At 44.4% G+C, this 70,666-nt stretch overlaps 2 protein-coding genes across 7 annotated transcripts; one reads left to right on the forward strand and one right to left on the reverse strand.

Moving 5' to 3' along the window:
• The first annotated feature begins 2,712 nt into the window (after positions 1–2,712).
• Positions 2,713–34,013, forward strand: DHX8 (DEAH-box helicase 8). Of its 2 annotated transcripts, none has more exons than XM_020972628.2 (23): positions 2,713–2,903; positions 4,622–4,707; positions 5,449–5,521; positions 6,885–6,970; positions 8,818–8,927; positions 9,573–9,896; positions 10,335–10,479; positions 10,612–10,815; positions 11,386–11,473; positions 11,895–11,992; positions 15,485–15,632; positions 17,651–17,832; positions 18,467–18,661; positions 18,869–19,054; positions 19,209–19,419; positions 19,602–19,783; positions 24,950–25,090; positions 26,177–26,332; positions 27,781–27,918; positions 28,333–28,461; positions 28,639–28,835; positions 29,487–29,666; positions 30,302–34,013. In XM_020972628.2, exons 1-23 carry the CDS (start codon positions 2,792–2,794, stop codon positions 30,519–30,521), a joined length of 3,591 nt encoding a protein of 1,196 aa, XP_020828287.1. In that variant the 5' UTR covers positions 2,713–2,791; the 3' UTR covers positions 30,522–34,013. The 2 variants fall into 2 exon arrangements, with proteins under 2 accessions (XP_020828287.1, XP_078012187.1); XM_078156061.1 differs by lacking the exon at positions 2,713–2,903 and adding an exon at positions 3,016–3,237.
• Positions 34,014–35,110: 1,097 nt separating this feature from the next.
• Positions 35,111–52,210, reverse strand: ETV4 (ETS variant transcription factor 4). Of its 5 annotated transcripts, none has more exons than XM_020972633.2 (13): positions 51,989–52,210; positions 51,278–51,389; positions 50,855–50,948; positions 50,495–50,542; positions 43,342–43,395; positions 42,085–42,208; positions 41,309–41,467; positions 40,649–40,914; positions 38,905–38,979; positions 37,671–37,739; positions 37,304–37,476; positions 36,984–37,085; positions 35,111–35,948 (listed from the first exon to the last, which is right to left on the reverse strand). In XM_020972633.2, exons 2-13 carry the CDS (start codon positions 51,335–51,337, stop codon positions 35,724–35,726), a joined length of 1,449 nt encoding a protein of 482 aa, XP_020828292.1. In that variant the 5' UTR covers positions 51,338–51,389; positions 51,989–52,210; the 3' UTR covers positions 35,111–35,723. The 5 variants fall into 5 exon arrangements, with proteins under 5 accessions (XP_020828292.1, XP_020828290.1, XP_020828291.1 ...); XM_020972631.2 differs by having other exon boundaries at positions 42,085–42,211; XM_020972632.2 differs by lacking the exon at positions 51,989–52,210 and adding an exon at positions 51,591–51,666 and having other exon boundaries at positions 42,085–42,211.
• Positions 52,211–70,666: the final 18,456 nt, after the last annotated feature.

A 70,666-nucleotide genomic window follows, 5' to 3' on the forward strand; every position in this document is an offset into this window, starting at 1 on the left:
CTCAGACACTTACTAGCTGTGTGACCCTGGGCAAGTCACTTAACCTCTGTTGGCCTTAATCCGCTGGAGAAGGAAAAGGCAAACCACTCCAGTATCTTTGCCAAGAAAACCCCATGGACTACTGTCCATGGGGTCATGAAGAATTGGAAGGGACTGAACAGCATAAAATACACATAATGTAAATTTGCTAGTGGGGGGCATTAGCAAATGGGGGGTGGGGAAACAAAAGATTCTAAAGAGCAGAGGTGAGGAGGAAGTACAATCCAGGCACAGAGGACAGTAGGTACGTAAAGATAGGGAGATGGAGGTACTGTGCGGGAACAGAAAGAAGGCTGGTTTGCCTATACCATGAAATTTGTGAAAGAGAGTAATGTATAATGAGGCTAGAAAGTCATGTTGCGGTCATGTTGTTAAAGCTTTAGCTGCCAAACAGGTCTTTGCATTTAATCCTAAGGGTAATAGGGATCCATTGCAGCTTCTTGAACAGGGGAGTGACATATCAGACCTGTGATTTAGGAAGATCACTTTGGTAACTAGATGGAGGATGAACTGGAGAGGGGAGAGGCTGAAGGTAAGGAGCCCAATTAGGAGGGATATATTGGGTCTGGACCTGTGATTTCATAAATATAGGGAACTCCCAGATGAGGAAACATCTATTGCCAATCTATGCTTCAACCCTCCTCTGCAATTTAGAGGATTAAAAAGTTGCCCAAGGAGCGGCAGCTAGGTGGCCTAGTGGATAGAGTACCAGCCCTGAAGTCAGGAGAACCTGAGTTCAAATCTGGCCTCAGACCAAAAACTTGACACTTACTAGCTGTGTGACCCTAGATAAGTCACTTTAACCCCAATTGCCTAAAAAAAAAAAAGTTGCCCAAGGTGGTGAGAGGACTTGCCCAGGACCACATAGCCTGCATGTGTCAGAAGAAGGACTCAGGTCTCAGTTAGCTCCAGGGTCAGCTCTTTATCATTACACATACAATTTCACAACAATTAGGAAGCTTTTTATAATACTCCATGTAAGAGGACCTGAACCAGGGTGGTGGTGGCTGCCATGAGTAGAGAGAAGGAGTTGGATGTGAGAGATGCCAAGGTGATAGAATAAACAAGACTGGGTAATTGATTTTACATGTGGGGTGAAGGAGACTAAGCAAACAAGATGACTCTGTGGTTATGGACCTGGATGGTTGGAATGAATGAGGAATTTATTAATGTTTACCATGTGCAAAGCACTGTGACGAGCACTGTATGTAGAAATAGAAAAGACAGTCCCTGATCTTCAGAAGGTCACATTTTAATGGGGAAAGCAATTCATAAAATTGTAAGTAGGATATAAAGAACCAGTAGTCTTTGGGTTCCGGTGCAAAACAAATGATAGTACGTCTCCTGGAAGAATGGTGGTACCTTCAAAAGAAATATGGAAGTTTGAAGAGGGATGGGTTTTGTGGGGGAAAGACAATGAATACTGTTTCTGACATGTTGAGCTTGAGATGCCTACAGGACATTCAGTTTGAATCGTCCACTAATAACAATAGCTAGCACTTATGTAACCGCACTTATGTAACACTTTTAAGTGTTTGCAAAGTGCATTGCCTATGTTATTTCATTTGAACCTTTCGACAACCCTGAAAGGTAGGTGTTATTATCACTCCCATTTTATAGATGAAGAAACTGAGGATGAGAGAGGCTGTGACTTGCCCATGGTTATAAGATCACAGATTTAGAACTGGAAGAAACCTTGGAGGCCACGGAGTTCAACTTTCTCATTATGCAGATAAGACAATGGAGGCGCAGAGAGGTCAAGTGACTTGCTCCGGATCATAAATTTAGTGTTGCAAAGGACCTTTTAGTCCATCAATACCTTCTCTCCTAACGCCCATTTAAAAGATAAGGAAACTGACACACAGAGAAATTAAATGACTTGCTCAGGAGCACAGATTTAGCTCTGGAATGGGCTTTGGAGTCTGTAGAGCCAGCCCCGCTCTCTCACTGTACAGGGAGCCGAGGCACAGAGAGGTTAGGTGACTCGCCCAAGGTCATACAGTAAATATCCAAGGCAGGGTTTGAATCCAGGCCTTCCTGAGTCCCGGTCCAGCGCTGAGTCCATTACGTCAGCCTCTTAGTGATGCAGAATTGAAGCTTGGGCTGGATTGATGCACCCGGGAATCATCTGTTTTGACATGGTTGCTGAACCCACGGAAGTTGATGAGGTCACAGAGAGAGGGAATGCGGTGAGAAGAGAGAGATGCTCAGGACATAGCCTGGGGGACCCCCAGAGTTGAGCGGGGCCGCTTCGAAGTTTCCCGGCCCCCAACTCGGGAACTCCTCTCTCCTCCTGGTCCTTCCCTACCCAGGGCCTCTTCCCTACCCGCCCCCCCCCCCCCCGGCCTCGCTCTGCCTGCGCCTGCGCAGCAGCTTGGGGTCCACCAGCGGAGGAGGACGGGGTGGGCGGGGGAAGGTGTGAGACGCGGCACGCGCTGCGATCTTCTGGCGTCCTCTGCAGCCCAGCTGTGGGAACTGCGCCTGTGGCGAACGTTTCCTAAGCTTGCCGGCTCGCGTCTGTTTCACCGCCGACCACTCGGGGAGCTGTAACCCATGCCCGCGCTGACGGCCTTTCCACGCACTTCCTGTAGATTCTCTATGGTTCTTCCGGTGTGCGCTCATTGGACACCGCCTCGGGGAAAGGTAAACAAAGAGGCGGGGGCAGCTGCCGACCCGGAAGTAGAAGTAGCGAACCGGCGGAGTCTTGGGCCGAAGAAGTCGGGGTTAGGTTAAGGGCAGGCCGTGGTGCGCGATGGCCGAGCCAGGACCCGCCGAAGAGCTCGCCAAGCTCGAGTACCTGTCCCTTGTGTCCAAAGTGTGCACCGAGCTGGACAATCACCTGGGGATCAACGACAAGGACCTGGGTAAGAAGCCCGAGAGGGAGACGGGAGGAGGCGGCGGGACTGGGGGTGGCAGGCCAGGCCCCGCTTCCTGGCCTTGCCGCTGACCACCCCCTTGGGCAAGGCTCTTTCACAAGGAGCCGAGTGCTGCGGGGAAAGAGCGTTGGAGTCAGAGACCCCAGGTTCAGATCCTGGCTCTGACAGGTGTGATGATGGACAAATCACCTGATTTCTCTGGGTCACAGTTTCCTCCTCTGGAACATGGAGGTTGGGCAAGATGATCAGTGAAGCCACTTGCAGCTCTAAATCTATGAGTTTATGAGATTCATAAATCCGTGAGCTCCAATGTGTATCATACGTGAGTATCTATCATAAACTCATGAGCGTCATTAGTATCACAGATATAGAGTCGGGACGGGACTCAGAGTCAGGAAAATCTGACTTGGTATGTCCCACTTCCATTACTTACTGACTGTGTGACTATGGACAAGTAATTTCTCCTCCCAGCGTCTTATTTCTGCATCTGTAAAATGAGGGGGTTAGAGGCAGCTAGGTGGTGCAATGGATAGACTGCTAGGCTTTTGTTTATCTAAAATTCATAGACTTCCGGAGCTGGAAAAGACCATGAAAATTATCTCCTCTAAATCCATATCCACATTGCTTTTCCCTCTTTCCCTAACTACCTAGTGTACCTATGCTGCTTTCTAAACTGCTTGGGCCCCTTGCTGGGTATGACCTTTTCCTTCTCTCTTTCTTCATATTCCTCTCCACTAAATTTCATTTGTCCCACTTCCTAATCCCTTAGTACCGTTTCCTCCTCTCTCTTAAATAGTAAAAGTGGTTATCGTTTACCTGGGAGATGTTAGGATTTTTTGTTGTTGTTAATCAGGTACACAGAATCTACTAATACCTTAACTAGATGATATGTCAGACTGACATTTGTTAGCCTAGTCAAAATTCTTGGATATTCTGAAGGCCATTAATGAACAGCTCAAAATATATACATTTCTGCTACATTGGTAGTTAAATGGTAGTGATTTAGGGTCTCATAGGCCTTTTATCGACCTTCAGATTAGGCCATGTAGTTTGAAAGGAACTTAGATTTACATTGCACTTTAAAGGTTTGCAAAGTGTTTTCTTCACCACAGCCCTATGAAGTAAGTAATGCAAGTATTATTTCCATTTTAAAGATGAGAAAACTGAGGCATAAGGTTAAATGACTTGTCTAGGATTACACATCTAGTGAGTGATGGAAACTAGTAGTTAAACTGAGGTCTCTCCTGACTGCTGGTCTAACACTCTCCATTGTTTCATATTGCTTTGTCCTCCTTTGAGTATAGTCAGTATTGCTGGAAACCATGAGGAATAGACAATATATTATGTGTTCTTTTTCTGACACTAGCATATTCTGTTTCAGAATATTTGTTTATCAATCTGGTTGCTTTGTGGGAGTGAGGATCTCAGGTTTGGGCAGGGGGCAAATCAAGAGTTATTCCCCAGTTGTAGTGCACTTGAAGACCTGGAAAACAATTTTGTAAAAGCAGCTTCTAGCATGGACAGATTTATAGGAATATAATGTACACAACCTGGGCAGGGTAAATCATTTTTTTGTTTTTATCACTGGATCTTTGGCATTTAGGACTATTAAGGGTAATCTAGTGTTTTTCATGATACTGGGAAATGATTCCCTGTCTCAGTCCTTCTGTTTTATTCTTATTTTAATATCACTTTTATTTTCACAGCTGAATTTGTGATCAATCTTGCTGAGAAAAATACAACCTTTGACACTTTTAAAGCTTCCCTAACCAAAAATGGTGCTGAATTCACAGTATGTATGGTCTTGAGATTTTTCCCATTCTGTTAAAGTTACTCTCGAATTAAAAATGGGGCTTTTGTTGGGAAGGGTCAGAGATTTATGTTTACCAATCACACAGATTGAATGAGTAATGTTTTCAAGCCACCAAGCAGTCATTTATTCAGTTTAATTTGGCTTCCTGGAGCAGCTTTCCAGTTAGATAGAACAGGGTTTCCATCATTAAGTCTTTGTGGCAGTTTCTTGCATCCTTATTGTGTGAATGCAGTAATCCAGTTCTTCTGAACAGAAACAGAATGCTAGACTGTATGGAGGTGGCTGTAAACTATGAAAAATGGTTTTAGGAGATCTAAAAACATAAAACTTTGGGTACCTTGTCTAAAGAATTCTATAACTACTCTTTAATTTGATTATTTTGAGCATACAATAACATTTGAGGGTGCAATGTTCTCTGCTAGTATCCAGCTATCTGGCAGGTTGGCATATTATCTAGTGCTGCATTTACCTCAGTGTGTTAAACTGAGGAATATAGCCTCCTCACAACTATACTCAACCCATTTAACAGACATTTATTAAGCATCTGCTATGAGTAGTGCACTGTATAAATATGGCATAGGCCTTGCTTTCAAGAAGCTTCCAATTTAGTGGAGAAGATAGATGTATATTTCCTTTAGCATATATGTTCATTCTGTTGACATTCTTTAAGTGTATTTGAACAGAAACACAGAGACTCTTATTCTATGCTTGCTTTCAAAGGACTCTCTTATAAGCAATTTATTACGTCTCATACAGACCATGCGGCCCCCAGCAAAACCTTCTGCTAACAAAGGTAAGCCCTGCTTTGAACTGACTGTGGCTCTCACAGTGTCTTTTAGAGCCAAGAATCCTGAAACATATTTTGGTGGTATCTTGTTGGCAGATTTTGAACTTGGGCTCCTGCTATTTAAATTTTCCATGTTGCCTGAGACAAAATTAAAGTGATAGCAGCCATCAATAAATAAGCAGTACATAATGAAGTTGTACAAACTTAATTTTTCTCCCTCCCCTAATCTACTTAGTATTTTGTAAGTCAATGACTTTGTGATATATTTGTATATATAGGGGTGTGTGTATATATAGATATCGATATACACATACACATACATATATAGGTATATGTATATATAAATAGACTTTACTTATGGGTGAGATAACAAGAATTTGAAACATTTAGAGGTTAAAAAATTTTTTTTAGGGTTTTTCCCCCCATTTAAAATGATGCTGGTTTACAAATATCTCTCAGTCTGAGAGGAGCTGGGATTTGGGGAAAGAAAAGTTGGATATATGGGGAGGACATTTTGAAGACACATATTGGTTGCAGTGTGACATGTTAGGAAACTTTAAAGTGGGGATATCTTTAATCTTTTTCTTGCTTGATGGGGTAGTTCTTAATTTTTTTTTGTCATAGGCCCCATGGCAGTCTGGTTAAACATATGAACCCCTTCTCAGAATGATATGCTTAAAACTATAAAATAAAACAAATAGGATTACAAAAGAAACCAATTACACTGAAATATGTATTGTGGGTTTTTTTTTAAGTTCATGGACCCCAGGTTAAGTAAGAACTCCTGTGCTAGAGCCAAAAAGGAATTCATCTTTCCTTGTCCCCCCCTAACTCCCAGTCCTGTTGAGGGATCAGGCACATGGGGAGATGGACGTAGTGTTTGGGAGTAGTGGTAGGGATAGATTTTCTTTGTCAGTCCTTGTGTCAGATCAGGACAAGGGTGGGCAGGCATGTGGGAGAAGGGTGTGTGTGGGGGTGTGTGTGGGTGTGTGTGTGTGGGTGTGTGTGTGTGTGTGTGTGTGTGTGTGTGTGTGTGTGTGTGTGTGTGTGTAGCAGTGCTGTAGGGGAGGTCTGAGACTAGGTCTTTCACAATTTGAAGTGACCAGGGCTGCTGGAATGATGAAGTGGGATCATTTGCTCTTTCACTTCCTCAGGGCAGGAGAAGAGGGTGTCCCCTTTTCTACCTTTTTTGGGGGGAAGAAAGCTATTTGTTAGAAACCCTTTCTGGTTAGGGAAATTTGGTTGGATTTGGTGTTGAAAATGTTGATGTGTATTTCATGTTTAGTGTTATGCAGGTTTCTTTTAATCACTGAAAAGATTAAATCTACTTTACTGTGTGTTTTCCTCCCTTTCTATTTTATGAAACAAGATCCAGTTGTTAAACCAAAGACAGAAAAGGAGAAGCTTAAGGACCTGTTCCCAGCACTTTGCCGACCAGACAATCCTGCAATCCGGGTACTGACGCCCTCTGAGGCCCAGCTTTTGGGACCATATGAGTTTTTAGCAATTTTTATGCAAATGTTTCCACTTGCTCTTATTGCTTTCATTCTTAGAAAATATTAATAAAAACATTAAAGGACCTAAGAAAACTTGATGAGGGTTAATTAAATTAGGGACCATGAGAAGCAATTAGAGATATGGAAAAGTTATGAGAACTAATATTTAACAGCATATATGAAGTTTGGTTACATTGTCTAGTGTATATTTAATTTTTCTAGTATTCTGATTTGTCAGCTGCAGTAAGAGAACGTGTTTTGGAGACCTTTGGGATATTTAACATAGCCCTAAAAGTAACCAGTGGTCTGGTATGCATGATATTTTAGAAGTAAAGCATGTTCTTTTCACTTCGATAATTGTGTGTTTCTCAGGTCCCACGTTGGTAAAATTTTTGCCATTAATTGAAAACCATAGAACTGGGGTAGGTGTTAAGTTCTATACATCTATACAGAGATGTATAGAGCATGAGAACATAAGAAAAGCTTTCTAAGAACTTTTATGTCTATTAATCATCTAGAATAATATCATCTTAGAGTCAAAAGTTGTCTAATTTCACCTCCCCCCAATTCCATAATCTCTCTGACATCCTGTTTTAGTTTTTCCCGGCTAGTACATAATGTCAGTGATGGGGAGCTTGTTTCTTCATAGTGCAGCCCATCCCATTTAATAATTGTAACTCATTTCTCATCCACATGACAGCTTTTCAGATACTTGAAAAGAGTCATTGTATCCTCTCTGAAGTCTTTTCTTCTCTTGGATACCTCAAAATTTCTTCAACCATTCTACCCATGATGTAGTTTCCATCTCCCTCATTATACTGATTGTCCTTTGTCAAGTGTGCTCCCTTGGCCTTGGATTCCTAAAAATGGTCAGTGTACAGCAGAACTGTGAAGTCTCCTTTACTTCTGGATGCTCCGTTTTTGTCCTTTCTCATTATTTTATGTTGGAAATTCTTCCTGGCTCCTTTTCACTTTGGTTTTATAGTCTATAACCCAAGGCAGATGGGTATACTGCAAAGAATGGTGAGCTGGGAGTCATAAGAACAACATTCTAGGTACAGCCTTGGTGACTTTGGGCAGGTTGCTGAACTTCTCAGATCCTCAGGTTTCTCTGTAAGATGAGGATAATACTAAAAAAAAGAAAAAGATGAGGATAATACCATCGTTTCCAACTTCATAGGGTTGTTGGGAGGATCACGTAAAATAACTGTGCTTTTGAATCAGTTAAACATTTTAATATAAATGTTTGTTGCTACTATTTCAATATGTCAAGATCTGTGATTTCATCAGTGTGAACACTCCTTTCATACAGGCAGATCCTAATCAATCCGTGTCTTTTTTTTTAAAGTTGTTTTGACAAGGCAGTTGGGGTTAAGTGATTTGCCCAGGGTAGTGTCAAGTGTCTGGTCTGGGACCAGATTTGAACTCAGGTCCTCCTAACTCCAGGGCTGGTGCTCTATCCATTGCGAGACCTAACTGCCCCCCATCCATCTCTTAATAGGTGGTTTCATGAGTTTCTGTGGCCAAACAAAAAAACTTAAACCTGATGGCCAACTTCTGGTGATGAGTCTCTCTGAGCTTAGCCAATAAGGCTCGTCCTTGGATAATAGGTGCACAGTGCATTTCAGGGCATGCTTAAAAGTAGGGCCTATCAGAGCTTGTGTTTCTCTCTGATATAATCTCTGAAATCAAAGTCATCTCTATGCTACCATCAGGGAAACTTGGAGCAGGACTGTAATGGAAATCTTTATTCTTGTTGGCTGTATTTTCTGACTGCTGTTTTTTCTTACCCTGTTGTTCCTGTAGACCATGCTTGATGAAGATGATATGAAAGTAGCTGTGGATGTCCTGAAAGAGTTAGAAGCTCTGATGCCTAGTGCTGCCGCGCATGAGAAGCAGAGAGGCTCTGAACACCGGTATATCTTTTGGGTTTTCTTTTAGGATAGTAGTTCTACTTGGCAGGCCAGTCCAAATACATTTCTAAGCAAGTTCTCAGGATCTGTAGTGGCCCTTCACTGCACTCTTTTGGCCACTTTTACCACCCACTGCTGCTTCTTGCTGACAGATATTGGTAAGCAAATGCTAGGAAGTTAAGGAAATAGAAACAACTCCAAACAAAAGGTCTTGAAATGAGAAGCAAAGCAAAATTTTTGTATGTTAGTTTTCTGATTTGTTTTGGGTGCTGGACGTGTACCAGTATTTATGGATTTCGCAGCTAGCATCATATAGGTTCGTGTCATATATAAATATGCCCTACGTAAGTATGGTTATCATAACTACCTCATTTTGCAATATTATTATTTTATATGGAGGCATATAGAATATTCGTAAGTTATATAGAGGTTTCACAACTATAAAGTTGTGAGATCCCTCTGTACTGCTATTTGGCCAATTATCCATTTATAACATTGCTCCTGTTATAAACTACCTGTTTACCTCCTGTTGTCAACTAACTATCCCCTCTAACTTTATTTCCTTTAATGTTCTGTCTTGTGGAACCTGTTAACAGTATTAGGTGGGATGTGTCTGAATTATCTAAAATCTTTTTTTTTTTCTGATAGTGATAGGGCTAAAAAGAAGAAACGGAGTCGGAGTCGAAGCCGAGACAGAGAACACAAACGGAGGCACCGGTCCCGATCAAGGTCACGTTCTAGAACTCGAGATAGGAATAAAGGGAAATCTAGATACCGATCTAGGAGCAGAAGTCAAAGTCCTGTCAAAGACCGTAAGGACCGTGATAAGTATGGGGAGAAGAATAATGACAGATGGCGAGACAAACATGTGGACCGCCCTCCTCCTGAAGAGCCTTCTATTGGGGACATTTACAATGGCAAAGTTACCAGTATCATGCAGTTTGGGTGTTTTGTACAGCTGGAGGGACTAAGGTAACATCTAAGGCCTTTTATGTCTCTTCCAGTAGTAGGCAGAATATCTTCTATAGTCATTTGGGCTTTTTACATAAAAAAAATAAGTATTAGGTAGTTTGATTGAGGATTCTTTAGTCCAATCAATCTTCTTTAATCTATTCAAAGACTGTTTGGAAGCTGGCATATCCTGCCAGATCTTACCCTTTCTTCTCCTTCAGACAAGACTGGCCCTTTCCTTACTGAGACACAGGTGGAGATGGAGCTCATTTCTTTTTTAAGATGCTTCCCAGGGAAGGAGATTTGATGGCTTTCTTCAGTGTACTTGACTTCCATTGTTGTTAGGAAGTTTTATTTCACCTCAGTCCCTTCCACTAGAATTTAAGCTTTTTCCTTTAGTTTTGCCTTAATGACAATTAAAACCACTAGGAATTATGTATCTTCCTTTTGACTGCACAGGAAACGGTGGGAAGGTTTAGTTCACATCTCTGAGCTTCGTCGGGAAGGTCGTGTAGCCAATGTCGCTGATGTTGTGAGCAAAGGCCAGAGGGTTAAAGTGAAAGTCCTGTCATTCACTGGGACCAAAACCAGCCTGAGCATGAAGGTAAGGCAGGAAAGGTAGTTAGCGTAATAGAGGGTGTCTTTTGCAAGGGAGGTGGCATTGGGCTCTTTCATACCCAATGCCCTTGAAAACGTGAGGGTGGAATGTGAGCCCAGAGGTTTTTGTTTGCCTTAGGATGTAGATCAGGATACTGGAGAAGATCTGAACCCAAACCGACGGAGGAACCTTGTTGGGGAGACCAATGAGGAGACCTCTATGAGGAACCCTGATAGACCTACTCACCTCTCCCTCGTCAGTGCCCCAGAAGTAGAAGATGACACTCTTGAAAGGAAACGCCTGACTCGAATCTCAGATCCTGAGAAATGGGAGATCAAACAGGTGGGAGCTCTTGTGTTTCCTCTGCTTGTTTTTAATTATTAACTGTTAGAGCCAGCAGTTTGTCTTGTAAATGGGAGTAGTAGGTTCCAGAAAAGATGAAGGTGGGGGACAAGGAAGGTCTGACAGCAACTGTGCAGAATCAGAAATAATGATCTCTCACATTTGTTTAGCATTTTGCAGTTTATAAGAGACTTTACTATATGCTCTCATTTGCTCCTCAGTAGATTATGAAGCTCTCTTTTAGATATGAGATTACGTAGATAGTAATTGGCAAAGTCAGACCGAGAACAAAAGATTTCTTTCTGTTTTGCTATTTGGCCCAACTCTGCCTGGGTAGATGATTTCACTGAGGCCAGTGTTTTGTATATTTTTGCCAGTACCCCCCAAATTACCTTTACTTCAGATTTAAAAAGGCTTTGTTTAAAAAAAAAAGACCTAAAAGAACAAGGGCTCTGACTTCTTGAGGTGAAGGAGAAATGACCTCAGGTCTTCGTTAGAAAGCTGTGTATTCACCTTTACTTAGTTTCTATACCAGCAAACTACAAATGATGTTGTTTGCCTTCTGTATAGATGATTGCAGCCAATGTACTTTCCAAAGAAGAGTTTCCAGACTTTGATGAAGAGACAGGAATCCTTCCTAAAGTAGATGATGAAGAAGGTAACAAACTAGTTGGGTTTGGTTAGACTAGAAAAAATCGAGAAAGTATTTTCAAATTGAGGTGTATAGGACTAGCCAATTTGTAGCTTGGTTTATATTAGAAAAAGATATTTTGAAAGTGCTAAATAAATACTCTCAGAAAAGCATTTTCAACATGCTTGATTTCATGTAAAAGTTCCAAAAAGCAATTAGATTGAGATGTATGCCAACCCTCTGAAGAGCAAGGGAAGGGGGAAAGAAAGAAATTGTTTTTATTCCTTTAGGTACCAATTAGTTGAAAGTCTGCTTTCTTTTGAACCTGATTACTGTTTAGGCCTTTGGCTTGGTGATGGTGGTTTCTTTTTATAAGTGTTTCCTAGGTTTTGGTGAAAAGAATCTGGGTTTCTTCTTTTGTTCAATCTTCTTTTTGTGGGAATTTTAGATGAAGACTTGGAGATTGAACTGGTTGAGGAAGAACCTCCATTCCTGAGAGGGCACACCAAACAAAGCATGGACATGAGCCCCATTAAAATTGTCAAGGTGAGAAATGTTGGACTTAACCTGGAAACCTCAAAGGGACTTCATTCTTTTAGGACAAAAGAATACAGTCTCCTTCTCCCCCCAATTTATTATTTATTTTTAGCATTCATTTCTTTTTAAATTTTGAGTTCCAAATTCTTTCCTTCTCTTTCACCCCTTTTCCATCCACCATGAAGGCAAAAAAAAAAGGTATTAGTTATACATATGAAATTATGCAAAGCCTATTTCCATGTTAGCCATATTGCAAAAGAAAAAGAAAATAAAGCAATAAAATTATACTTTAGTTTGTGCTCAGAGTTCATCATTTCTCTCTCTGGAGATGGATAGCATTTTTTTGTCATTCATAGCATTTTTCGTTTGCACTTAACTTGAATCATTGTATTGATCAGAATAGCCACATCCTTCACAGTTGATCATTGTTATAACATTGGTATTACTGTGCACAATGATCTCCTGGTTCCTTTCATTTTACTTTGCGTCAGTTCATATAGGTCTTGCCATGTCCTTTCTGAAACCACACCCCTCATCATTTCTTATAACACAGTGGTGCTTCATTACAATCATATGCCCCAACTTGTTCAGCCATTCCCCAACTGATAAGTATCCCCTCAATTTCAAGTTCTTTGTCACCACAAAAAGAGCTGTTATAAATATTTTTGTATAAATAGATCCTTTTCCTTTGATCTCTTTGGGGTACAGATCTAGTAGTGGTATTGCTGGATTGAAGGATATACAGTTTTATAGCCGTTTGGGCATAGTTCCAGAATGGTTAAACTAGTTCACGACTCCACCAACAGTTCATTAGTAAACTTGTTTACCCTCATCCCTTCCAGCATTTGTCATTTCTGATGGGTGAGAGGTATTACCTCTGAGTTGTTTTAATTTGCATTTCTTTAATCAACAATGAAAGCATTTTTTCATATCTTTCTGAAAACTGTTCATATCCTTTGACTGTTTATCAGTTGGGAATGGCTCTTATTTTTATGAATTTGACTCAGTTTCTTATATGTTTGGGAAATGGGATCTTTATCAGAAAATTCGCTATAAAATTTTTTAATATTCATTGTCTGTGGTATCTTTTAGTAAAATATAGTTTCCCTAATTATTTCTTGGTTTTTGTTTTTTCTGAGATTGTGATTGCTACCCCTGCCTTTTTTATTTCTGCTGAAGTATAATAGATTTTACTCCAACTCTTTATTTCAACTCTATGTGTTTCTGTTTCAAGTGTATCTCTTGTAAACAACATATTGTTGAATTCTGGTTTCTAATCTATTTTGTTTTCTGTTATCTGCTTCTGTTTTATGGATAAAAGTTCTTCCTCGTGCACCTCTTTTATATGAGAAGAATTTCCCTATCCCACCTCTTCCTTCCTCCTCCCATTGCATCCTTCTTTTTTACCTTTTTTTTTTTGAGATCATCCCAACATAATCAATTCACTCTCATGCCTTCTGTCTATGTAGACTCTTTCTACCTACTCTAACAGTGATAAAGTTCTTAGAATGTATCGTCTTCCCATATAGGAATATAAACTTTATTGAATCTCTTGTGATTACTCTTTCATGTTTACCTTGAGTCCTGTGTTTGAATGTCAGATTTTCTGTTCAGCTCTGGTCTTTTTTTAATTAGGAATGCCTGGAAGCCTTCTATTTTATTAAATGTCCATTTTTTTTCTCCTGAAGGATTATACTCAGTTTTGCTGACTAGGTGATTCTTGGTTGTAATCCTGGCTTCTTTGACATCTGGAATATCATATTCCAAGCCCTGTGCTCCTTTAACATTGAAGCTGCTAAATCTTGTATGATCTTGCTGTGGCTCCGTGGTATTTGAATTGTTTCTTTCTGGATGCTTGCAGTATTTTCTCCTTGACCTGGAAACTCTGAAATTCGGCTATAATATTCCTGGGAGTTTTCATTTTGGGATTTCTCTGAGGAAGAGATTGGTAGATTCTTTCAATTTCTGTTTTACTCTCTGGATCTAAGATACCTGGTGCAGATTTCCTTTATAATTTCTTGAAAAATAATGTCAAAGCTCTTTTTTTCACCATGGTTTTCAGGTCGTATAATAATTCTTAAATCATCTCTCCTTGATCCATTTTCTAGGTCAGTTGTTTTTCTGATGAAATAGTTCACATTTTCTTCTATTTTGTCATTCTTTTGACTTTGTTTTATTCTTTCTTGATGTCTTATAGAGTCATTAGCTTCCACTTGCCCAATTCTAGTTTTTTATTTTCTTCAGTGAGCTTTTGTACCTCTTTTTACATTTGGCCTATTCTGCTTTTTAAGGAGTTCTTTTCTTCAGTGAGTTTTTGTGCCTCTTTTACCATTTGGCCAATTCTGTTTTTTAAGGTGTTATTTTCATCAGTGTTTTTTTGTGCCTCTTTTACCAAGATGTTAATTCTCTTTTCATAATTTTCTTGCATCACTCATTTCTTTTCCCCATTTTTCCTCTACTTCTTGAAGTCTTCTAGGAGTTTTTGGGCTTGGGTCCAATTATCATTTTCCCTGAGGCTTTGCTTATAGCTGTTTTCACGTTGTTATCTTCTGAGTTCATGTCTTGGTCTTCCCTGGCACTATTGTTGCTTTTTATGGTCAAATTCTTTTTTGTTGTTGTTTGCTCATTTTCCAGTTTATTTCTTGACTTTGAACTTTATGTTAAATTTGCACTTTCCTCTCCTGGGGGTGAGGAGGCACTGTGCCAAGCGTTAGGCTTTTTTTATTATACTACTTTCAGAGCCAGTTCTGGGGGTCTGCAAGTTTTTAGTGCTTCCAAGGTGCTGTGATCTGAGGAGAGGTGTGGTTACTGCTCTTGTGGTCTGCATGCTGGTCTTTGCCCAGGAAAGGTCCTTTCTCCCCTGATGGAGTAAGTTCTAGCCTAGAACTGCATATGGGCAATAGAGTTATCAATCAGTGCCAGCTACAATCAGTTACCAATCAGTGCCAGCTGAAATCTCTTTTCTCACCATCCCCACTCCCCACCCTCTTACTGCCTCTGTGCTGAGAGCTCCCGAAGATGCTGCTACTGCTGTTTCCACTGTCAGAATATAGTCTTAAAGCTGGTTATTTTATCTGTGTAAGCCATCATTCTTGGAGCTGATGCTGCAGCCAGACATTTCCCAAGAGTCAAGGTCCAATGAATTCTGAAGGTGCCAATCTTTAGCACATTTTATCATTCACATGTTGTTTGTCTTATTGTCACTGCTGTCACACCTCATTCTCTGGCATCTTGAAAAATAGAATAATTATCTTAAAACTTCAGAACATTTTTAAAGGGTTCATTTTGCTACTAAAAGGTAGGCCACATTTCAGTTCATCAAAGCTTTTCTTAGGGTCTGCTGGGTACAGGATAGGTGCTGGGGAAGATACAGTTTAGCTATGATTCCATCCCTGCTCCTGGGGAACTTAAAGTCTAGTAGGGGGAGTTGAAGGCTATACTGCTTGGGTGGGGTAGGACCTCAAACAAGAATTCTCATGGTTTTTTCTCCCATTCTCCTAGAATCCTGATGGCTCCCTGTCCCAAGCAGCAATGATGCAGAGTGCTTTGGCCAAAGAAAGGAGAGAGCTCAAACAGGCCCAGCGGGAAGCAGAGATGGACTCCATCCCTATGGGACTCAATAAACACTGGGTGGATCCTCTGCCTGATGGTATGACCCTGGGGGAGGAGTGCTATTGGGGGTTCTCTTGTTGAGGCTCCCTAGGTTAGAAGAAAGCCATGAATGGCCCAGGTTGGAAATTAATGCCATTATTTTTTTTTGATGGGTCTTAATTTCATTGTTGAATTCATTCAAAATATGATCATCTTTGTAAATGATTAAAACTGAAGCTAAGCCTTTGTTGATAGGGGTGGTGTTCTGGAAGAGGTTTATTTGTTTGGGAAAATGGCCCATAGTCAAGGTACCTACTTTTATTTTTGTTGTTGGAATCGAACATTTTCTTTTGATGTTTTTTTATACCACTATCATTTCCTGAATGCTATAAAAAATTGTGAAACAGCATTTGATTCAGTAGAGTAGAACACCTCCTTAAGGACTTTGTTCCAGAAAGGTGCCTCCTTTTCCATATTCAAAATCATTCCAAATTCCTTGCATGACATAATAAAAATCAGCAGGTGGAGCATGAGGGTGTGAATCCTCACCAGAGGTGTTTGCCGCTGTGTGAGAGGAGATCAGTGCAGAGTCCAGGGTGAGGAGGGATGCCTCCCGGTTAATGAGGTGTCCTCAGGAGGCTTGTCTTTGTGTTCAGCATTGTGCCCATTGCTTCCAGTCCTGAAGCATTGAGGAGAGAACTCTCACCTCAAAAGAGTTTTAGCCTTATTCTCTACATTGGAAAGAACAAGTGGATGAAGAATGTCTCTTGCCTGATCTTGTTCTTTAAAGGTTATCCATCTAAGTGTGCATGTGTGCATGCACATACACACATACATACACACGCATCTGGGCTAGGAGGGAGGCCTGGATTGGCTTCAGGAAATTGCATAGGTCTTTAATGATCTCAGACTTCTCCTGGAAACAGGCCATCTTTTTATTACTGATATTTTACCAATGTAGTAGGACTACAAGACAGGAAATTCATCAGGTTCTAGAGAGTTGAAAATGATTATCACACAGAGTATAATGGAGACAGGTACATGGTGTGTGTGAGTGGGCTTCAGCATATAACCTTAGTGAAGGAGGAAGAACAGGAGTAAAAGATGTTATCAGTGAAATGTATGATAGGGAAATATAGGCTGGTCATGTGGCAGGCATGAAGAATGACAGGTGGGTTGTGTGAGCATGCCATTGGTATCTTCCTGATGTCAGGAGAAAATAAAACAGGCTTCCAGTGTGTTGGGTAAACTCTCTGTGGTGCATTTATGGGAGATCTTGAACAAGAGTTATACAGGATGAGCAAGTATGAATAGGTTGTGATATGCATCTTTGGGCAGCTAAGTGGTACAGTGGATAAAGTGCGAGGCCTGGAGTCAGGAAGACTCATCTTTGTGAGTTCAAATCTGGCCTCACACACTTACTAGCTGGGTGACCTTGGGTAAGTCACTTAGCCCTGTTTGCCTCAGTTTCCTCATCTGTCAAATGAGCTGGAGAAGGAAATGACAAACCACTCCAGTATCTTTGCCAAGAAAACCCTAGATGGGGTCGTGAACAGACAGACACAATTGAAAAGCGACTGAATAACAAAAATGCATCATTGGAGAGAATGTGCACATTGAAGAGATCACAGATATATGTGTACATTTGAAAGACACTTAACAATAACTGATCCCCCATCGACCTTTTTGTAACAACATAAAAACAGTTAGCAAAACAAATTGACATAGCAGAAGTGATAGGCAGCGTCTGTAGCAAATCCAAACCCACTATTTTTCTGCCTAGAGTAGGAAAAAGGGTGTTTGAGCATTCGGCCATTTTGTGTGTAAAACAGTCTGTTGCCTGTTAGTGTCGTTGCCATTTATATTATCATAGTCATCGTCAGCTTTGTTTTCCTGGTTCTAGAAGGCCAGGCTTTAAGAAATCTAAGCTAATAATTAGATTTGCAGAGGTTTTGGTTAGACTGAGGCGGCAGCATGTGTTGTGCTCACCTGTCATGTTAATCTGGTACCCTGGGTTGCAGGCAGTATTGAGAAGTCTGTTTGGTGACATGTTCAGTGGTTTGTTTTTCTCTCTAGTGGATGGGAGGCAAATTGCTGCCAACATGCGGGGCATTGGAATGATGCCCAATGATATCCCCGAATGGAAGAAGCACGCTTTTGGGGGCAACAAAGCATCTTATGGTAAAAAGACCCAGCTCTCAATCATCGAGCAAAGGGAAAGTCTCCCTATCTTCAAACTTAAAGAACAGCTTGTTCAGGTGAGAAGTTATTTTATGGCCAAGTGGAGAAGGAGCTCACCTAAAGAGGACAAGAGGGCATTTGAGGGCAGGGTTCTCTGGAAGAGACCATGTGGGAATCTAAAGATGATTTTGAAAACATGGGGGAGACATGCTTAAAGGAATATGATTTGTTTGAAAACATTTCTTTAAAATCTGTGTCTCATTACAAGACCTGTTCTTTATTAAAAGTGAAAACATTTGAACCTGGGAACTAGAACAGAGTTCTCATTTGTCAGGACATTGTGCTAAGTGGACCATAGTACTGGACCATATGAAATTATTTTATTTTATTTTGTTTTGTTTTTATTTTTTTTATTATTTTTTAGGCAACTGGGGTTAAGTGACTTGCCCAGGGTCACACAGCTAGTAGGTGTCAAGTGTTTGGTCTGAGGCCGGATTTGAACTCAGGTCGTCCTGAGTTCAGGACCGGTGCTCTGTCCGCTGCGCCACCTGGCTGCCCCTGGACCATATGAAATTAGCACTGGAACATAACCTAGAATGATAAAACAGCCACTGAGTCAGTCAGGGCAAACAAAGCATTTGTGTTTCTCTCAGATAGGGGTGTTTGTTAAAATTCATTAACAATTTCTTACCTGTTTCTGATGCTTCTTAGGCTGTTCATGACAATCAGATTCTGATTGTTATTGGAGAGACAGGTTCTGGGAAGACAACACAAATCACGCAGTACCTTGCTGAGGCAGGTTACACATCCAGGGGGAAAATTGGATGTACACAACCTCGAAGGGTCGCAGCGATGTCAGTGGCCAAAAGAGTGTCTGAGGAGTTTGGTTGTTGCTTGGGACAAGAGGTAAGAGGCCAAAGAAAGCTGCTACTGAAGGGCCTGGTGAAAAGCTGGGAGATCTGGATTTTACTGTATTCCCCTACTATCAAATAAAGTAATGAATCTGGCTATGCAGGACAACCAGCTGATCTGGATATTCTGTTTTAGCCAGCTTGAAGATTGCAAGGAGAAGGAAATTTGGGTTTAAGTAGGTTTCATTTCTTGCCTATTCAGGTGGGTTACACTATTCGTTTTGAAGATTGCACCAGTCCAGAAACAGTCATCAAGTACATGACAGATGGGATGTTGCTCAGGGAGTGTTTGATTGACCCAGACCTTACTCAGTATGCAATCATCATGTTGGATGAAGCTCACGAGAGAACAATTCACACAGATGTGCTCTTTGGATTGTTGAAAAAGGTACCTACACAACTCCTGGTGGTGCCATCTTCCAGCAGATGGGAGCAGCTTGGGGGCAAGTTGGGGAGAGATAATCGGTCCCACTGTAGGTTGTGAAAACCATCCTCTTTTGGTTGTGTGTATTAATATGACCAGAGTCTCTTTTTTTTAATAGACGGTGCAGAAACGGCAAGACATGAAGCTGATTGTTACCTCTGCCACATTAGATGCTGTGAAATTTTCCCAGTATTTCTACGAAGCTCCCATTTTCACCATTCCAGGCCGAACATATCCAGTGGAAATTCTCTACACTAAAGAACCTGAAACAGATTACTTGGATGCCAGCTTGATTACAGTCATGCAGATCCATTTAACTGAACCACCAGGTGAGAGGATGGGACTGTTTTACTCCTAGACTAATATGCCTGGCGATGGATGTGTCTCTTCCCCAGCACTTTAACTCTGATCTCTTGAAGGGCAATGCTTTCATGAAAAATGTAATTTCCAGCTGCTGCTTGACTTGCTTTTGTTCCTTTCCTGCCTAAATACCACTACTCATTCTATACAGGTGACATCCTGGTGTTTCTGACTGGTCAGGAAGAGATTGATACTGCCTGTGAGATTTTGTATGAACGCATGAAATCTCTGGGTCCTGATGTACCTGAATTAATCATCCTCCCTGTGTATTCTGCTTTACCGAGTGAGATGCAGACCCGGATCTTTGACCCGGCTCCTCCGGGTAGCAGGAAGGTAATACCCAATTGATTCACATTGCTTATGTCTCTGATGATTTTTGAGTAATTATGTTGAGAGTTGCTTAAAGTTTATGTAAGCTTTGTTTGTTAATTTCCTGCTCTCTTGGTCTACTTTGTACTGTCTGACTGCTCCTTAATCTTTGCTAGGTCTTCACTCACTATGGTTATTCCCCAAGGCTGTGTCCTGGGCCCCTTTTTCTTTCTGCTCTATTATGTCACTTGATCTCATCAATTCCCATGGGTTCAGTCATCATAGATCTATGCAGATAATTCTTAGATCTTTCATAGCAATAGTCTCTCTTGACCTACAGGCCCACATCACAAGCTGCCTGCTAGACATTTTGAACCAGATGTCCTATAGCATGACCAAAGTAGAACTCGCTATCTTTCCCCCCAAAACCTACCTTCTTCCAAAACCTTCCTATGACTTTTGAGGGCACTGTCATCCTCCTAGTCACCCTACTTTACAGCAATATGGTGTCATACTTGACTCCTCACTCTCACTCACCCCATATATCCAATCAGCTTCCAAATCTTAACGTTTCTACTTGCACAGCGTTTCTCATAAACATCCCTTCTCTCCACTTACACAGCTACCACCAGATTCAGGACTTCATCGCCTCTTACCTGGCCTATTGCAATAGCCTTTTTTAAAAGTAAATTTTTATTGTTATATTTTGTCTTTCCCACTATCTGGTTATTATATGCAACGTCCCATACCTTTGGTCCTCCACTGATGTCTTCTCATAGCTCTTCTTTGGGGCCAAGCTTAGTGGTTACAATTTTGTAGCATTCAGTTTCCATTATTGTTGTAGTCATTTTGTGTATTGTTTTCTTGGTCCTGCTTACTTCACTTGATATCAGTTCATATAGGTCTTTTTGTGCTTTTCTGTATCCTTCATGTTCATCATTTCTTACAACGTAGTAATAATCCATTACATTCATATATTATTTGTTTAGCCATTCCCAAATCACTAGGCACCTACTGTTTCCTATTCTTTTGCAATAGTCTTTTTTTGAAAACTCTCCTCCATAATGGAAAACAAAAGAAAAACAAAACGCTTGTTAAAAACATGTATTGTTGGGGCAGCTAGGTGGCACAGTGGATAGAGCTCCAGCCCTGGAGTCAGGAGGACCTGAGTTCAAATATGACCTCAGACACATAATAATTCCTAGCTGTGTGATTCTGGGCAAGTCACTTAACCCCAGTTGCCTCACTAAAAAAGCAAAAAAACCACAACGTGTATTGTCAAGCAAAACAAATATCCATATTAGACATGCCCTAAATAAATATGTGTGTACATGTATTTACATGTGTTTGTATATGTGTGTGTAGAGAGAGAGAGGTGTACTCTGAGTGCAGAAGGAGGTGTGTGTATGTATGTGTGTATCAAAAGGTTGGTAGCATATGTCATCTTCTACAATCTTGGCTGGTCATTAGACTGATCAGAGTTTCTTAGTCTTTCATTGTGTTAATTTCTGCCCTGGTTCTGTTCACTTCATTCTTACAAACAAATCTTCCCAGGTGTCTCTGAACCCATCAGCCATTCCCCAGTTGGTGGATACCACCCCTGCCCTCCCCCCTCCAGTATTCTCATTCTTTATCTTCTCAAAAGTGGTATAGATATTTTCGTATATTCTAAGTTAGAGGTTTTCTTGCTTAGGACTAATCTCTCCTTTAATCTACCCTTCCTCTAATTTCCCCTTCTTCCTTTACCCTTTTCCTTCTCCCTTCTATTTTCCTATTTCCCTGTTGAGTGAAATGTTATTTCTGTGCCCAACTCTGTATAAATGTGTGTTTGTGTGAGTATGTATTCTTCCCCTTTTAAGCAGTTCAGATGAGAGTGATGTTCAAATTTCAGCTGTTCCCTCCTCTTCCTTCTTGTTGTATAGACTTCTATTTGTCAGTCTCAGTTTTGAGATAATTTTTCATTACCTTCCTTGCCCTTCCCCCCTACTGTAATCTTCTTCCCCTCTCTTTCTGTTCTTCTTTCAAGTTCCTCAGGTTCATCAACTGGCCTTCTGTCTCTTTAGACTCCCTCTCTGATCCCTGATAATAATAGGGAGTTTTCATTTGGGGGTCATCTTTGAGGAGGTAACTGATGAATCCTTTCTATTTCCACTTTGCCTTGTGGTTCTAAGAGATCTGGACCATTTTCTTTTAAGATTTTTGGAAATAGGATGTCCAGGTCCTTTTTTTGGTCATGGTATTCAGGTAGTCTAATGATTCTTAGATTTTTTTCTTGGACTGTTTTTCAGGCCAGTTGTTTTTGCCTTGGGATGCTTTTCCTTTTCCCCCTATATTTTCAGTCTTTGGACTTATTTTTAATATTTCTTGTTGATAAATGGAGTAATTTGCTTCTCTTTGGTATATTCTAATAATTTTCAGGGAGTGTGTTGCTTGAGCGAAGTTTGGTACCTCTTGTGAAAAGTTGTTAATTCCCTTTCCAATTCTTTTTTTCAGTGTTCCTATTTCTTTTCCAGTTTCCTACTCTAGCGCTGTCATTTCATTTATAAACTGTTTCTTCATCTTTCTAGGAATTTTCTTTGAGACTTTGCTTTTGGAGTCATTCTCTTCTGGATTTTTATCTTGAGCTTCCTTGTCACTAGCTTTTTGTCGTGGGATTATTTTTGTTTTTGCTCATTCTTTCAGCCTGTTTCCTGACTTGAGACTTGATGTCAGGGCCAGGCTCTACACACTTTTGGAGGGCAGATATGGGCTGGTGCTGTTGGTTGCTTTCTTGGACTCTTGAGTATTGCATTGTTGCAGGATCTCAGGGACAGCTAAGGATGGGGAAAGCTCCCAGAGTGATCTGATCCATGGCAAGGTCTGACTGCCGTCCTCCTGGTCTGAGCTCTGTAAGCTCCTGACCTGATTTTAGATCTGGGGAACAGTGGACTGCTGCTGGGCTCAATCCCTGTCGGCCATCTGGGAAGCTCTGCCAGTTAAGAATGACATTTCTGTAGGCTTCCCTTTGGTCTGTGATTATTGCCCTGCTTATTCCTCTGTAGGCTTCAGGCTGGGTTCTAAGCTGGAACTGAGATCCTGTTCTGTTCCTGGGGGGTCCAACGCACACTGTGCTGCCTGCTTCTCTCTTAGTACACTGCCCAAGGCCTGGTTCTGATCCTTTGCCACCCCTCAGCACAGGTCCCCTCCTCTCTCCACCCAGAATCTCTGACTGGTGCCAGAGCTGCTAGTTGGCAGCTGTCCTTGTGCTCTGCACAAGGTCCCTTGGCCCAGGATGAGTCTGGCATCTCCTTTTGCCCTGGTGCTCAGCTTCTCCTCATGTAGAGTTCCCTTGAGTGGCCTGCTTCTGGGAAGACCCTGCCACAGGCCCCTGTTTCTCTCTTGATAGCAGGATTCAGTGTGGTGCATTTTGTAAATGTGAATGGAGGAGTTGAGAGGGTGTGTGTGTGTGTGTGTGTGTGTGTGTGTGTGTGTGTGTGTGTGTGTGTGTGTGTGTGTGTGTGTGTGTGTGTGTGTGTGTGTGTGTGTGTGTGTGTGTGTGTGTGTGTTGGCAGGGAGATGCTTGCTGTATGCCTGGTATTCCACCATCTTGATTCCCTGCCCTATGTATAGCCTTCTAATTGATCTTTTAGCTTCAGGTCTCAGTGCTTGTCAGAGCTGACACTAGGTAGTTGCTTACTAAGTGTTTATTGACTTCATTTGACTCTCTCTACTCCAGTCCGTTCTCTATAGAGCTGTCAGTGATTTTCCTAAAGCATGACCACTTTCCCCCTTGCCCAGTGAACTCCTGTGGCTCCCTGTTACCTTCAGGTTCAAAACGAAGTCTTTGATTTGGCATTTAAAGCTTTTCACCGTCTGGCCCCTTCCCTTACCTCTGCCCCCTAGAATACCTGGCTTCCTTTAAGACTTGGCACAGATCCCACTAGGTCCAGGAGGACTTCCTGGTCCCCTTAGTTGCTAGTGCCTCCCCTGTCAGCTTACCTAGCATCTCTCCTCTGCGTATATCTTACTGTTGTTCAGTCATTTTTCAGTCATATCTGACTCTTCATGACCCTGTTTGGGGTTTTCTTGGCAAAGATACTGGAGTTGTTCGCCATTTCCTTTTCCAGCTCATTTTACAGATGAGGAAACTGAGGCAAACAGGGTTAAGTGACTTGCCCTGGGACACCCAGCTAGTAAGTGTCTGAGACCAGATTTGAACTCACAAAGATGAGTCTTCCTGACTTCAGGCCTGGTGTTCTATTCATTGTGTCTTGTATGTGCTGATTTATTTGCATGTTGTCTCTGCCATTAGAATGTGCCCTCCTGGAGGGCTTGGACAATGTTTTTGCCTTCCTTTGTTTCCCCAGGGCCTAGCACAGTTTGTGACCCATAGTAAGCCCTTAAAAAGTGTTTGTTGATTGGTTGATGGCAGCTATCTTTTCTAAGCATTAAGTTTCTGTGGCTAAGCTATAGGTAGGCAGTCTTTTGGAGCCAGTGTGATGCTGGCATGCTGTAAGCTCTGCTACAGCCTCCTCTCAGTGACTTTTCCCAAGGCATCATCTTTTATTAGCTAGGCTTCTGGGTAGAAAAATTGTGGCAGTGCCAAGGCGAGACTAATAACCTTTTAGATCATGTAAATTGCTGATGAAATTTCTCAACCTCCTTTTATGGTTGGAAAATTTTCTCCCATGTTCCACATATGTGAAAAGCCCATTTTGTAGTTTAGATGTCCCTGAGGGCAAGAGAAAAATTTCCTTTTGCATTGGCTAATGCGATACCAGAAAATCTTTGCTTTCCCAAGGCGCTAGAAAATTAAAATTTTAGTAATTGGCATTGGGTCTTGACAGTGAGCTAGATAGCAGTTTTATCCAAGTAGAATGGTCTTTGATCAGCTTTAGTTTTTCCTTTTTTCCTCCCCCTCCTTGTCCTTTCTTCCTCCAGCTCAGGGATGATTTTTCCTCCTCACAGAATTTGTGAGCCGGAAAGACCCTTCTCCTCCCTTCCCCCTGCCATCAGGCAAGGATCCTCGATCCTTCCCAGATAGAATTGTCTTCTCTGTTTGTCGTCTGAGCCTGCAGAGGGGAGGTATACATATTTCCTTGGTGATGTGTCCCAGTGTCTCACACCCTTTGATTGTAAAGTTTTGTGCATCTGCATTGCTCTTTGAGCAGACAAACAGCTGCCACAGCTAGTTGTGTGTCTCACCTGCAGGTTGTAATTGCTACCAACATTGCTGAGACATCTCTGACTATTGACGGAATCTACTATGTGGTGGACCCTGGGTTTGTGAAGCAGAAAGTGTACAACTCCAAGACTGGGATCGACCAGCTGGTGGTGACTCCCATCTCTCAGGTACACAGACTCGGCCCCCATAGGAGTGGAAGTTGGCTCTCAGATGGGACTTGCCAGCAAATTTTCTAAAACATTTGGTTGGATTTTTCTTAAAAGTTTTGCATGTTCTGCTTTTGGATTTTACAGTGTTTTTAAGGATAAGTTTTCTAAGTGATGATATTGTGCCTTACTTTTAAGCTGGATAACAGGAGTGTTTGGGGGTGTGCTTGTGAGTTTTAAATCTATACAGTAGTATTTTTCAGTTTCTCAAATTGTAGATTCTTTTCAAAACTCCTGATTTGTACTCTACCATGCTCCAGCCTAGCCTACCTAGGTGGAAGAGAATATTAAAAAAATACATAGATACAGATGACCAAGACACTAATAATTTATGGCAGATTTGTTTTCCAATAATTATAACATCATACTAATCAAATTATAATAGCAAAGGACAATAGTAAATCAATAGTAGAGAAACAGATTGATAAATTGTCTGTTGCCATAACCATTTTTTGTTTCAGTGAGAGACTTGGAGCCTCTGTAGACTATTAAGGTTGCCTGGAGTAGTTTAGAGAATTGCCCTGGTCCAGTCAGCTGGGTGTCACTTTAAGGTGCTGCTGGTTATGGTGTTTTTCTGGATTGTATGGGCTGGGTGTAAGCTGAAAGCACTTAGGTGTCCTGGTCAGTCTTCCCTCTAGTCCCACAGATTGCCTTTTGGTTATAGCTGCAGCAGAAGTTTGCACAGCCTGGCACTTTCTGTACTTGTGCCGCTTGGACTTAGTGGCTGCTCTGTCAGAGCAGCTCTCCTGCTCTTGGTGTCTTTACCAGGCTGCTGTGGCTGCTGGGCCCACAACCATGCTGCAGGTATTCACACCCTCTTTGGTAGTTGCTTTATTTTGGATCATTCTTCAGCAGTTGTTTGGATAGCCTGCTATGAACAGGATTAGAGTTAGGACATGAGTGGTCTTAGAAATGATCTGAATGGTAGTGGAATAAACCAGGTCCCATGTATAATTTTGCCAGTAGCCTATTGCCTGCTTGTTATGATTTTCTCCACCTCAGTAACTGTTTGACAGGTGTGCTGTTTCTTCATGTTCACCTTTCTAGGCACAGGCAAAGCAGAGAGCAGGCAGAGCTGGGAGAACAGGGCCCGGAAAGTGTTACAGGCTTTATACAGAGCGTGCCTACCGAGATGAAATGCTGACCACCAACGTGCCTGAGATCCAGAGGACTAATTTAGCCAGCACGGTGCTCTCTCTCAAGGTAGACATCACTGTCCCATTGCATGGAGTGTTGTTGGTCAGTCATTTAGTTGTGTCCAACCCTTCATGACCCTGTAGACCATACTGTCTGTGGGGTTTTCTTGGCAAAGATTCTATAGTGGTTTGCCATTTCTTTCTCCAGTGGATTAAGGCAAACAGGTCAAGTGACTTGCCCAGGATCACACAGCTTGTACATGTCTGTGGCTGGATTTGAACTCAGATCTTCCTGACTCCAGGCCCAGAGCTCTATCCACTGAGCCACCTAGATGCTTCCAGGCGTGAGTGTAACACAACCCAATTATAAAGCTTTTAGTAAATTAACCTCAGTTTTATGAATCTCCAGTTAATACTCAAGTAGTATCATAAACCAGTTACTTTGAGTCAAATGCACATAGCTGGGATAAGAGGTTACACTGTGGTTGAGCCGATATATCTTCTTCAGCTGCAGTCTTTTTCTTTCTTGGGATTAAAACGAATTGGTCATTTGACTTTTTAGGACTTCAGTTAATAATAGTAAAAAATGACATTTGAAAAATGTCATTAGTATCAAACCAAGGTTCCTTCCAATTTTAACAGTCCTATGGCAGTACAGTTTATCAAAGAGTCTTAGTTTTCAAGCCTTTTTCCCACTCTTTTGAAAAGTCAAAACAAAACAAAATAAGCCAACATCAAAAAAAATTTTAAAACTATAAACTGTAAGATCAGAATACAGACTGATCCTTTGGGAGCTTGGTTTTCATTCTGAATAATTTCTGTTCCTCTCCTAGTCCTCAGCGGAGAGCTTCATTCTCTCTTGGCAGTGGCAGCTGCAGGAATAATTTCCCAGATGATGGCATTGTCCCCATGACAATTGATGTTACTCTGGAGCCCTGTCACTTTATTGGTGCAGAGTGCTCCACCGTAATTTATTATTTATCCTCTGTGAGAGGGAGGAGGACAGAGCTTCAGGGGAAAAATCCCCTGTCTTCTCTGCTGTCCTAGCAAAGAGGATGTGATAGCCAAAAAGAATGGTCATTCAATAAGATAAGTACAGTGAACATAAATCTTAGGAACTTTAGGGAATAGAAATAAAAAACTTTGGATCTGTTTTTGAGATTCTTAAAGGCCAGCTGGAGAAATCAAGTAAGACAATGTGCTGTCTATTCTAGGGCATGAGTTTTGAATTTCTGTGAAATTATACACTTTCCTGAAGCCCAATTTTTGTCAGGGACAAAAATCAGGATTTCTGGAAGGTGGAGTGATGTTGTCTTCCCCTCTTCTAAGCCCTGGGGACCTGCTCTCCTTTGCCTGTTGTCTACTATTAATTTCTTTGGTCATCTTTCTATTTTGCACTTGAGGAACCAAGTGCCTAAAAGGGAAGTGTTGGAAAGTCTCTGTTTTGTCTCTGTAAATAGTCATTTGGGATGCCTGGTAAGTGGGGTGATGGTGTTTCTCTCCTTTCCCATCCAGGCCATGGGTATCAACGACCTGCTTTCCTTTGACTTCATGGATGCCCCCCCAATGGAAACTCTGATTACAGCCATGGAGCAGCTGTACACATTAGGAGCCCTGGATGATGAGGGCCTGCTCACCCGTCTGGGCCGTAGGGTAGGTCACAGGCTCAGCCTCAGCCCTCCCTTCCTTGCTCCTCGTTCCCCGGTCAGTGAGGACTTGAGGATCCCCGGGTGGGCATGGTTTCATTCTCAGACTGCAGTGCTGAGCCTGCACATCTCACCTGTTCACCAGATACCATTCAGGAGTCTTGCTTTATAACAAGCTGCTTCCTTTCCCTGGTCTAATACACTCTGGTCAAAACTGATTTCCTCCTGTGTGGATTTTATGGGCCAAAAGCTTAGGTTTAGTACATTGCCACCTGCCTCCTGACAGTAGTTTGTTCTTCTGCACTTACAAGCCATTGGAGGTGGGGTCTGGGGAAGGCGTGTCCCTGGGTGTGTCCTTTCTCGGTGCCCTTCCCGGGAGGCCTCCTGAGAGGAAGCAAACAGTTTCTCTTTCTCCCTCTAGATGGCAGAGTTTCCCTTGGAGCCAATGTTGTGCAAGATGCTGATCATGTCCGTGCATTTGGGCTGTAGTGAGGAGATGCTCACCATCGTGTCCATGTTGTCAGTGCAGAATGTCTTCTACAGGCCCAAGGTGGGGGAGTGCAGGCCTGCATTCTCAGTGCATCCCCTGGTGACAGGCACACTGAGCTGGCTTTATGGGGAACCTTTTTTGGGGGAGGCCTGGGCAAAGGCCTCTTGAATCTGGAATGGGTAGGAATGAGTAGCAGTTGTGAAGAAGAGAATAATCTTGTGCTCCATTGATTGGCAGGACAAACAAGCCCTTGCAGATCAGAAGAAAGCCAAATTCCACCAGACTGAAGGTGACCACCTCACTCTCTTGGCTGTGTACAATTCTTGGAAAAACAACAAATTCTCTAACCCCTGGTGTTATGAGAATTTCATACAGGCTCGCTCCTTGCGCCGAGCCCAGGACATTCGTAAACAGATGTTGGGCATCATGGATAGGTGAGCGTAAAATCTGACCTTTTTTTCCCTCGTTCTCACCATGCAAGGTCCAGAGGCATTTACTGCAGAATCTTTTGGAGTGGCTTGGTGTAGAGTGAATGCTTCTGTTCTACTTTTTGTACATGATTATTGCCCTCCTAGTCCCTACATATACAGCTGCCAACCTTCTTCCACCAAAAAAAACCCCTCACCCCAAACCAAAAACCAACCTATGGCCACCAACAAACGAATGAACCCATCTCTGGATCTACTCCATTTTTTAAAGACCTATTCTTTTCTCACAAGTGAGTGCAGTGATGCAGAGTTTTGCATTTAAAAATCCCACAAAGAAGAACATATTGTTTGTGATTTAAAAAATATTAAAACCATAATTCTACAAACCAAATGGAAGAAATTGGCCTTAACATCAAGGCCTTAGAAGTAAAAATTCTGTTTGGGAAAGTACCTGAGTGATTTGGGCTTATACATTGCCCAATCTGTAAAGCAGCTGTCTCTCTTTGATATTTAGTGGTGGAAGTAGGGATCTCCTGTTGTTTGGGCTGAGGGAGAAGAGAGATACTGAGTGTGTGTGTCTGTGTGTGGGGGGGGTCAACCTCTGACATTGGAGTGGTCCCTTGTCTTACTCCTGTTTTCCTTTGTTCTGCTGCATAGGCATAAACTGGATGTGGTATCCTGTGGCAAGGCTACAGTCCGTGTACAGAAAGCCATTTGCAGTGGTTTCTTCCGAAATGCTGCCAAGAAGGACCCACAGGAGGGCTATCGAACTTTGATTGACCAGCAGGTGGTCTACATCCATCCCTCCAGCGCTCTCTTCAACAGGCAGCCAGAATGGTAGGCCAGCAGTACATAACGTAGGACACCCAGATGGTGGAGGAATCCCCCCTGTACATTTCTCTATATGAAAGGACAAAAACTAGTGACATCCCAGCTCTAGAGATGTGCTACCTTCCACAGGAATTCTCAGTTCCCTTCATTATTAATAGATAATCATGTGAGACCCCTGCATCTTCTAGATAAATTTTCCTTTAAATTCACAAAATTAAAATATGTGTTTCTGTGCTCTTTTCCATCACTTCTTCTAGCCCTAATATTTCTAAGAGGATCAGAAACATGTTTGGCCTCTACAGGTTTCAATAGAGAAATCATTTTCTTTCAGTTCTTATTAGCCTTACTGAATACTCTGAGGCTGTGGATGTCTGGGTATATTTACATTGGGATGATTGTTGCAATTCACCATTGGTGTGAGCCCCTAATTTGCAGGACAGACAAGCTCCTTTGGTTCACAAAAAAGCCAAATTCCACCAGACCAAAGGTCTGGAATACAGTGTCATATTAATGATAAGCAGAGCTCAGTGGAAAAATAGAAACCCAGAGAGTACCTGAATGGGCGAAGGTTTCGTAGGTTTTGTTGTGGACCAGGGTCACATAACCCCACAGTTCTGAGTCTTGTGTTTGTATCTCCCCAGGGTGGTATACCATGAGCTGGTGCTGACCACCAAAGAGTACATGCGGGAGGTCACCACCATTGACCCCCGGTGGCTGGTGGAGTTTGCCCCAGCCTTCTTCAAGGTCTCGGATCCCACGAAGCTCAGCAAGCAGAAGAAGCAGCAGCGGTTGGAGCCCCTGTACAACCGCTATGAGGAGCCGAATGCTTGGAGGATCTCCCGTGCTTTCCGGCGGCGGTGATGACAGAGCCGTGGACTCTGACACGAAGTGCTCAGTTTCAGATCCCTTCTATGGGACTAAGGCCCAGGACTCTAGTGACTTTGTTTAAAATGCACCACTGGGAGTACAGCTATCCTTGGGTTGAGAGGCCCCCAAAGCCAAAGCAGGACATCCTGAACTTGACTCTCATTTCTTTCCTTGTGATGAAATCCTCAGAAGACAGGAGTTCACCCTGGCCTTGAGATACATGCTACCCTCTTGGCTGGGGCAAGCTTGGGGCCTACGAATGACAGGTATATAGCACCTTTTTCTGCAGAACTGGACCAAGAGGAATTGTTACATTTCTGCACAGCTTATGCTACAAGATCCGCAGACCAGAGGACCCTGACATGCCAAGCACTTACATGCCCACCCATCAGCCCAGTGCTTGAGGACTTAACAGCAGAGCCACTGGTGATACTGCCCTAGCTTTCCATCTGCTCTCCAACCTGTTTCTTCAGGTTTAACTCTGGAAATATGTATTTGTTTATTTTTAAATACATATGTATACTTTTTTTTCCCGCAGTTGTTTCTTTTAGCTAAAATGTTAGTATATTGGCCAATCTCTTGGGGAAAGGGAGATTTAGGATCTGCAGCTTGGGAGCACATTTGTACCCCCTCTCCCCTCCCCCTTCCCCGGAACCAAAGCCCCTCACGTCTGGGCTGGACTTGGCAGGACACACACTCAGGCTAGGAGCTTGTCTTTCAGCACCATCTCTAGCATAGTTAAGAAGTATAGGTCACCCAGTGATTAACCACATCCATTCCACAGAGCACTTCAGTCTAGGGGTCTGAGTGGTTACAGATGTTGAATAACAGGGTTTTACCCCCTATACAATATGTAACGTGTCTTATTTCCTCTTTAAAAATGCTAGGTGACATCACAACTTTTTATTTTATTTAATTTCCACCTCCATCACCCCCTTCCACAAAACAGGCCTAGTATTCCCGCAGGAACTCTTGTGAATTTTAACAAAGAGGCTTTCTGTGGCAAAACACACATATGCACACACAAACACCTTCTTGGAGATGGGTTGTGGATGCTTAACAGCTGCACTCTGAGTCCTTCTGAAGCAGGACCTGAATTTCCTTTTTCCCGGTACACCTTTCCTAGGTCTTTACTTTTCCTAGGTACACCTAGATGAGGGTGTGCCTCATCTAGGCTCCATCTTTCTCCAGCTCCAGAAGGGCAAACATTGTCCTGTTTGAGTAGTAGGCAGCACCTGTATGAGACATTGACATGGGGAAAGCTGCTTTTGTGCCCAGGAGGTGCTAGGGAATAGAACAGGCTCCCCAAAAGTGACCTCGTGTAAGGAAAACACCGAGGCCCATGGTGTGTCCTGGCATGTTTCAGGCGTGGTGTGTGTCTCCTGCTGTCCAAGCTTTTGGTGTCTGGAGGTGTCATTGAACTCTTAATTGCTTCTATGTTTTCCACATTGGACTTATGTGGTCATTAGCACATGTTCTCTCAAATGAAAACATCTCTCCCTTCGGTGCTGTCCTGTTTGTTGGCTGGGCCTCCATCACTGGCTTTGCTTCCTCTCTTGTCCAGTTAGGGAGGGAGTTCCAGGTTTCAATGCAGTGTAAAGGGGTCAGGTCTGAGAACTGGCTTTATCCTTTGTGTGACCTGGGCAGGCTTATGACTTAACCTTCTGGGCCTTAGTTTCCTTTTCAGTTAAATGAGAAAATTAGGCTTAGGTGATCTCTAAGATCTTTTCCAGCTCTAAATCCTCTGGTCTTCTATGCTGCTAACTTGTTGGGGAGCAGCTGTTGGAATCAGGCAGTGTGACCTCATTAGTGTCCACGTCTGAACTTTCCTTCCCGCTCACCTTTTTGTTGGTTTGCCGCTAAGTTGAGCTGAACCCTTTTGAGCATCTCTCTGAAAATCCAGGCCACCTTCTGGGGAACAGACTCCCCATTTAGCAATTGCTCAGGGCTGAGGAAGTACTTAGGGTGTTGAGTAAGTTCCCTCTTCTTCCCCCACTAGGTGCATCTTTTCCTTTTTCTATGTGAAGAGGTTTAATGTTTGAACCTGAAGGGTCCTGAGAATTTTGAGCCCTGAAGAATCATGAAGATTGTTCTGGGTTCCCCTCGGAATGGTCCAGCAGAAACAATCAGCTTGAGGGCCTTAGGAACAAAGACCTTATTGTAAAGCTTGCAAAGTGAGGCCAAGAGGGGCCTGGGAATAGAGGTGACTGGGCAGAGAGCAACACAGCCCAGCAACCTTCCTCCCTGTCTGTTTTTCCCCAGATTTGGCAGTATGATAGAAGGCAAGTGAGGTGTTCCTGGACAAAGCTGGAAGTGGACTCCTTTATCATCCTACCTTGTGGTCATTGAGTACAGCTCCCCCTTTCCTTATCGACAGTGCTGCACTGCTACAGGGGCATTATGTGGCGTGTTGATTCATTGGTGGGGGGCAGCTTGTCCGGCCACCTACCGAGTCCAAAGACAGCTGACAGTGGTTTGGGTGGCCATGCAGAATGCCTTTCTGGCTTCCAGCTCTGTGTGTGTTCCAGTTACCTCCTCTTGGAGAGCTTGGGTGAGACACAACCTTGTGGCCTTCTCACCTCTCGCCCACGCTGGGGGCTCTGCTGAGTCTACAAGCCTTTCTGCCCTTCCTCCAGGAAAGATAACATGGATTGTGGAACTGGGGGCCTGTGTAGATTCCTTCCCCAGAGCTGCTTCCCCACCCTGTCCATTTCAGGACAGAGATGGTGCGAGATCTCAGGAAGAACTGTGGTCAAGATTGGACTGTGGCTTTTGCACAATGGGGTGCTTGTTTCCCTTCCCTTAATTCCGTTTTTTTTTCCTGACATTGGGTGATGGCTGGGGAGAGGATAGGGATCTCATGCTGTGAGCTGGAATCTTCCTGGTTATGAAAGTCTATTATTCTCAGTGGCCCAGCAGGTACCCAAGCTTGGGAGTTTCCTGCTCTTTTCATCTGATTTGTGTTGTGTATGCACATGTGCCTGCATATGCATGTGTATATTGGATCTCTGTGGGGTGTATACAGGGCTAAGGAATCCTCTGGCCCACAGCTTGATCTCATTCAACCCACAGTAACCTTGCTTTGACCACCTTCACTGTATGAGATGATAATTTCCTCCCAGTGGACTTCCATTTATTTGGTCAGGCTTCTCAAAGTTTAAGGATTAGGGCAATTGAAGAGCAGTGAACAATGGCTAATCCTGCAATTAGCTTTTCAGGGGGCATCGAAAAGCAATTTAATTCAGTCTATTTAGACCTTTTTTCCCCTCTTCTCTTTTCCTTATCTGCCTTTCCCTGTAATATTTTTCCTTTTCCATTTTCTCCCTCCCCTTGGTGTAGCCTCTGGCCATAATGTGACATTGATGTATATTTTTATTACTTGTGTATTAAATGAAGTTTTATGTTCCCTGCCTGGAATTTTTAAAAAAGCAAGTGAATTGGAAGCATTTTTCTCCCTCAGAAATATAAAATGAAACATGTTTTTGACTTGTGTGTGGCTCTTAATCTGACTTCTTCCCTTCCCCCAAGGAAAAAGGATCTCTCTTCCAAGCTGTTCTGTTGTGCCTAACTAGAGAATCTTTTAAGGACTATGGTTAGAGAAGTATGGGCCTGATCTGTGCCAAGCTAAGTCACTTGGGATCTGGTTAACCTGCTTTTCTTAATGCCGCCTTTGCTCTGTGGGGTTGTAGTGGTTCGAAAATAACAGATTTATCACCTGTTTTTTACTTCCCCCTTTCCCCCCTCCCCAAACTGGGTCTAATCTTAATAGGGGGCTTCTGCTTAATCTCAGTTCTTCCTCTCAGTCCTATCCTGTCCTCCCACCATCACACCCACCATAGCAACATCACCTGTTTCAGTTGCACACAGCTCAGGTATCCTACTCATCGCCTCCTTCCCTGCAGCCTCCCTCCCACCCATACTAAACTCAGCCCCAGGAGTCAGATTTCTTCCAAATTGGGAAGAGGAGAATATTCTTTTCTCCTCCCAATTACTTCTCCCTGGAAGTGCGCAAGTCTATTCGGTTGTCTTACCCAACCCCTCACTGGCCTAACTCCCGGGGCATGCTTTGGCTTCCCCCTCACATCCTGCTGCCCCCTGCCTCTTTCATCCCCAGCAAAAATGCAGTGATGACAAATGGGCCCCCTCAGCCTGCCTGGAAGGGGTGGGAGGAGAAGCCAGCTAGAGCCAGCGATAAGTCGGTGGTGTACCTATGCACTGTGGGAGTGGACAAGGACTCTCTACAGTCCATGCCTTGGGAGAATAGGACTGAACCTGGTCACATTGAGAACACAGAGACTGACAGAGCCTGGCAGGGGCCTTTATTTGGATCTGGAGAAAAGAGGGGATACGGATGTGGGGGAGAGGATAATGTGCTCTCCTTAGAGCAGGGAACCCTCTCCAGTCCATCCTGAAGCTACCCAGCCCAAGGCAGACCCCTCCAGCCTTCATTTCCTGGACAGGACAGAAACCCCTCCCTCAGGGAACACAGGACCTTAGACCCTCTGGTGACCCAACTGAAGTGAGTGTTTGCTATTAGCTACCTGCAGGGAAAGGACAGCTAACCAAGTTAGAAGGCCAATAACTTCCTTAGTTCAAAAAGCATTTTATTGACCCCAAGTGGACCCAGTGTAACCAAGAGGTTGGGGTGGGGGTGAGGAGCAGAAAGGTGATCTGGGGATTTGGTCATTGGATAAGGGCATATCTAGACCTTGTTTCTCTTCATGGGACCTGATGGGAGCTTTCTGAACCTCAAAGATCCACTGGGATTGGAGGTGGTAGGGAGTCAGTCCTTTTTCCCCTGACCTACTTGGTGGGGGCAAACCTTGCTTGCTCTCTGTACCGGGGAAAAAGGGAGGTGGGTGAGCCATTTAGAAGGAAATGGGGAGAGCCTGAGCTGAGCCTTCTGGGTAGTAGTAGGGAAAAGTGAAAGCCTCTTGTACTTATGGACAAGATCTTTTCCCACCCTCTCCAGCCATTTGAGTGAGCACCATGGGAGGGTTCTATTTCATTTGGGGAAGGAAAGGGAGAAGGGATGACCAGGGCTAGGGAACTTCCCCCCCAAAGTTTCCTGGAGTGTCAGAGAAGGGAATAAACGGTTCCTGCCAACACCAAATTTATCCATATGTACAAAGAGGATGGTCAGTGTCCCCTGCCCCCACCTGGGGGGTTTGTGGGTTCTTGGTGAGATGTCAGAGGCTAGTAGGAGTAGCCACCCTTAGGCCCATAGGGCTGGACAGGGCCCCCAAGCTCTGGAAGATAAGCAGGGCTGTCATCCAAGTGAGACAAGGGGACGGTGTCCTCCTCGCTGACTGGCCGGTCGAATTCAGACTTGAGGGTTGGGCGCTGATTGTCCGGGAAGGCCAGAGAGAAGAGGGCCTCAGGCTCACACACAAACTTGTACACATAGCGTTCACCAGCCACCTGGGGGATGGGATGGAGAGGTTGGGGTGATCCTATCTACCCTCCCTGCCTCCAGGCAAGATGGCCCCTTCCCCACTTTGAACAGAATTATATGGAGCAGGGAATGGGGGAAATCCTCTCGAGCTAAGAGATTTCCCAGGAAGTAACAAGTCTACACGTATGCCCTTGTAGCATCCCTAGCCTGCTTTTTTCCTCCATGCCCAACCCAGCACTTCCTAAGAGGCATGCTGGAATCCTGCAAGATGTGACCAGCAGTTCTATGAGAAATTATAGACACGTGAACCAGAGCTTGAAGTCATCTCCAAGGCAAACATTTAGTCCAACACTCACCTTTCTACAGATGAGAAGAAAATGATGTCAGCAGCAGAGGGAGGTATAGGTAGGGACCTGCCCACAGTCAGCAAAGGCTGGATTTGAACCCAGGCCCTCTGACACCAGAGCTAGTACTCTTTCAGGGGCACCCCAATCATGTCCTTCCCTTCCTCTACTGTCCATGCTATCAATAGTTATCCTTCTAGGAGACGTTAACTATGACATGTCCTATGCATCAAAATCGTTTATTAGTTAATAGTACCTGAGGGTGGGGAAGAGAGGTTAACGTAATTACCTCTATTCCCTCTTCCCAGTCTCCCATTTTCTCCATTTTCCTGGCCTCATTCCCACATTCCCATCAATATATTTAAAGCCCAAGTTTCCTGTGGCAAAAATAGCTTGGGAAACCTTAATCTAACCTCTCAGTCTTATAGCCTTGACCCGTTCAGCTGTTGGGGGCAGGTGGGACAGCAGGTTGCCAGATAAACTATTAACTCCACATTCTGCCCTGGCCTGCCCTTCCCGCTCCTCCCCCACCCTCCATCAATTACTTCCTTGGGAGGGGGTGTTAAGGATGTACACCCCCCTCACCCGAACAACTTCCTTCCTCTCCTAAGCTTTTGATTTCATTCCATCTTCTCCCATGGGGCACTTTCCCTGGCACCACCACCCGCCCCCTCCCACCACTTGCCACCTCAGCCTTAGCCCTTTGGTGAGCCCAACCTTCTGCATGATCCCCTTTTCATAATAGTAGCGAAGTGAACGGCTCAACTTGTCATAATTCATAGCTGGACGATTCTTCTGAATGCCCCAGAGCCGGGCAACCTGGAAGAGATGAGCAAATGAGTCTGGGGATTGGGGGTGGGGTGGTGGTCAGGAGGCCTGTGCTCTTAAAGGGGCAGGGGGCAGAAGGGGAAGAGGAGATAGTCCGAGAAAAATGCCTGGTCTTGATTCACATGATATGGTCAAGCCTTTTCAGCACTCATGGTCAGTAAGGAGGGAAGAGGAAGCTTCATGGTAGGAGGAGGAGGGGAGACATTCACCTCTTCTGGCTCGATGAGCTTGAATTCCATCCCTCGGCCTGTCCAGGCAATGAAGTGGGCGTTAGTCGGGTCATCCAACAGAGCGACCAAGAATTGCCAGAGCTGTAGGGAGCCTCGGCGCTGGTAGGGGGGCCCTTCCCGGAATGCCCCTAGACCCTCCTGTTTGATGTCCCCTGTGAAGAACAACATGACAGCAGGGAGGGAGGTGAGGGCAGCCCTCCCTCAGTTCTGAGACTCTCCCTTTCTAGAGAGGAAGAAGGAAAGATGCCCAACCTCCCTATGCTGGAGTGGAGGAGGCTCAGATGGGGGTCATGGATGGGGAGACCTTCCTCTGCCTCCCCACCCCCACCCAGTCACCCTTTCTGACCTTCAAATTTCTCCGGGACTACACAGACATCCTCTGGGAAAGGCCGAAGAGACTTCTCAAAAGCATAACCTAAGAGGGGGGGCGCAGAAAGAAGGTAGAGGGCACACCTTAGAGACTTGGGCCTCGAGACCCCTCCAACCCATTTATTTACAGGAGGGAGGCAGTATGATAGAACAGATGAGTGGAAAGGGAACTGGCTCTTGGGTCAGTGACCATGGGTTCAAATACCACCTCTGATGCTTATAGCTTGTAAGTTTTGGGGCAAGTTTGACGATTTCAGTTCTCTTATCTGTAAAGGTGGGCACAGTGGATAGAACACTGGGCCTGGTGTCAGGAAGGCCTGAGTTCAAATCCAGCCTTAGACACTTAATAGCTGTGTGGTCCTGGGCAAATCAATTTACCTCTTTGCCTCAGTTCCCTCATTTGTAAAATGGGGATAATAATAGCACCTACCTTCCTAGAGTTGTTGTTAGGATCAAACAATTGTAAAGGGCTCAGGACAGTGTGTGGCACATAGTGTGATATAAATATTAGCTATCATCATCATCATTATTATAAAGGAGTTGGACTAGATGGCCCTGGGGTTTTTTCCAGCTTTAAATCCATGATCCTATAAATGCTGATTGCGAGATACTGGAGGGGAAGGAAGAAGAGGGAGAAAGGAGGGAGGGAGGGAGGGAGAGAGAGAGACTGAAAGGAGATTCTACAGAGCAGACACCTCAGACTGAGATATTACTGTGGCTTTGGAGCCCAGAGAATACTGGATCTGGAATCAGAAGATGGGGCTAAAAATTCTGGGTCTGATATTTGCTGCCTCTGGACCTCAAATACTCTGTAATAATAATGATGATGACAATAACAACAACTGGCATTTACATATTGCTGTATTTATGCCATTTCATCCTCACAGCAACCCTGGGAGAGAGAGGCTGTTATTTTCCCCATTTTACAGATGAGGAAATTGAAGGACAGGGGTGAAGTGACTTGCCCAGGGTCACACAGCTAGGAAGCGTCTGAGACTGGATTTGACTTTCTGGCTCTGGGTCCCTATCTCTAGCTATTCGGCCCCTAAGCTGTACAACGAGGGGAGCTGTAGCTGGGAGGGACATGGCTTGTGCCAGATCTCCTAAAGGCTTCTCCCATCTCTGATATTTTACGATCCTGGTTGCTGGTACGATGAGGGTGGGAGAAAAGGCTGGGGCCAGGCGTCGCAGGTGGGGGGCAGCTGCCTTACCCATGGTTCCGTCACCTGGGGAGGGGCCAGGGAAGCCGTCCGCATGTAGATACGCAGACTGACACCCAGGGACATCTGTGGGGGAGGGGAGAAGACATCTATGTCAAGGAAGCCTGGGGAGTTGGGGTGGGCTGGAGAAGCATCCCCTCCACATTCAGGAAATCCTTCCTGATGTCTGACCTGCATCCCTCTTATCCCTCTCTTGGTCCCCATAACCACCACCCAGATTATCCGGGTGCCCAGTTTCTTTTCAGTCTCTGATCTAAACAGCCCTGGGACAGTGAGCTGAGGGCAGCTGTAGCCTGGAGAGCACACAGCGCTGCTGAGTCGGGTTTTCCCTCTTTTTGAAAAGAGGCCAGAATAATTCCAACCCCAGAGGAAGCCTCTGGGAGCGGCTATTTCCTGTTTATAGAGGGGGAGGGAGGAACCGGAGAGCACGAATGAAGACCAGCAGCTCCCAGAGAAAAGGATTCAGTATCTTCTTTGGGGTGGGGGTGGGGGTGGGGGGGTCCCTAGGAAGGGGCAGATGTTGAGTGGATCAAGTTTCCAATTGGACTTTTGCTCCTTCCCCATTCTGGGAGGGAGGGGTGGTGAGCTTTTTGTCTCCATGTTTTGGAAGACAACAGCCCGGAACCTTGCTTCTATTGGACCAATCCCCCTGAATTTACAACCCATAGGGCGAGGGGTGAGGGGTGGGGGTGGGGAAGTCTTCCCCCTCCTCCCCCACCCCCTCCCTTCTCAGGCATCAGGCTTCCCCCACCCAGAGGTGATTGGATAGAATAAGACAGTTCCGGGACTATTCCTCCCCCCCATTCTCACCTATGAGTGAAGAGCTAGAGGTGAAATTTGACACCTCAGGGATTGGGGAAAGGGGGGGGGTGGTGGTGGACTCATTCATGCCTCCATTTTGTGAATGGAATTCCTGACTCCATTCAGAGGGAGCTGGAGGGGGAGGGGCCCTAAGTTCAAGGGCGTGTAACCCGATTCCCTTCCACTCCAGCAATGTTTGAAGGTCAGTGGCAAGAGCTTTGCCGTCCTCCTTCCTTCCCTCCTATGCTCTGCTTCTATCCCAGACTTCCATCTCTGCTTTACAGGAGAGAGGTACCCTTCCTGGGAGAGGAGAGAACCTCTGGTGTCTTCGTTTACTGTGTATGTGTGTGTATACACACGTGTGTGTAAATACACATATGCTTGTGTGTGTATGCATGTATGCTTGTGTGTATACATATACACACACAATATATTGTATAGGCTGGTACATATGTTATAGGTGTATAAATGTACACATGTATGCATGCATGTGTCTATACACACATGCAAACAATTCTCTCCTTCCCTCCTCTAAGGTGAGGAAATTAGGAAGGAGACAGGATGTTCCCTTGGGCTGAAACCAACTCTAATGGTTACTTTAGGGTAACCTGCACCTCCCTCCTCTCCAGTTCCCTAAATCCTGAGATTATCCATTCATTTTTCTAACCCAACCCAATACTGCTGATAAACCCAGACCCTGGACTGGTTAAAAAAAAATTATCAGAGGCCCAGAGGGCAGAATGCAGAATGCTGAATGTTTCTTTTCCTGGACCCTTGTGGGCTTAACTGCAAGGTCAGCTTACTTCTCCGTGCCCCTTCCCCCCATGCTATGGCCACTACCCCTTCCCACTTTACCCCCACTAACAACAGTCTTCCCCAACACCCAGAGTTCTCTTTCCCACTTCATATATCCCCAGCCCCTCACTCCTCTTACCTGAATCATAGGCGAAGTCCGTCTGCTCCTGCTTGATCACTACCCCTGCCCCAGGGTACCTGTGCCCACCGCCGCCGCCGCTGCCCCAGCCCCCACCCGCCTGCTCATACAGAGGGTCGTGGTATTCGCGTTTGAAATTCTGTTGGGGATAAGGCAGGCAGGGCTCTGACAGCTGGGGCTGGTAGGAGGCTGCAGGGGGCTCCCGGCCCCCACCTTGGGAGGATGGCAAAGAGTGGCATAGCTCTGGGGGCTGCTGGAAAATGGAGCTGGATGGAGGTTGGGTGGGACATGGGGGGGGTAGGGAGGAGGAGAGGGGAGAGAAAAGAGAATGTTAGCTGATCCCCTCCTTTCCACCCCTTCCCTTATTCTTTTTCCTCAGCAGGGGACTTTCCTCAAGAGCTGGGGAACTGGGTTAGGTTAGGGTAGAAGTACAGGTCTCCCTTTCTCCATACCTCTTCCTCTCTACCTAGGATCATAGGATTCCAGAGTTAAAGCTGGGAGGAATCTTAGAAGTCACTGAGTGTAACCCCTCCATTTTACAGATGAATTCTATCCATTGTCCCACACCTTCTGGGGAAAGGTAGCCAGGTAAAGGCTTGAGGGAGAGAGAACCCCCTGAAAGCTGGGACTTGGAGCCCCCAAACCAAGTTTTCCACTCACCTATGCTCCATGATGAACCCATGGCTGGGGTTGGGTGGGGCTGCCCCTGGGGGTCTCAAGAAATTCCGTTCTGCCCTGGGAAAGTGCTGCAGAGGTGACTGTCCTGGGGCACTGTGTGTGGGAGACTTGATGGTAACTTGTCTGGGGGCGTCATAGGCACTAGGGACAGGCAGACATGGGTGAGAGAGAAGGGAGGTTAGGTGAGCTTTCCTGGGCATAGCCCTTTACAATCTCCTCAACCTGCCACTTTTCAAACCTTAAAGAGCTATCCAAGTATAAATTATTATCATTATGTCATTCTCAGCTCCATCTCCCTCCTCCCCCTTACATTCACACACTCCCCAGGGACAGTGAGGTCACAGCCCCACATTATATAGAGCGATGGGAGGAGAGAGGCTGCTGGATGAGGAGGAGTTTAAAATATCAAGACCCTCTGTCTCTACTGTGAGTGACAGTCTCCTTTAATCTACCCTGTCCTGGTTGAGTTCATCCTCCCATCCAGCCCCTCCCCTCTTTCTACTAACATGGGTTTTGGGGGAGTCCAGACTGATTAGATGAGATTCTTTCTCATTAGGGAAGATGATGCTCCCTACTCCCCAATCCCCAATAAATAATATTCACAGCTCATCCTTCTGACGGTTGGGCAGTCCTTCCAGTTGTGTGACTTTCATCTCTTATGCTATAGTTCCCAGTCTGGTGGTTCCCCACTCTCCTCCCACAATTCTCTACTTCCCTCTCCCTCCATCCTGGCTGTCCATCCCCGGCCTAGGACTCACCTGGTATAAAGGCACTGCTCACCATGGTGATAGGAGAGCGGCGGCTTTCGGCTGCAGGACAGGGTCGGGTCTGTACGAGGGCTCTGTGGCTCTTTCTTGATCTTGGTGGTGGGACTGTGGAAAGCTACTGAAGGGGAAGCGATTAGAATTGGCAAAGCAAGATCAGAGATCAGTGACCTGCTGGTTTCCCTCCTCCATGAATATATGTCCTGCCCTCTTCCTCCCTCTCTGAGACTTAGCTAGCTGGGGTAAGCCAGTATAGCTCTCTGAGGCTCAGTTTCCTTATTTGTAAAAAAAAATGTGGGGGAGGGGGCAGCTGTACTACATGATCTTAGTTCCCTTTCAGCTCTAACATTCAAAAGCTGAAGCCAAAACATGGGTGAATATTGCTATGCAAATATATTCTGAGTAATATGGAAATAAGCCCCGCAGGAGCACACAGCTGGACACTTGCTAATGGTAGACTGGCTAATGTTAGACATTAGCCAGAGACAATGCCTAAAGTTAGATGTTAGCCAGGGACGCTGCCTACAGATCAATATTCAACATAAACCCCAAATCCAGAGAACTTGTGCAAACAAATCTGTAATTTCATAATCATATTCATTCTAGCTCACTTAAGGCATTAAACTATTTATGCCTTAAGCTGGGTGGAAGGAAAGCTTTTCTTGTATTACACTTGAACACTGAACCTTAGAACCTCAGTAGCTTTAACATTGTACCTACCGTATTCTCGATTATCTGTAGATAATGGCCTCCTTTCCTCCACTGCTCAGCTTGGTACTGAGCATTCAGTAAATGGAGGCAGAGAAGAGGAAATATATAGGGCTTTCATTATATTCTGGAGCCAAATACTTAAAATCTAGAGTCAAATATTTTATATTATGTGCTTTTTGGGATTAACTGTCCCTGTTCCATTCTCCTTGAGAATAAGGATTGTTTTTGCCTTTCTTTGTATCCCCAGTACTCAGCACAGTGCCTGGTATGTGAGAAATAAATAAATGCTTCTTGTTTCATTGTTGATCTTATAGAAGTATTTCTCTCCCCAAAGCTTCCTTTGTTCAGGTACCTTTGACTGGTGGTCAGAACCTGGCTGCTGGTCTAGTCTTTGCTTATACAGCAAAAATGGGGATCCCTCCTCTACCCACACTTTTATCAGGGAAAAAGGGAAAATGGGTTGGTCTGATGTGTACATAAACTTCCCTTGGCTTATTCCTTCCTCTCCAACTCCCTTCCAAACAGGGCCCACAAACTCACAGTTTTCAGAATGGAAATCTGGCACAAACTGCTCATCACTGTCGGGAACCTGAGCTGCAGAGAGAGAAGGTTTGGGAGTGAGCTTGGAGCTCCAGTGTAAGCTCCAGTGTAAGTCAGGGGTAGGGAGATGATGGAAAGGTGACCAGATCTGTCACTTTCATCCCAACAGGTTCTTGCAGATTAGTAGCAGCCAGGGGTAGATGAGATGCATCTGTAACTGACAAAGGGGACTGCCTCATGTCCTGCGGCTGGGACACCATGCAGCTCCTCTGCCCCCTTCTCCTCTCAGGTGAAGACTCATATTGCTGCTGAAACATTCCCAGAACCTGTCTGAGGAGATTCCAAGTGTCTTTTCCTACATGATTTATTTTAATTCCCTCCTTTCCCCCCCCTCTGAAGTTGAAACAGCCCTACTCCTCCTCTTTCCCCTCCTTTTCCCTAACTCAGAATTTACAGGAGTCATGGATGGGTAGGGTGGGTAATGGGGGCATTACCCATGTACTTAGTGGCTAGGGTAGGGAGCAACAGGGGAGAATTATGAGATGAGGGAGTACTGGGGTTTCAGGGGTGGGGGAGGGCAGGCTGCCTTAGGCCTTTTATCTACTGCTGTCAGGGTGTGGAGGGGACCTGGCTGGAGTTTTTAAGAGTCTTTGGAGCTTGAAAGTCTGACAAGTTGGCACAAGCTTTAAGGGTGTCAGGGTGGGGGGGGATGGTTGGGGGGTTCAGCTGTAGGGAATTTGGAGCAGAATGATAGGAGTAGAGTGGGTGGAAGCAATCTATTCTGTGGGGGAACAGAAGGCAGAGCCCCATCCTCCTGAGTCTAGGCCTCCCAGGTAGAGTGTAGTGGGGAGGCTGCTGGGTAAATGAATGGAGGCAAAGAATGTTCTGACTCTCCAGGGAGGGGACCTGGGATTGGAGACAGAGGGTAGTATGACCCTGCAACTGTAGTCTAAGGGATCCAGAAGCATTTCTCTTCTAAGAGACTGCTAAGAAATGGAGAAGGCCTATTCTGTCTAATAGGGAAGGATAGAAGCTGGATGAGATAGATAGCTTATGGTCCAGCTAGAGTCAAGATGGCCCCTGGGCTCAGGCTATTGGAATGTAGATGCCCACACTGGCCTGGAGGGTGGTAAGAGCTGGAATTCTAAAGCCTATTGGACTTCTAAGATCCAAACAGCCCCTACCTACTCTCCCGGTCTTGGACTGAACGAACATTATTTCTTTGTACTGTTACAGATGTTTCCTAAGTGAGAACGTACACAACAGAAAAATTAGGGGATAATTATTTACTTATATATTTAAAAATCAATTTGCCACCAAGCTCTTTTAAAGTGCAGAGATGCCTAGTGGGTTTGGTTTACAGATGCAAAAAGAGAGAAAGCCCAAAGTGGACATCAACATACGAGCAGCCACTGGCATGTGCAGACCCATCCATCACAAAGGAAAAAGTAAATGAGAAATGAGCACGGGAATCAGTGTAAAAATAAGAGCAGACTCTGGAACTTGGGTTCAGATTCTGCCTCTGATACTATCTGTATAAATATCAAATGACATAATATCTATAAAGGGCTGGGAACACATTGCCTGGTACACAGCAGACACGTGATAAAGGCTTGTTCCCTTCCTCCCTCTTCTTTGTGTTACCTGGGACAAGTCACTTAATTTTCTTGGGACTTTGTCTTCATCTGTAAAATGATTTAAACGGCTTCTGAGGTCCTCTTTACCTTTAACCCCTATGATTCTAAAGTTCATTTCTAGAAAACAGACACATCCAGATTTTTAGGAACTCATCTACTGAGTTAAGGATACTTAAGACACCTCAGGACCTTAGAGACTCAAGACTTCAAGGTCCAGTCATGAGCGCTACTTGCTCTGGAAAGAGGCAAACCTCTTTTCTCTTTTCCATTCCACTCCGATCTCGCCCCACCTCCAAACTCAAATGGGGATGGTGGCCATGGCTGTATAAAGGAGAAGGGTAATGGGATACGACATGAAGAAAATTACTCCCCCTCTCCTCTGTCCACTTAGGCAAGGAGGGTCTCTAGAGAGGGAGGGGAGGGGAGTCACAGGGCCTAAAGAAAGGTGACGCACTCAAGGCACCCATGGGGCCTCATTAAACAGCTGTTTCCATTGAGGTAATGGGGCCAGGGCTGCCCTTGTTGACGTCACTCCCTCCACTACTCCATTAAGAGTGATGCTAACCTGAACCCAAAGCCCACACTGCAGCACTCCGTAGGTCCTATCATCCTTTCCTCTGCTTCATACTCAGGTTTTAAAGAGCTATGACTGACACTATCCCATGAATGTCACCAGAGGAGGAATTCTATTTAACTCCTGTTCTAGTCTTGTTTGGGCAGCTGGATGGCATAGTGGATAGAGTGGTGGGCCTGGAATCAGGAAGATTCATTTTCCTGATCAAATCCAGCCTCAGATACTGTGTGACCCTGGGCAAGTCACTTAACCCTGTTTGCCTCAGTTTCCTCATCTGTAAAATGAGCTGGAGAAGGAAATGGCAAACCCCTCCAGTATCTTTGCCAAGAAAACCCCAGATGGGGTCACAAAGAATCGGACACGACTGAAAACAACTGAACAACAACTAGTCCTAGTTAAGGCACTAACTGTGTGATGTTAAGCAAGCCTCCTCCCCTCTCTGGGCCTCAGGATCCCGCTCTGTAAAATAAGGGGGTGGGGCCAGAACAGATTGCTTTCTAATTTCTTCTAGACCCTAGGTTTCCAGTATTCTAGCCTCCTTCCAAAAAAGGTGTAATTCTTTTAAAAGACATAAATGAATCTATAATTCTAGTAAGGTAAAACAGGATGAGAAATGGTAATACTACTGGGAATCCTTCATTGCTTGGCTTCCCATCCCCCAAGCCCTGCGTGATCCTGTGTGTACCTCTATACCTAAGGAGAGCTAGGAGTCTCAGTGGACAGAGTCAGAAATACCTGAGCCCAAATGCTGCCTGGGACGCTTAACCTCCTTCAGCCCTTTTCCTCATTTGTAAAAATAGGGATAATAAGAGCACGTCCCTTTGCAAACCTTCAAGGGCCACGCTAACTATCATCATCATTATCATTATTTGCTGTTATTATTGTTCCCGTCACTGGGACAAAAGGTTCAGGTGGGGTTGGGGTTGGGGAAGAGCAGTGGGAAGGAGAAGCCAAGAGGATGGGGATGGGTTTGTTCACCTGCAGATTTACAAGAGTGATCAGGTAGGACAATAACAATGACAAGGAGACTTCCTTTCCTGGAGAGCAAAGGCCTTTTCTTCAACTGACCACTTTTGGTCTTGAGATCACAGTGATTTATTTATTTTATTCATTTGACTGAATGCTGACTTCCCTCTCCCATTCCATCCAGATACCAAACTCTCCACAGCAGATAAATGTGAGGGTCATACTTGATGGCTCTAGCACTATGATCCCATAAGGCCCCTTCCAGGTCTAAACACTATGTTCTTATAACCTCCTCTGAGCAGTGGGAACTGCCAAGCTAGGAAGAGATCTGAGAAAACTTTTTTGTTTCCTGTCTTGGTTGATGGTTAGCTGTGTGACCTTAGGCAAATCATTTCTCTCTGGGCTTTACTGTAATATGAAAGAGTTGGACTAAATAACCTCCAAGGTCCCTCCATGCTCTAATGTTCTTCAAGTCTACGTAATTCAGGAAATTAACATGGAAAGGGGGAAAAGTTAGAAGAATAAGGGATATGGAAGTATGCTTGACAGAAATTCATGGTAGGTCTCCCGGCCCACGATTTGGAAGGGTTAAAGTCATCTTGAAGGCAGACAAAGTTAGCTGTTCATCCATGGCTCCCCCATATCTTCTGCCTGTCTCCATATCACAACACCATTTTATCTGTCGGGAATATGGAGGGGTCTGGTTGCCTACACTGACTTCTGTGCCTATCCTCTGCTGGATCTCTCAGGCTCCTCCCCACCTGTGAGCCCAGGCAGTAGAGCTTCAAGGGGACATTGGGGAGAAAGGAAGCAAGCAGACCCCCATTTCAAAGTCTCTTATAGAGCCCTATTACACAACTATTGTCTTGTCTTCCTACCTCAGCAAGCTTTTCAGGAGCATATCTATTGAGTATGACTTGTACCTACGCATGCACAGCCCAAATACCAGCCTCTGTTCCAAAGGGAACCATCTGTCCTTAAATTGCGGGGGGGAATACTACGTGAGAGGGCCAACAAGTAAAACTAAGGACTACTGATAAAGACTAGGGGAGAATGGGGAATAAATTGACACAGCATACCCTAAGAAACAACTACATGCATAAACATATGTATAGAGATATATGGACACACAGATGAAGATAGAAATCCATTCCTTCACATACAAAAGCATTCTTTAATTCCTTTGGTCAACTCTTGCTATGACAATTATAAACACACAGAACCTGAATCAGGTCACACATGTATACACACAGGTCAAAGAAAGCAAAGTGGTTCACGGGTGAAGGGGATCTCAATACAGGAGGGCTTGAACTATATGACACATGAAGTCGTATGAAATATTCACATTCCCACTGAACAGAATCCAAGTTGAGAGTTACTATTTAGCGATGGCCACTGAAAGCCCCAGAAGAGAAATCTTATCCAGTACTGGTCAGCTCCCTCATGCCCCACCAGCCAGACGGTCCCTCAAAATCTGACCCAACTTCAGGGTGTTCCTTCTGCACTCTCCTTTTTCCAACATCTCAATGAAGCCCTGGCATCCACCCTGAAAATGGAGGTCCTTTCCAACCCTGCTCAAGGCAAGTTTCTACAAAACCATGGCTTGGGAGTCCTTGTCATGATTTTTCTGTTTATGAACACCCAGACACGCCCTGCAACAAACATCTCTAAGCCTTCTGTCCCTTCACCTCAGTGGCCCATCAGATCAAATGCTCCCTTGCCCACCTCTTGGTACCCTGGCCCTGGCACAGCAGTGAGGTTACAAAGCCACTCGGCACGGATTACACTGCAGATCACCCCTCAGCAGAAATGTGTGGAGTCTGCCCCTGGAGGGTTGAGGTAAAGTAGACTTCTAAATCCTCTAGGAAGCAATGGGGGTGGGGGAGGTAGGATGGCTTATCACCCCATATTTGGCCCAGGGTTCCGTACAATCACCAGTTTCCAAAAGAGCTATTCCTGCCCATCCCCCCCACCACACCCTTCAAGCTTCAGCCTCCCTCCCCACATATACACACCATCTCAGGGCCCCCCTGTGCTAAGAGGGGAGACTGACCTTGTGGGAGGAGGCAGTAGAGAAGGCCAGGATGGTGACTTGACGGCAGAGGGGGACATGGCCCCGGCAGCTGCATCTGTCTCCGCAGAGAGAGTGTGAATGAGCGGCCTCAGCATCCCCACCTCAGGCCCCTTCCATCTCCAGCTGGGAATCGGAGCCGCTCCCTCAGAAGGGAAAGGGAACCAGGGAGATCCCAGTCCCCCTCCCCCTGCTTCTTATACTTCCCTCCCCCTCTCTGGCCATACACTGTCCACCCACTGGATTTGAATGTACAGGGACTTCAGGGTAGCAGAATGAACATTACCCAAAGGAGCACAGAGACATGGACGTACATATATACTCCCTGGGACTGTTACCCCCAAGTACCCCTAAATCCTTTTGTCAAGAGGCGAGACTTCCTCTGTATGGAGGGACAGTGAGACATTTCCTCCTCCCTTCACCCCTAAACCTAGGCCACAGATGGGACTGGCTGATGCCAGAGCCAACCTCAGAACCCAATCTTCCTTGTCACAGCATTATGGGGTGCTGCCCGCTTTAGGGTCACAGGAATTGAGGACCTTCATCCTGCCAAGCCAGAGGGATGTCAAACTATGAAAAACTAAGGAAGATGAAAATGGAAACCCTAAAAATCCTGCTGCAGTGACAACATGGCCCTGCTATTCTGCCACTTTAGGTCTTAGCCCAGGAACCCCTGGAGGGAAGGTGATAGAGACAGAGGGATATGATTCTGGGTCTGTAATTGTAATTCTTACAGAGACCAATCTACTTAGGCTACATTTGAGGTTAGGAGAAAGTCTTACTTTATATAATACCCCCAAATATCTAGCCAAAAGTTCTTTCCAACTTCCGCCAAGGTTCCCCTGCAGTTTGGAACCTCCAAAATATCATCTGAGTATGACACCTGCAGTTGAGAGGTAGTAGGGAGATGGAATAGAGAAATCTCTATTGTGTTTCTTGGTCACCAAGATGTTAAAATGAAATGAGCTTCAAATGGAAAGTTAATCCTTTCAGCTTCCACCATCCAGAATATTTACAAACAAAACCACTAATGTGCCACCAATTTTATCAGAAACAAACCTATGGAAATATACCAACTGAAATAAGATGACCTCAAAGATCTCATCCAACTCTAAATCTAATATTCTCAGATCCTATTAAAATATATCAATTATCCCTTCCAAAATACCCTAGGTGAAATACATCAACCAACCACACCCAAATCTAGATTCTACCCCCATCAAATACATCTTCTGACCTAAACACAATACATCCATCAAAGCCACCAAACCATCCAGCCTCTGGTTGGAAAAAGGGTTGGGAGAATATCACTTGGAAGATGGAGAGGAGAAAGAGAGGAAAAAAGCAGAAATATCTGATTTATGAGCAAGGGAATTTAGGGACGGATTCCTGGGCCCTGGAGGCAAAGCAGACCGAAAAAAAAAAATCATTTCAACTTTTTTTCTTCTTTTGTCTTACACAACTGAATAGTGGGGTGGGGGAGGGGGTAAGAAGAATCAATGTTTTGGAAACTCTTGAAGATAAGTAACAAATTAACTGCTCCTTTCCCCACCCAACCCCCACCCCAATGCACACCTCAGTCTTCCTACTGGGCCAAGCAGACTTTGCAAATGAAAATTTCAACAAGGAAAATGGGCCTGAGGCCAAGTTCCATTCATAAGCAAATACCCCGCACAATGGTCTGATTCATCCCCAGGCCTAGTTACACAAGCTTAGGAGCCCGCTCAGGGCAAGAGAAAATAAATACATCAATATATATGTCCACACACTCGGCTGGTGGGGGGGAGGGTGAGGAAAAGTCGAGGAGAAGGAGGTGGTTTAGGGGAGTCCCAGTGCTACTGGAGGGTAGGGGTGGGGGAATAGGGCCAGAGGGAAAGATGAGCAACCACACAACCCCAAACTCACCTTCCGTAAGCCAGGTCTCCTGGAATTGGCTCAAGTCCTGGAAGAGATCTGAGGGGTGAATAGAATAAAATGGGATGGGGAGGTGTTGGTGGGGTTGGAAGACCGAGAGATGAACTCAAATCGAGGGAGCTCCCCCTCCCCACCCGCACTGAGGCAGAAAGAGCCCACTGAAGTGGGGAGCACTCGGGAAAATAATACTTCAGTCCTTCGAAAGGAAATGCCACAAGTGTTGGGGGGAGGGAGGGATTACATACTGAGCCCGGGTATTTATTTGGAAGGCCTGGCTGGGGACTGGGAGGATATGGTGTGTTATGGGATGGGGTCGGGGGAAGTATAGGTCCCCAGAATCTGGCACTTCACCTTCTGACTCCGGGGGCGGCAGGGAGCCAGGGTCCATGAGTTTCCCCTGTGTGACCATCAGAGCTCGGCTCAGACTCCCATTTCCGGGCGATTTCTGGGGGTGGGGGGAGGCGGGGGGGGAGAGAAGGGCCCAATGGACCCCGAGTCATCCTCTAGAGTGGTGGAGTTGGGGGATGGAAATGGATGGGGCGGAGGCAACCAAGGGTGGTCACGGGGCTGGGGCGTGGAGGTCTGAGCTAGGTCCCTGGGGACTGGCAAAGAGCCGGTCCCCGCTTGGGATGCGGGGGGGATAGGAGGGGCGAGAATTGGGGTAGGGGAAGGTCGCAGGGATGGCCGAGGGGCGAGGAAAGTTGGGGAGGGTGATCGGAGGAGGCAAGGGATAGAGGTGCCCGCGGTGCCTGAGGGGCCGAGACCCGCGCTCACGCTGGAGAAGGTGTACGGCACTTGCTGGTCCACGTATCCGCCTTTCATCCTCCGCTCCATTCGGCTCCTCCCTCAGACCTCGAGCCTCGGCCCCAGCGAGGGGGGGAAGGACCTGGGGTAGGAGTAGGGATGGGGGCGGGAGGAGAGTGGGAATGGGGCATCGCTCACAGACCGCCCGGGAAGGGGCTTGGGAGAGAGGGGGAGGCCACTGGCTTCAGTTGGAAACCCAAGGTGGGATGGCCAAATTTCTTCACCTCTGGAGGGAATGAGGACTTCCCCATTGCCACTTCCCTCCCGCCAAATAAATCCCCACCTGCTCTCGGATGATTTACAATTCTTCCTTTCCCTTCTTTCTGCAACCCGGACTGCTGGGATCGGTTACATAAGACTTATTTTGTGTGTGTCTGTGTGTGCGCGTGTGAGTGCGCGCGCGTGTGCGTGGGGGTGGGGGGAAGGCGACTGATGCACCATCCTCATGCAAGTAACTCAACCCGCCACCTCTTTTCTGGACACCTGGTCTCCCTGTCCAACAACTCCCCTCTAACCTCGAATATCTACTTCCCCCTTTCCTACCCCTCCCCAAATTTAGCTGAAACATGTGTATTCGCGGACGACTGTGTGTTGTGGGGTGTGTGTGTGTGTGTGTGTGTGTGTGTGTGTGTGTGGGCGGGGAATCACACTTCCTCCCCCTCCCTTTCCCCTCACCCTCACCTGAGGAGGGGGCGTCAGTGCAGTTGCCGCTTTGGGGTCCGGAGCATGTCCCCGGATTGGGAAGTAGGGACTCCGGGGTTCGAGTCAGAGCAAGGCTTCCTTAGTCCCCAGTCCCAAGAGCACCAACTTGTTTTCCGGCCGGAGCAGACAGTTGTGTGCCCGGGGGACCCCCCGATTGGTGCATTTCCTTCAGCACGGGCTCAGCTTTCTCCTTCCCTTTGTTTCATTGACTTTTGTGAATGAAACCCCAGGGCCGGACACGCCCGCCAATCAGGATCGTAGCCCGTCCGAGCCCGGGGGTGGAGTTTCCCAGCAACCCGGGCCAATCGGAACGCAAGGCCTGGTTCTGGGCTTCATTCACGGCTTGGGCTCCCATTCATAAAAAAATAAACTTGCTGCTCCAGGAGTTCATTCATAAAGGGCTTCGTGTAAAGGAAAGGAGCGGAGCAGAGCCGAACTGAGGGGCCCGGGCGGGTTCTCAGCTACACTTACCAACAAGCTCTGTGATGGAAAGGCGGCGGGTGTCTCAGGCTCTGGGACTGTGTGAGTGTGTGTACACACCCGTCTGGGTTTGTATAGCAGTATAGGTGCGTGCGCAGCGCACTCCCCACCCCCAGGAATAAGTGTATCTCTCTGTGCTTGTGTATGTGTGTTTTGCCTGTGTACATAGATAGAATGCACAGGTGGCCAGTCAAGCATTCCCCTACAAGGTCCTTGTAAACTCCACCGGCCACACTTTCCCTGTCGACGTTTCCATCTCTTGTCCCAGAGGTTAAACTCCCCGGAAAGGGTTGTATTTGGTGACTCCACAGCTTCGCTGGCCATCTTTGAAGCCAGTATGGGGGGGGGGTGAGCATCAAGCGTCTGGTGACCTTGGAGAATGGCCAGGCTTCAGTGAGCAGAAAACAGTGGTGCCACCGGGACTAGAGCTTTGAAGAGACACGATGGCAATGCCATCTCCCTTCCTGGAGGGAATGGGGAGTCCAAGTAAAGTCAGGGATTTGGGCTGGGTGGGCCCAACCCATAACGATGGGTGGTAGGTGGAAAGAAGAAGATGGAAGATGGAGTGGGGTGGAGATGGACTTAGCCTGTTTTGGGGGCTGCTGGGCAAACGGCAAGTATCCCAGGCCAGATTCCAACCAGGGGCCCTCTCACTACTCTTCTGACTCTATGCTTGCTTTCACCAGAAGTACCCTGACTCCACTGAAAGGTGTCCTCCTGGGGCAGTTGCCAATCCCATAGTGAGGGGTGGGGAATTTTTAACCCTGTCTCAGGTGTGGGGAAGAGGAGAGAAAACTATCACTTGGAGACTAGTAGGTTTTCTCCTGTATAGATAGTGTTCCTTTTTTCACCTGGCCTCTGATATCAACCCCCAACCTCTGGAGTCTATGGCTTTTAAGAGGAGCATTTATTCCTCTCCCTGACACCATATATATATATATATATATATATATATATTATATATATATATATATATGTATATATATATATATATATGCATATACATATATATATATACACATATATGTATATATATGTATATATATATATACATATATATATACATATATATGTATATATATATGTATATATATACATATATATGTGTGTGTGGTGTGTGTGTGTGTGTGTGTGTGTGTGAGGCCAAAGAGATCGGGTTGGGGGGTCTTTTGTTTTTATTTTCTTTTGGGGGGGGTCTTTCCTGAGTGTCTCGCACCATTTGGAGAACAGAGGTGTCTGGGCATAAGCAAGAGATTAGAAATTTAGCAAACTTTTGTATTAAGTGCAAGACTTGGAATAGGGAATGGGGGGTGGGGAACAGGAAGACAGCAAAGATGAAGAGTATCTATAATACTTAAAGGTTTACAAATCACTTTCAAGAATTCTGAGGTATGGCAAATATAATTCTCAGTAACTTGTTTATAGACACACATCTTGGTAAGTGTCAATTAGGGGTCCTGTATCCAGATCTTCTGAATTCAAGACAATTCCTCTCCCCCCACCCCCCTCCCTTTCTACCCTCAACCATAAAGTTTAGCAGACAGTTTACATTTCCATAACATATTAAAGTTTTTTAAATGTTTTTTTTATTTTTATTGAGACATTTTGTTGTTGTGTCATATTCATTTGGGAAAAAAACTCTTCCTCCTTGCTCAGCCAGTCATCCCTTGCAACAAGGATTTAGAAGAGGAAAAGAAAAGCACTTTAGCAAACCACACAAAACTATGGTGTCTAACAGTACATGCCATATTCCATACCCATAGCCTTTACTTCACTCAGGTTCACTCACAAGTGAGTGAGGAAAAGTAACGTCAATGAATGAGGAAAGTAATTCATTTGCTTCCCAATGACCTTAGGGACAACAACACTGTCAAGTAGCTCCAGCCTGTTTTATTGTGCTCATTTTATGGATGAGAAAACTGAGGCTGAGAGGACAAGCCATTTGCCCAAGGTCACACAAGGACTGCCTTTGTTGGAATTTAAAACTGGGTCTCCTGCATCCAAAACCAGTGAGCTTCATACTCCATCTTGTAGTTTTGAAGGGGATCAAAAAATACCAACAGAAATCCATAGCACAAAACAGAATGAGATCAGTGCATCAGAGCTGTGAAGAGTGACATTATTCCCCTTCACACTGAGTTTTTTTCAGCCAAAGACAAGGTTTATTAAAGATTTGCCATATTGGCCAGACTCTTAAGGAATCTGAACATCTGTGACCCTCGAATTGACAAGCAGGCTAACGTGTATCTTGGCCATTGGCTAGATTTTAAGAATCTGAGCCTGCACTGAGTTTTTCAACTAAACTGACTTATTGCTATTCCCATACTCCACTTACCACCTCCATGCCTTTCTGCATAGTCTGTCTGCTTGCCTGGGAGCATTGCTTCCTCAGTCTAATCCTTACTACCCCTAGCTTCCTGCCAGGCTCAGCTCAGGTTCATGACCTCTTCAAATCCTTTCATGATTCCTCTGCTGCTTTCTCTCTCTTCAATTACCTTGTCTTTACTTACCTATCAGCATGTCCTATCCCTCAGTTTTCACCCTCCATTTTGGGAAGAGGCTCAGGCCCATCATGTTTCATTCCTCTTCCAGAAGAGAGACCAGACTCTCAGTTTTTGCTTAAGGAAGCCCTTCCTTATATCTGAGTGTCAAGTGGTTGAGCACTATGTTTGGCTCCAAGTAAGCACTTAATACTTTCAGGTTCTGCCCTGTCCTCCATCATTCAGTAACCTCTCTTTCTTTGAGGTTCATACTCTATATCTACCACCCAATCAAAATCCTGGTAGCTGTTGTTTATAAACCCCTAATGTCACTCTCCTTCCTTCCTCAAGGAATTCAGTCAGTAACTTACAATTTTTCTTTCCTCCCCAACACCTGCCCTCATACTAGGGGACTTCATCGTACATATTGATTCTCCCTCAAAAATCCTAACCACTCGGTTTCTCAACCTACTTACCTCCCATGAGTTACTTCTCCATTGCACCTCAGCCACACACAGAGATGGTCATGCTGTTCATCTTTTCGTCACCCACAAATATATTACCTCCATGTTCAAGGATTCTGAAATCCCCTTATCAGGTCATAATCTACTATCTTTATACCTTTCCCTCTGCCTTCCTTTACATAAATCTATTCTTTCTCATCATGACTTCCAATCCCTTGATTCCTCAATTTTCTGCCAGGCCATCTCCCCTGCACCTTTTCTTCCCATCTTGACTCCTTGGTGAATCAAATCAAATCAACCCTACACTGGCCTCCTTGGATCCCTAACCACCTTGTTATACCACCGATTATACTCAGCCAAGCCTCAGCCTTGGATCATTCCCACCACTCATTGCCTTCATAGCTATACACATAGTGCTGAATTGAGGCGGAGAAAATCATTTGACCTTCTGATTGGGTCCACTACAAATAATGGAATGTATGGGGTGTTCCAGAGGAATAGCACCTTTGCTGTGAGGGCTTGCTGAGCCCTTTTCAGGGATGTTCATCTCCCTTTGGTGTCTATGTGGCACTCAACTCTCACTTGTGTCTTCAGAAGCTGGAGCATACACAGTCTCGGTAGACAGTAACCTGCTGCCCTGTCGGTGAGTTAGGGGGATGTCTACCCCAAGCATGAAGACTTTTTCCTGGCTAAATGGGTAGATGGGAACAATTTGTCCCAGCAGCCATGAAGATGGCTGAAGCAGGTGACATGGAGTGCTTAGAGCATAGAAGATGCCAAGGTCATCCGCTGGGTCATCACCAACTGTTCTGACTTTTGTCTTGCCACTGGACTTTGATGACTCTGGAAGAGAGAGTGAGGTTAGGACTTTGTGTAACTGCCTCACTGAAATCCAATTCATTCCTAAGCCAAGACATCACCCATGATGTCACTGATCCTCTTTAAGATGAAGGACAAATGCTGGATAACCTCAATTGGGACCTCACTGCTGATAGGTAATCCTACTATACCTCCCTATCAATTCATTACCCCACTGTCCACAGCTGCTCTTCCAGACTTTCTCATCCCTCCTCTAACCTCCTATGGCTTCCCCCACCAACTCTTTCAGCTAAGAAACTCATATTTTGCAGAAAAAATTGAAGGCATCTGCCATAAACCCCTTCTTCTCCCCTTTTCCTCCTCTCTTATCACTGAAATGCCCTCTGTCACTATGTCCTCCTTCAGTGTCTCACATGAAGTGGCTTTACTCTTTCCCAAGGGTAATCCCTCTACTTGTGCAAGCGATCCCATTCCATCCTGTCTCATCCCACAGATTGCCCCCTTCTCTCCTCCCCACTCTCACTTATTTTCAGTCTCTCCTCTACTGGCTCATTTCCTACTACCTATGAACATGCCCATGTTTCCCCTGTCCTGAAAAAAAGTCCTCATTTGACCCTTCCATCCCTGCTAAGTATTGTCCTCTATCTCTTCTGTTCTTTGTAGCCAAACTCCTTGAAAATAAGTTCCTCCACTTTCTTTCTTCTCACTCTCCTCTTGACCTCTTATAATCTGGCTTCCACCAAAACTGCTTATTTCACCAAAACTGGTCTCTCCAAAGTTACCAGTGATCTCTTAGTTGCCAAACGCAATGACCTTTTCTCAATCCTCATTCTCCTTGACCTCTCTGCAGCCTTTGTCACTGAAGATCACCCTCCTTGATACTCTCTTCTCTCTAGGTTTTGGGGGCCACTCTCTCACCACTTTCTCCTACTTATCTCACTGCTCTTTCTCTGTCTCCTTTGCTGGATCCTCCTCCAGATCATGCCCTCTAGGGGCAGCTAGATGAGGCAGTGGATAGAATGTTGGCCCTGAAGTCAGGAGGACATGGGCTCAGATCTGACCTCAGACATTTGACACTTACTAGCTGTGTGACCCTGGGCAAGTCACTTAACCCCATTGCCAAAAACAAAAACAAAACAAAAACCAGATCATTCCTTCTAACCATAGGTTTCCCTCAGGGCTCTGTCCTAGGCCCTCTTCTTTTCTCCCTTTATATTACTTCACTTGGTGATCTCATCAGCTCCCATGGATTTAATTACCATTTTTATGCTGATGATTCTCATATCTACCTTTTCTCTTCCAACTGGAGCTCTGCTGACCTCCAATCCCCACATCTCCAACTGTCTTTCAGGTATCTTGAACTGAAGGTCTAGTAGACATCTTAAATGTGACATGCCTAAAACCAAACTCATTATCTTTCTCCCTAAACTCTCTCCTCCTCTCCCACCCCCAACCCCCTACCTTCCCAATTATTGTAGAGGGCAACACCATCCTCTCAGTCCCTGAGGCTCAACAACCTGGGAGTCATCCTGGAGTCCTCGCCATCTCTCATCCCCCCCATATCTAAGCTTTACCAAGGCCTACTGACTTCACCTTTGCAACATATCCCAAATACATCCCCTTTCTTTCCTTTGACACTGTCACTAATCTAGTGCAGGCCAATGTCACCTCACACCTTGATTATTGTAATAGCTTGGTGGTGGGTCTGTCTGCCTCATATCTCTCCCTGCTCCAATCCATTCTCCATTCAGCCACTAACGTGATTTTCCTAAAATGAAGGTCTGATCACATCACCTCCCTACTCAATAAACTTCAGTGGCTCCCTATTGCCTCTAGTATCAAATCACAAAATCTTTTGCTTGGCGTTCAAAGCCCTTCAAAATCTAGCCCCCTTCTCCCTTTCCAGTCTTCCCACCATACTCCTTTCCTACATTTCCACCTTATTCCCCAACACATATGATTTGATCTAATGACTCTGGTCTCCTGCTTATCCCATGAGCAAGACACTCCATCTCTTGGCTCCAAGAATTTTCTCTGGCCTTCCCCCATGCCTGGAACACTCTCACTCTTCAACTGTGACTACTGATCTCCCTGACTTACTTTTTTAAAAGATTTTTATTTTAATTTTTTTCCCCTAGCTTCTTTTAAAGGAAGTCCCAGCTTTCTCTAAGTCCCAACTAAAATCCCATCTTCCGCAGGAATCCTTGCCCAATCCTGTTTAATTCTGGTGCCTTCCTTCTATTAATTATTTCATATTCATCCTGTATATAGCTTGCTTTGTATATATTTGTCTTCATGTTTTTCTCTCCCCTAGTAAGCTTCTTTAGGACAGGGACTGGTTTTTGCCTTTTTTTTTTTTTGTATTTCCAGTGTTTGGCAGTGCCTGATACTTTTCGTTGTTCAGCCGTGCCCAACTCTTCATGACCCCATTTTGAGGTTTTCTTGCCAATGATACTGGAGTGGTTTGCCACTTCCTCCTCTAGCTCATTTTTACAGATGAGGAAACTGAGTCAAACAGGATTAAGTGACTTGCCCGGGGTCACCCAGCCAGGCCCCATTTGAATTCAGGTCTTCCTGACTCCAGGCCACTGCTCGATCTAGGCACACAGCACTGATAGTAGATGCTTAATAAATGTTTGCTGATTGATTGACTGACTTAATAGATGCTTGTTGCCCTACCTGCCTCGGGAGAATGTAAGATCCTCAAAGGCAAGGACTATTTTGTTTCTATCTTTGGGTCTCCATTGATCAACCTAGTACCTAGCACCTAGGAGGGCCTTGGGAAATTTTTTGAATTTGAAAGTTCCAAGAAAATTGTGATGATAATGACAACTTACCCAGGGACATACACACTTGTAGTGGGAAGACAGGGAAGGATCACAGAAACCGGGTAAATGTGGAGAAATGAGCTTCTCTTCCTCCTTTCACTCCAACACCCACCCCCCTCCAATATATTATGGGTAGGAGGGAGCCGGTTCCTCTGAGGACAGTTATAAAATGGAGATATAGGCTTTAGATATGCTAATGTTTGTGCTGAGGAGACAATAAAGGGACCTGACCTCCAGTCCCGGGAGCTGGAAGATGCAAAAGACAAAGATGGAGAAAAAGGAAGCTGTTTGGGGGCCGTAGATGAAACCGAGGGAAGAGGATGCTTACTGTAGGGAGCAGTGATTAGAAAGGCCCCAAAGCTGGGGAGGGTGAGAAGGGGGTGGGGTGGGGAGGTTACCTGGGACGAGGCTGGGTACCTAGGAAAACAGAGACAGTGAAGAGCTCAAACACATTTCCTTCAGTCTTCATTCCCTATGTCATGGGGGAAAAACCAGGCAGAAAAGACTTTTTTTTTTTAACACAGCAATCTGAAGAGCTAAGAAAACTTCATTTCAGCTGAAGGAAAAAGCAGAAAGAGGTAACTAAGACTCCAACCCTTAACTCGGGGGTTCTTAACCTGGCATCTGTAAGAATCCAATAACTATTTCAATATAGCTGGTTCTCTTTGTAATTATTTTGTTGTTGTTTAGTCATTTCGGTCATGTCTGACTCTTTGGGAGCTTATTTTGGGGGGTTTTCTTAGCAAAGACACTGGCGTTGTTTGTCATTTCCTTCTCCGGCTCATTTGACAGATGAGGAAACTGAAGCAAACAGGGTTAAGTGACTTGCCCAGGGTCATACACAGCTAGTAAATATCTGAGGCTGGATTTGAACTCAGGTCCTCCTGACTCTAGGCCTGGTGCTCTATCCACTATGCCTTCTATCTGCCCCTTGGTAATCATAGGTATTTTATTTAATGTAATTAAAGGCATTATTCTAAAAAGGGGTTTATAAGCTTTACCCAACTGCCAAAAGGACCCAAGACAAAAAGGGTTAAAGATGCCTACTCAGAATAACAGCTCAAAATCCGGAATAATAAGTTCCACTGTGTCAAGTTAGTGTTAGTAATGAGACTCTGGGCAGCATCTCACCTCATCCTTTATCGCTTCATGCCTGAACTATTGAAATAAGCTGCCGGTAGTTGTCCCTATCTCAAGCCTTTCCCCATTCCAATGTATCCTCCACTCAGCTATTAAAGTGATCTTCCTAAAGTACGGGAGAAGGAAATGGCAAGCCACTCCGGTATTTTTGCCAAGAAAAGCCCAAATGAGGTCATAAGAGTTGAACACAAGTGAACAACAGTGAGTAGGTGATGCCATAGTGCACAGAGCTCTGGGTCTGGAATCAGGAAGACATTTTCCTGACTTAAAATCTGGCCTCACACTTACTAACTGCATGACCCTGGGCAAGTCACTTTACCCTGTTTGCCTCAGTTTGCTCATCTGGAAAATGGGCTGGAGAAAGAAATGGCAAACGGCTCCAGTACCTTTGCTAAGAAAACTCCCCAGAATGGGCTCCTGAAGAGTTGGACAAAAATGAACAACATCAGCTGTGGGGGAATGGTGTCCTGGAAGGGATAACTTTGGTTAGGAAAGTGGTGAGTATAGGGTGGCATCTTGACACACCCATTCCTGAAGTTGTGACATGATGGATTTGATTAGAGTTGGGAACTAGAAAGGGAGAGGGAAAATTCTTGGGATGAAAGGGTGAACTCCTCCTGGCTAGTTAGTTGTGAAGTGATTAAGAACTGGTAAGTGTCTAAGGTAGGGTTTGCACTCAGGCTTTCTTAGAGTACTCTACCCACTATATCTTGCCAACTTCATACTAAATGTGCCCAGCTCATTTTCATATGTCCCAAACTCAAACCTCTTCATCATTCCTGGCTGCTGTCCTCTGGACCGTCTCTCAACATCAGGGAAGGACCTCCAACAAGCTGATCGTGTGTTTCCCTCAACTAATTTCTTTCTGATCACTGGATTTATGATTCAATAGCTTATTCCTATTCTCTTATATACACCCTATCCCAGTGACCCTGAACCTTTAGTAGCTTGTGTCCACACTCTGTTCCTCATCCTTGTCTTGCCCCTCCCTCAGGCCTAGACACTTCAACCCTGACCCTTCAATATCCCACTCCAGATCTGCTCTACTCTTCCACTGTACCCTCTGGAATGTCTGTTCCATAGGTCCCAAATTTCCTTCCTTCCTTCCTTCCTTCCTTCCTTCCTTCCTTCCTTCCTTCCTTCCTTCCTTCCTTCCTTCCTTCCTTCCTTCCTTCCTTCTCCTCCTCCTCCTCCTTCATCTTAAGGCAATTGAGGTTAAGTGACTTGCCCAAGGTCACATACTTAGTAGTGTCTGAGGCCAGATTTGAACTCAGGTCTTCCTGACTCCAGGACCAGTGCTCTATCAGCTGCCACTTAACTTCAAGAAATTCCTTTCTTTATAAACTGCTTTCTCTTTCACTCCTTTCATCTTCTAGCCCCCCACTTAGACATAGCTACTTTCTGATAGCACCACTTTCCTTGGCTACACTTCTCACATCCCTGAACCAACTGGTTATGGTAGGCAAGTCAGAATACTCCTTTCTTCCCACTGCCATTTTCAGACCCATCCTTGACCACCTCACTAAAATTTACCACCCAATCCAGATTTTAATAGTTTATCTGTTAATCCCTAAAACATTTTCTTTCCTTCCTTCCTTCCTTCCTTCCTTCCTTCCTTCCTTCCTTCCTTCCTTCCTTCCTTCCTTCCTTCCTTCCTTCCTTCCTTCCTTCCTCCTTCCCTCTCTAATTTCCCTGTTCCTCAATTTATTCAGTTCCCGTAATCTATTCCTCCACTCTAACTTAACTACACACAAAGGTGGTCATACTTTTGATCTTGCCAGCACCCTTAAGTGTTCCGCTTCCATGGTCATGCACTCTGAAATTCCTTTATCATAATCTTTCATCAGTCCATCTTTCCCTATGCCTCATCACCTCCAGCCATGTTCTTTGTCCTCACCATGACCTTCACTTCTGCCCCTCAATTATTTCTAGGTTATTCTCCCTGCACTGGGTTACACACTCTTCCTTTCTCTTTCTCAACCCACAGGTGAACCATCTACACTCCACTATTTTCTCTCCTTCATCTCTCCAATCACATCTTTACCAGGTTCTAACCCTTGATTATTCCCACCATTATGTGCTGCTTAATAGAGCTGGAGAAAATCATGAAACCAAGCTAACTGGGCCCACTACAATTTCATTACAGCTAGTTGTTATTATTGTTCAGTCGTGTTTGACTCTCCATGACCCCATTTGGGATTTTTCTTGGCAAAGATACTGGAGTGGTTTGCCATTTCTTTCTCCAGCTCATTTTACAGATGAGGAAACTGAGGCAAACAGGGGAAAGTGACTTGCTCAGAGTCACATAGCTAGTGAGTGTCTGAGGCCAGATTTGAATTCAGAAGATGGGTCTTTCTGGCTCAAGTCGGGCATTCTATCCACTGCACCATCTAGACGTTGCATTATAGCTAGGCAAACATTCTTTTATTCCTTCCTAATAATGTAATATGCTGTTCTCCACAGTGGTAGTTAAACCTTCTCATCTCTCCTCAGCCTACTACTACACCCTCTCCCCTCACTCTCTCAGATGAGGACCCTGACTCATACCTCACTGAAAAAATTGACGCCATTCATGGGGAGCTTCCCTTTACCCCTCCAGCTCCTCCTTTCACATCCCTCAAATGTCTTCCTCCTCCATCTCCTCCTTCACTCTGGTCTCAGGTAAATAGCTAGCTCTTGTCTTGGTCACGCATCCTTGATTCCCTCCCCTTCACACTTCTCTAGCAAATTACCTCGAATATAATCTCTACTCTCTTTTCTTTTTATCTTCAGTCTCTGCTATCTATTGGCCTCTTCCCTGCTACCTACAAGTATTACCATGTTTCCCCCCCATCCTTAAAAACAAAACAAACCAACAAAAGAAGCTTACTTGAACCTGTATTCCTGATTGATATAATCCTGTATCTCTCAGTCCTTTCATGGCTAAATTCATTGAGAAAGTGATCCATCATGGGTACCTCTACTTATTCCCACCTTGATCCCTTCTAAACTCTCAGCAATGTGGTTTTCAACTTCATCATTAAAGCAAAGCTGCTTTCTCCATAGTTACCAATGATCTTTTCTGGCCAGGTGTCTGCTTAAGTGGAAGATAGACTGTCCAGCTCTGAAACTATTCTAGCAAAAAGCCTCAAAGTTTGTATCAGACCAAATAGTGATCAGGAAATCCAATGAGAAACTACAGGAAATGGCTTGTTCTATCCCATAACTGCACAAAAAGTGAGCCAGAAGCCAAGGGCAGTAGGAAAACTCCTCCCAACCCCCATCCCAACTTTGACAAAGCCAGAATACAGATACAGAGAAAATCTCACTTTGGTCAGAAAGCCCTGGGGGTTGGGGGTAGGGAGTGAAACCTGGGAAGAGCTGGGGAATGGCAACTCAGCAGGTCACAGTGACCAGTATGGTGCTGCTGTATGAGAAAATCTCACCTTCTGGACCTCAGAAGCAGGGGAGGACTAAGCCCAGGAGATGTAGGCCAGTGTAGAAATTCAAGGAAACTGAGGCAAGACCAAGCAGGACCAATTACCTCACCCGATAGAGGTGGAGCTTGGCCCTGGCACAAAGCCCAGTTCAGAAACTAATGCTGGGAAGATGAGTAAATCAAAGAAAACAGCAACCAATATAAAACTTTTTTTTTTTTGAGGCAATCAGCTTAAGTGACTTGCTCAGGGTCACATAATTAGTAAGTGTCTGAGGCTGGATTTGAACTCCTGACTCCAGGTCTGATGCTCTATCCACTGTGCCACCTAGCTGCTCCAATATTGAACATTTTTGCAAATTAAAAAGAAAGCATGCCTCCTCAATGGGTAGAGGAGGGGCTAGAAGGAGAAAGAAAATTTGGAGCTGAAAATAAAAATTAAATTTTTTTTTAGAGAATTTAGAGATTCTCCTAAGGAAGATGAGAGTAATTCTGTAACAACTGTGGAGGATCAAAGGGGGAAAAAATAGATTTTTCATAAGGAATATATGAATGGAGAAATGAAGCAGCTAGAAGAAATTAGAACAGTTAGGTAGCACAGTGGTTAGAATTCTGGGCCTGGAGTCAGGAGGACCTGAGTTCAAATCCGGCCTCAGACACTTATTAGCTGGATGACCCTGGGCGAGCCACTTAACCCTATTTGCCTCATCTGTAAAATGAACCGGAGAAGGAAATGATAAACTACTGTAGTGGAGTTTTCTTTCTGGAAGAGAGCAAGTCTGACAACTTTGTGCAACTCTGCTTCACTTAAATTCAATTCGCACATGAGTCAAGACATGACCTATCGTGTCCTCTTCAAAAAAGGATAAAAACAATTGTCAGGTGCTTAGCACAGTGCCTGGCACGTAGAAAGTGCTACAGAATTATTAACCATTTTGGAGCTAGGTGGAACAGTGGATAGAGTGCTGGGCCTGGAGTCAGGAAGACCTGAGTTCAAATTTGACCTATACACTTAGTAGCTGTGTGACCCTGGACAAGTCACTTAACCCTGCTTGTCTCAGTTTCCTCATCTGTAAAATGAGCTAGAGAAGAAAATGGCAAACCGCTCCAGTATCTTTGCCAAGAAAACCCCAAATGTGGTCATGAAAAGTTGGATATGAATGAAACAATTGAACAATGACAACAGCAAAGGTACTTAATAAATGTTTATTGATTGATTGATTTTCTCATCTGTAAAAAGGGAATAATAATAACACCTCCCAGGATTGCTATGAGAATCAATTGAGATAATAAATATATGCCTGGCACATGCTAAGTGTTATATAAGTATTAGTTGTTATTATTTTTATTATTGAAGCCAGAGATAGAGAATGAAACAAAAACCTTGGAAGAAAGAACCAGAAGGCAAATAAGTAGCTTGGAAGAGAAAATGATAAGCCTTTCTCAAGAGATGGACAAACTGAAAACTAGATTAGACCAAACAAATCAATAATTCCATGAAACATCAAGAAATATTAGAACAAAATCAAAAGATTGAAAAAATAGAAGAAAATGTGTGAGATCTGAGATAAAAAATCATTGATCTTAAAAAAAAAAAGGTCAAGGGGAGATAAATTGAGACTGCCTGGTCCTCTGAAAACTCCACTGGAAACATTCTGCTACCCTGATACTACCCCATTAATAATTACTGTATGAGACCAGACTTCTAGACAAATCTGAATCCATCTGGCTGTATTAATCCACATCTTTCATCTTCTTCATGAGAACAGCATGATATACTTTATTTTTTGTTTGGGTTTTTTTTTTTTTGGCTAGGGAACAGGGTTAAGTGACTTGCCCAGGGTCACACAGCTAGTGTTATGTGTCTGAGTCCGGATTTGAACTCAGGTCCTCCTGAATCCAGGGCCGGTGCTCTATCCACTGTGCCACCTAGCTGCCCCATTTGTTTGTTTGTTTGTTTTTTTTTTAGCATGATATACTTTATCGAAAGTTCTGCTAAAATCTTGTTGTTCAGTTGTTTCAGTCATGTTCAGCTCTTTGTGACTGCATTTGGGGTTTTCTTGGCAAAGATACTGGTGTGGTTTGCCATTTCCTTCTCCAACTCATTTTATAGATGAGAAACTGAGGCAAACAAAGTTAAGTGACTTGTCCAGGGTCGCCCAGCTAGTGTCTGCGACTGGATTTGAACTCAGGTTTTCTTGACTCTAGGTCTGGGGCTGTATCTACTGCACCACCTAGCTGCCCCAAATCTAGGTAATCTGGGTAAATCTTGCTAAAATCTAGGTAAATCATATTCACAGCATTTTCCTTATTTACTAGTTTTTATAATCGTCAAAAATGGAAACAATGTTAGTTTGGTGTGACTTGGGTAGAAGCCATGCTGATTCCCTTTAATGATCCGTTCTAGGATTTTCCCAGGAATCGAATTCAAGTTCATCGGTCTACAATTTGCACACTCTGTTCTCTTTCCTTTTTGTAAAATCCTGCCGACATTTGCTCTTCTCCAGTATTGTGTGACCTCTTCCATTTTCCAGCATCTTTCCAATGTCTCTGATGGTGGCTTTGCAGTCATACTTGCCAGGTTTTTCAGGACCCCAGGATGTGATTCACTGGAGCCAGGTCACTTGAATTCATCAAAGGTAGCTATGATCTCTCTCTTACAATCTTCTTTCTTACCACATTAGTCATTTTTATTCTGTTATTTCCAATGCAGTCAGTCAATCGACAAGCATTTATTAAGCACCTACCTAGGTGGCTCAGTGGATAGAATGCTGGGCTGGGAATCAGGAAGACTCATCTCCCTAAATTCAATTCCGGCCTCAGGGACTTACTGGCTGTGTGACCCTGGGAGAGTCACTTAACCTGCTTTGCCTCAATTTCCTCATCTATAAAATGAGCTGGAGAATATGGCAAAATCACTCCAATCTCCTTGCCAAGAAAACCCCAAGATGGGGTCATGAAGAATCGGACACAACTGAAAACGACTGAACAACAACAAATGTTCCAGACACTGTGATGAGTGCTGGGATACAAATAGAGGCAAAAGACAGCTCCAAAAGTAATTTTTCCTTCTCAGGGAAAAAAAAAAACCGTGATAAAATATGAGCAAGTCTGCCTTCTCTCTGTTTTTAGCTCTCCTTACCTATTCACTCTGAGCAAAAATCCTACCCCTTCTTTGATTATTATTTTTTTCCCAATAGAGCTAAAAAAAAAATCCTTAGCTTCCTTTGCCAGCCTCAACTCATTCTAAGCTTTTGCATTCTTGGTGCTGTTTGGACAGAACCATGCCTCATTATCAAATCAGATAATATTTGTCAACTGCTTAGCTTAGTATCTGGCACATAGTAGACACTTCATGAAGGCTTCTCCCTTTCCTTTGCCCCTTCCCACACTCATATCAATCTTCTGGTATCAGGCTTTATTTCCATCTTCTGTATTTTCTTTGTAAAATCTAAGTCAATTGGTGAGTTTCCTATGCATCCATATTGTCCTCTTCAGACAAATCCCATTTTCAACCTTGGACTGGAATGTGTATGTGCGCGTGCGCGTTCCTGGTTGCATGTTCAGAATTGTATTCTTGAGCATCTCCTCCCTCCTTGGCTAACTTCTCCTAAAGTATTTTAGTCCATGGGAACCTATCTGACTTGCCTCTGAACTCTTTGAAACCTGCTTTCTCCAAATCTAGAGTGTGTATCAGATTATACCCAGTTTTTCATTATATTTTATTTTCATTTTTTATTTTTTTAAGCTTTTGAGTTTTAATTTTTCTCCCCCTCCTTCCCCACCTCCCTCCCCAAGATGGCGCACAATCTGATATAGGCTATACATATACATTCTTATTAAACATTTTCACATTAAATGATATTGTAAGTAAGAATTAGAACCAATAGGAGGAACCACCAGAAAGAGGAAACAAAACATAACAGAAGAAAAAAAAATAGCAAGTAGTATGCTTCGATCTGCATTCAAACTCCATAGTTCTCTCTCTGGATATAGATAGCATTTTCCATCATGAGGCCTTTGGAGATATCTTAGATCCTTGTATTGCTGAGAAGGGTTAAGTCTTTCAATATTGGTACCTAATTGATTATGTTATTCCCTTCTTGAGCCAAATCTGATGAGAGTAAGTATACCCAGTTTTTCTTTTCTTTTCTCTTATATACTCTCCTCCTTGATGTAATGGTCCTCTTCGAGAACGAAGGACAAACAACGACAATGACAACATCAACAAAATAGAATGGTCTTTCCCCCAAGGTCCTCATCATTTCTGCTCTAACAACCGATTCCTCCCTATTAGTGAGAATTAGATCCTATAATCTACCTGTCCCATACTCTATTTATATTATACCTGAGTGCTTTTTTTCCATTCCTTTTTAGGGGGGCCCCTAGACGTGAGCCAATAAGTAAAATTATCCCCTAGATCACTGGAATTTTGGCCTAATAAACTAATTAATGAATGTGGGAACAAGGAACCTAGCTCCTTCTCATTAGAAGACATCTCTAAGATTAGACTTGGATACAGGCTCAGTACAGAACAGAGAGATACACAGAACCCTAGCTTTTGCAGGGTTCTCTAGGACTTAAAGAACATGACCTACTCACAACTCTTTGGCTGCTTAGACCAAAACTCCTGCCTCATGGCCACCACTTCTGTATGGTGTCATTCCCCAGTATGAATGTAAACTCCAAGATGGGACATTCAGAGTAGAACCTTTGGGAAACCTTCCTTCCTTCCTTCCTTCCTTCCTTCCTTCCTTCCTTCCTTCCTTCCTTCCTTCCTTCTTCTCTTTCTTTTTTCCTTCTATCCTGCCTTCTTTTTCCCTACCTCCCTCGTTTTCTTTCTTCTTTCTTTTCTTCCTTTCTCTCTCCCTTCCTTCTTTTCTTTCTTTTTTCCTTCTGTCCTTCTTCCTTCCTTCCTTTCTTCCTTCCTTTTCTTTCTTCTTTATTTTCCTTCCTTCCTTCCTTCCTTCCTTCTTTCCTTCCTTCCTTCCTTCCTTCCTTCCTTCCTTCCTTCCTTCCTTCCTTCCTTCCTTCCTTCCTTCCTTCCTTCCTTCCTTCCTTCCTTCCTTCCTTCCTTCTTTCCAATGAACATTGTTAGCAGCCTGAAGAATCAGAATCAGAATGGAATTGGGGCCAGTTGGGCAGAGTCCAAGATGGTCCCCTGTTTAATTAAGTGGAGACTTGAGTTATGAGGTGCAAATCACCACCCTCTGGGCCCTGGCTCTGAGAAGAGGAGGCAATTTCTCTCTTTGCAGTTTAAATTCACTTTATTCCACTTATCTTCTGCACTACACTCCAATAGGGTCTATATTTGTACTTCTTGTCAAGAGTAATATGTGAGTGAGTGGATTTCTCATCTCGTTAAGCCAATCTCACAAATCTAAGGCCTGGGGAACGCTGAGGATTATACTTTTAAAAATATTTTCTTCTTTTTATTCGTTTTTTTTTTTATGGAGGGGAGGTAAAATAGGGGAGGGGTGACCAAATTGAGTTTTATCAATGGATGTTATAAGAAACAGAATTTTCACCTTATACCTCCAAACCTTCCTAGACTTAGATGTTCCCCCCGATTTTCCTATGTTTTATAAGTTATTGGGATTTATTTCTCATACTTACTCTCATCTATCATATTAGTGAACCCAGGCTGGATTTATCTGGTAATTTACAACTCTAGCTATTAATTGAAGATCTAGGGGGCATGCAGAATGAGAGCTCAGTAGATGCTGTTGATGGAGAAGTATTCTGGGCCTAGATGGAGGAAGGAGGTGGTGGGAAGGGTAGTTAGAGAGGAACAGATGGGAGAGGATGTCCAAAGCTTTGATTACCAGAAGAGGGAGGGCTCCAGTGCATTGGTAGGGGTGGGACACAGATAGACCTATGGAGACACTACTGGTAACTTTGCATAACCAATCATCAAGCAGAGCAGGGATGAAAATAACTTAGATTTCTCTCCTGTGCCCTGTGTAATAGTAACGTTTCACGCTCCTTGTCCCCCTCCACTATTTCTCGTGGGACATTTCTTTCTGGCTGATCATTCTCAATTTCCTTGCATTTCCATCTACCTGTTGGGGTTTTCCTGAATGTGTCTCTTCCAAGATAACAGTTTTAAAACTGCTCCCAGTGTGCTCTGGACTGACAATTGACCAGAGCATGCACTTGTCATTCCAAATTGTGTGAGCAACTTCCCCAAATGGATGGAAAAATGGGAAACAGATGGGACAGAGTACTTTTTCCCCCTTGAGACTGAGAATGTAAAGTGTACTTAATTAAAACAGTAAATCTGACTTGTTTTCCTTACGGTTAAATTAATCTATTTTATGATTAAAACAACAACAGCAACATACCACAACACAATGCTTCCCTCTTTTTTTCTTACCAGTATGCTGTACCTGCTCCAAATCTTTCATCTCTGGAGCAGAGATGGATGGATATTCAGCACTGGTCACCTCATTTTGTAGGATTATTCCATTGGGGGAGGGGCACCTTAGAGAATGTCTACTCTAATTCTCCCATTTAGCAGTTAAGGAAAATGACCTGTCCAAGATCACAGAGATAACCGAGGTAAGGACCTGCTCAAACCTGGTTCTAGATAGAGCCCAGGCTGCTTCTGTGATTCTCCTTTCCCTCCTTCTACATGTATTTTTTCCTGATAGAATGTGAGCGCCTTAAGGGTAGGGACTTTTGGGGTTTTATTTGCTTATCCCTGGTGCCTAGCACAGTACCTGCCTGGCACATAGTAGGTTTGCTGATTGATTGATTGATTGCTGTTTTCCCTGGTCTTACTACAAGGTCAGTTTGTTTTGCTGGTTTTTTGCCCCTGGGATCTTCTATGACATGAGATCCTAGGTTTATAGAGTGGGCACGACTTTTCTTTCATCTTCTAATAATAATAATGATAACAGTGCCAGCAATAACAATAATACCAGTATAATATTTCCAGTATATAATACATGGATGCAATATCAGCATATGATACACTGGTGTAATGGGAAAAGTCCTGCCTTTGGAAGATTTGATTTCTAGTCTCAGTT

Source organism: Phascolarctos cinereus, unplaced genomic scaffold (genome assembly GCF_003287225.1).
Source record: "Phascolarctos cinereus isolate Bilbo 61053 unplaced genomic scaffold, phaCin_HiC Scaffold_5;HRSCAF=322, whole genome shotgun sequence".
Lineage (NCBI taxonomy): Eukaryota > Metazoa > Chordata > Mammalia > Diprotodontia > Phascolarctidae > Phascolarctos > Phascolarctos cinereus.

Bases quoted from the DNA above. Each gene is read 5' to 3' on its own strand.
- DHX8 (XM_020972628.2), top strand. From the start codon at position 2,792: ATGGCCGAGCCAGGACCCGCCGAAGAGCTCGCCAAGCTCGAGTACCTG. The intron at 8,928-9,572 runs GTATATCTTTTG...TTTTTCTGATAG, and splicing joins CAGAGAGGCTCTGAACACCG to TGATAGGGCTAAAAAGAAGA. The intron at 28,836-29,486 runs GTGAGCGTAAAA...TCTGCTGCATAG, and splicing joins ATGTTGGGCATCATGGATAG to GCATAAACTGGATGTGGTAT.
- ETV4 (XM_020972631.2), bottom strand. From the start codon at position 51,337: ATGGAGCGGAGGATGAAAGGCGGATACGTGGACCAGCAAGTGCCGTAC. The intron at 50,543-50,854 runs GTGAAGTGCCAG...TTCACCCCTCAG, and splicing joins GCCGCCCCCGGAGTCAGAAG to ATCTCTTCCAGGACTTGAGC. The intron at 40,915-41,308 runs GTGAGTGGAAAA...ACCTCCATCCAG, and splicing joins GGGTTCATCATGGAGCATAG to CTCCATTTTCCAGCAGCCCC.